Here is a 72,089-nt window from a genome sequence, read left to right as displayed (position 1 = left end):
ACCTTCGGGAACTATTCTGTCTGGAAGAAGTCGGTTTCCTAAGTTTAAAACTGCTATTTGCAATTGTAGCCTACAGTCTGGGACAGTGGTCACCAACCTTTTCTGAGTCAAGATCACTTTCTGAGTCCAAAAGCAAACTGAGATCTACAGTACCGCTCAGATCTACAGCACAGGAACGCCCCCCCCCCCCCCCTTCCCTGCAGGAACGACCCCCCTCGAGCACCCCATTGGTCCCTGCATGAACGCCCCCCTCCCCGAGTACAACATTTTCAAGCTTGTGTGACACTTTTGAATGTGGGTCAAAATAAATCTTCATGCTTGTGTGACACTTTTGAATATGTGTCAAAAGGAAAATAACAGTATTATCTGACTATTTCTGCCCCTGCCTACCAGAGTCCTCCTTGCTAGCTAGCGGGAGCGACACCGATAGACAGTGTTCTTCGCTCCCACATCCTGAATACCGGCCCTCCCCTCTGTTAACAGAACTGTGGAAACATTGGGCGACAGGCGGGGGCGAAGGAAACTGTCTACTGGTCACTCCCACCTCCCACTAGCACAGCAGGCAGAAGCAACACTGTGTGCTAGTGAACTAGCCAGCTTGGTAGTTAGCGACATTGTGTGCTAGCTTGCTAGTTTGCTAGCTAGCACACTGTGTCGTCGCCGCCTCCAGTGTACACGAGAAAACTGTGCCCAACAGGCGGCGGCAAAGGACACTGTGTACCGGTTGTCCCGCCTCCTGTTAGCACAGCAGATGGGAGGCTAGGGCGACACCGTGTGCTAGCTATTGACCAGTTCATGACCACTGGTCTAGGCTAATGTTAACACAGTGTATTACTAGCAGAGGCAAGTGCAGAGTCGAGCTAGCTAAGAGATAGAGTTAGCATAGTCATGGGCGGCAGAATAAGATTTGAGACGGACTTCAGAGTGAGAAAACAACGTGATTAAAAAGGGAGGAATGTATCGTGACTAAAGGAAAGAACATTTACTCAAATGTGAAGACGAACTTTGGAAACTGCTAGATAAGCAAACTTGAGGATGAAACATCAGTGAGTGAAGTGAATGATCACGTGACTGAGGAAGATATTTCTGTGTCAGAACAGAACGTTGCCGTGGTGGAGGCCAATATTGAAGTGGGTGACTATCAGGAGCCTATTGAGAAACAAAAAATGTCTGATATTGTTGGAAATATTGGACAGTTTGATGAAGGTGTTGAGCAGTGGAGCTCATATACATAACAGTTTTAATATTTTGTGCAAATGACATTGATGAGGACGAAATTGTGACTACATGTTTTTGTGTTATGGGTCCAAAGACATTTAATTTACTACGCAGCCTGCTACAGCCAGACAGGCCAGGTAATAAGGCGTATGGGGATATTGTGGAAATACTGAAAGGACACTTTTCACCAAAACCACTAGTTATTGCTGAAAGGTTTAGGTTCCAAAGAAGAAATCAGAGGGAGAATCAGTGACAATGTTTGCTGCATTAAAGAAACTATCAAAGCACTGTGAGTTTAAGATGTTCTACATGACACCATGAGAGACAGACTAGTATGTGTGCTCGGGAGTGAAGCTATTGAAGGCCATTCAAGTCAGTGTGTCCATCAAACTAGCTGCTAAAGAGGCTCAGCAGTTGAGTTTATCAGGAAAAGTGCACAGAGTTGCAACTGAAAATCAGAGACAGGGAAATCAAGGCACATGCTTCCGCTATGGCAAAGCGGGACATCAGGCGTCTACATGATGGTGTAGGGACATGGATTGCAGAGCCTGCGGTAAAAAGGGCCACATCAAACAAGCCTGCAGAAACAAAAAGAGATTAGAGAAAACTATAAAGACTGAAAACAAGAAAGAGACATTCCATCAAAAGAAAAAGCGACATGTTCATGCTGTTGAGCAAGAGCACACAGAGGTGAGTGACTCATCAGACGAGGAAGTCACACTGAATATACTGACTTGCTAGGGGGCCGCACGGCTACTATGTCTCTCCCTTGCTAGAGGGGCAACCAGTGTCTATAAAGACTGACACGGGGGCAGAAAATACATTTAAACCACTTCCGATTCAACCGGCACACATCGAGATAAAGACTTACACGGGTGAATCTGTCGTTGTGAGAGGCATCACTGAGGTCACAGTTCAGTTAAACGGACAAACTGAAAAGCTGCCACTCTACATCGTGAAAGGAGACTATCCATCACTACTGGGACGTTCGCGGCTGGAGAAAATCACACTAGACTGGTTATCAGTGTGTACAATGACAAATGGCGACACAGGCCTACCCGCCATCTTAAAGAAACAAGTCTTTAACGGAGAGCTGGGTAGCATGAAATACATTACAGTGAAGCTTAGCATTAACCCAGACAGCAAACCAAAGTTTCTGAAAGCACGACCCATTACCTCATGCTATCAGACCAAAAGTTGAGGCTGACTTGGACGCTTTAGTCAAGAACAAAGTACTGGAGCCGGTCAGTGTGAGTGAATGGGCAACCGACATCGTACCAGTCCTTAAGAAGGATGGTGGAATCAGGATATGTGGAGACTTTAAAGTCACAGTTAACTGTGTGTTGTCCGCTGAGCAGTATCCGCTACCTCCCATCAAATACCTTTCACGGGTTTAGCTGGGGTCAAAAGTTCTGCAAAATCGACCTCTGCCAAGCCTACTTGCAGATGAAAAGTAAAAAGAGCTGCTGACCATTGTGACACACAAGGGGCTCTTTGGGTACTGTTGTCTACCGTTTGGAATCACAAGTGTGCCAGCGCTCTTGACTGGATTGCCAGGAGTACAATGATACCTGGATGACATCCTTGTTACTGGGAAGGACGAAGAGGGCTATCTTCGGACTTGGATGCTACCATACAGAGACTGAAGGACTACGGACTGCGAGTTCGTAAGGACAAACTTGCATTCTTCCAATCATCGGTTGAATACCTAGGACACGTCATCGATGATACAGGCCTTTACAAGGCTCCATCCAAGGTCAAGGCAATCTTGGACATTCCAGCTCCTCAGAACGTCAGCCAACTACGTTCTTTCCTGGGGTTACTCAATTACAATGAAAGCTTCATTCCGAGCTCAGCAACAAAGCTGAAGCCGCTGCATCAGGTGCTTTGTCAGGACAAAACATGAAAATGGACATAACAATGCAAAGAAGCATTCGTGAAAACCAAGGAAACACTAGTGAAATTGAGGTAGATGCACTTCGACCTGTCATTGCCCATCCAACTAGCTTGTGATGCTAGTCCCTACGGTGTGGGAGGAGTCATGTCCCATATTATGCCTTCTGATGAAGAGAAGCCAATCGCTTTTGCATCGAGGACATTGAAAAAAAGCAGAAAGGCACTACGCACAGATAGAACAAAAAGCTTTAGGCACAGTTTTTGGAGTGCATACGTTTCACCAGTATCTGTACGGGAGGAAGTTCACCCTTCTTACTGATCATCGTCTGCTGACGAGCATCTTTGGACCTCATACTGGAATTCCGTCACTTGCTGCAAGCAGAATGCAAAGGTTGGCTTTGTTGTTGTCAGCACACACCTACGACATCAACTACCGCAAGTCAGAACTGCACTGCAACACAGATGGACTTTTCAGGTTACCACTACCTGTGGTCAAGCCGGAGTCACCCCAAGCTGATATCTTCTACTTCAGACAAGTGGAAAATGCAACAGGCACTTCATCACAAGTGCAGAGAAACACCAGAAACGACCTGGTGTTATCTGAAGTGATGGAAATGAAAATAAAATCAAAATGAAATCAAAGTTTATTGGTACTGTACATAGTTTATCAGACGTTATAGCGGGTGCAACGAAATGCTTATGTTACAGTAATCCTAATGCATCTATACGTTTATACACCGGATGAATATACACAACATATACTAAGAATGATATGTAAAGCAGTAGATATATTAGAGTAAGCTATTTCAAGAATCCAATATATAAATAAATATGAGGTGTGTATTAACATTGTAACTAAAATGCAATGTACAGTAGTAGAAATATTAGAATGAGCTATGTCGAGAATGCAGTATTTAAATACACAGTACAAATCCCATGGCAAAATGGATAGAATTACAGGAAATTAGCTTCTGGACCGGAATATAAATATATACAGTGAGGGAAAAAAGTATTTGATCCCCTGCTGATTTTGTACGTTTGCCCACTGACAAAGAAATGATCAGTCTAAAATTTTAATGGTAGATTTATTTGAACAGTGAGAGACAGAATAACAACAAAAAAATCCAGAAAAACACATGTCAAAAATGTTATAAATTGATTTGAATTTTAATGAGGGAAAAAAGTATTTGACCCAGTCTCAAAATGAAAGATTTCTGGCTCCCAGGTGTATTTTATATAGGTAACGAGCTGAGATTAGGAGCACACTCTTAAAGGGAGTGCTCCTCATCTCAGCTTGTTACCTGTTTAAAAGACACCTGTCCACAGAAGCAATCAATCAATCAGATTCCAAACTCTCCACCATGGCCAAGAGCAAAGAGCACTCCAAGGATGTCAGGGACAAGATTGTAGACCTACACAAGGCTGGAATGGGCTACAAGACCATCGCCAAGCAGCTTGGTGAGAAGGTGACAACAGTTGGTGCGATTATTCAACAGACACGCATCCCATTTAACACCCTGATAATAGCTCATTTACAATTCGATTAATTTCTCTAAACTCTAAATAGAATAGGAATGGAGTTATGGACTTACTCAGGCTGGTTATAGGCAGACTATCACATTCAACCTATACCATAGCCCATCTAGCCTATTTAAAAAGGACTGAAGACAGAAACAGATCATTTGGTTCCATTTCAACATATTTATTATGTTGAAACCAAAATGCTGTAACATACATAAATGAAATAGCATAGTACACGCACCAAAACTTTTCAAATGTTCAAATCAAAAGGCTATTGCACAGAAAAACGTGGACAGTCAGGTGCACCGCAAATTCAGGACGGCTGGAGAGCAACAAAATAAACTGAAGCACTGATCATTGCTAAACCTAGTCTACAAAACCAAAACAATCCATATGTTCAAATCAAAAGGCCTGATTAACATCACATCAATAACACAGCTACATCCAGAGTCTCTGGTGCTGACACATTCAGAAATCAAAAGATGGTTTAGTATTTAGTTTAAAAGCTCTGACCAGGGCCGAGAGAACAAGAAACACTTTTCAATGAGAAAACAGAAATTCCCTTTGGGTAAAAAAAAAAAAAGACTGCTGTTTTCAAACATGTAGCCTATGATGCAATAGCCTACTCATGATCACTTTAAGGAGAACAAATGCTACTTAGCCTACATTTGAACACCACCGCAGAAGCTTCGCTATTCGGCATCCTCCCAATTAAGTAGCGTAGTTTTGTTGTTTGGCTACTTGAAGAGAACAGCCCACCTCTTCCAATGCATTGTGGTAAAGTGTGCATCGAATTCTACTAGATTAAGAGCTGAATTGAGTATAGCATTCTGGCATTTAAACCACACTTGATTTTCGCTAATTCATATACTATAAAACTCTGTATTTTTGCATACTTAGATTGCGTCATGGGCGATTTAGTTTTTTCCCGTTATTTGTTGATTTCGGAAGGCATCCCCATATTTAACTGATCAGCTGTTGTCAAAGCCAAAATGAGTATGACATCCGGGCATTGAAAGTATCAAACATTTTCGAAAGGTCTCATACTATAAACCATATTTTTTTAGCATTATCAAACGGTCTACTATTTAGGATTCAAGTATGGGTATTCGGACATGGCGAGTGTCTAAGGTTCAGGGCAGGGTACTGGGCAGAGGCCTGCTAGTGGTGACTGTTTACCAGTCTGATGGCCTGGAGATAGAAGTTGTTTATCAGTCTCTCAGTCCCGGCTTTGATGCACCTGTACTCTCTGCCTTCTATATGGTAGCGAGGTGAACAGGTCGTGGCTAGGGTGGTTAAGGTCCTTGATGATTTTCATTGTCATCAAAGGTAAAGCTACTGGAGATGCTCCAGAACTGAAAATGTACCTTTTTAGGACAACTAAGCCATCAGTACAGTCCGGTTCCCTGCTGTGTAGGAGGAGAGTTATCATTGCGCCTTTGCTGAGGAAATTCAGTGTTCCACAGGTCATGTGCAATGGTTCGCATGAAGGAAATCACACAAATCTACTTCTGGTGGCCTGGACTGGATGGAAGCATTGAGGAGAAAGCAAAAACATGTTCCTCATGTCAGAAGGTTCACAATGTACCTCAATTTGCACTTCTTCATCCATGGGATTGGCCGGAGGAGACATAGCAACGCATACACGTCAACTTAGCAGGTCCATTCAAAGACAGAATGTTTCTTGTGGTCGTGGATGCTCATATTAAGTGGCCATAGGTTGCCATCCTGAGGTCTACTAGTGCTTAGAAAACCATCAAGAGAAGTGTTTAGATGGTTCGCATCGCCACTCTAACTCATTAACGACAATGCACCGCAGCTAGTGTCCCAAGAAATGGCCATGTTCATAAAGGTGAATGGTTTACAGCATATCAGGTCTGCACCGTATCTGCCAACGGGCGAGGGGGAGGTTCAGGCCATTAAAAGCATCTCAGGGTGAAGGGACACTGCACCAACGCTTGAATAGCTTCCTGTTATCCTACAGGAACATACCTCACGCAACCACCAAGGCGTCACCTGCAATGCTACTCATGACGAGAGAGCTACACACAAGCTTCGACCAACTCAGACCTCCGATCGTAAAGGAGACAGTGCAACATCAACAGTAGAGTCAAGTCAAACGTTGTGAACTAAGAGCAAAGGACAGAGCTTTCAATCTTGGAGAAACCGTCTTAGCTAGGAACTACTAGTATAGAACAAAAAGGCCTGCACACTGTTAAAGCTCCCAATTCACTGCTTTATTGACAACGTTTCGATCCGAAATGGATCTTCGTCAGGTCGGATCGAAACGTTGTTAATAAGCTGTGAATTGGGAGCTTTAAAAGTGTGCGGGCCTTCTTGTTCTATACTAGTATTCTTCATTAGCCCAGCACCTATGTTTTTAAGGATGTGCGTATGACCACAAACTTTAGCTAGGAACTACCTCAACAGACCAAAGTGGGTTCCTGCTACAGTCATTGCTCAAACTGATCCTGTGTCCTACACTGTCCATACTGCAAAGGACTGTTTTTTTTATGGAGTCAATTTAAGTAGTAGGGGAGGAGATGTGGTATATTGGGGGGCCATAGAGCATCATGTGGGTTTGTATGTGTCGTCGATGGGCACGTTCCAGATAAATGGTTGGACTGAATTCTTGTCTCCCGTCTCATTATTATTGAATTGATATAAAGACATGGTTATGAAACCCACGAGAAATAACACTATGCACCATGAGGAGAAAGCTACACAGTGTACTTATGCAAAGTTCTCTGAGGATCTATGAGGAAAATACTGGACTGTTAATTTGAAGCATCCAGATTCTACTGGCTGTTTGAAGAAAAGTTAATATCCCAGCTGGCACATTTCTTTTGGTTCTTTGGAAGTTCGTTTTTTGGTTTCACGTTGGTTGCGGTAACGAAGCCATACGTTTCCTGACAGGTAAAACGTAATGTTTTTTAAACAATGAGAACAGAAATGCAAATTTGACCTGTTCTGGGAATATTTATTTTTAGGTTGCAGGGAGGTTCTGAGAGCATTTTACTCTGGTTGTCTGAACGTTTTCCTGGGAGGTTTTATTAATGCTCCGAGAATGGAAATTATAGGTTATTTGGAGGTTTGTGAATAACTCCTTAAAACTTTCACTGAATGTTTCATTAGGACTTTTGACATTGCTTGCTTATTTTGGGTTAACTTTCTTGAACTCCAAGCACAGATAGAGCATATGGAAATTCATTTTCTTAGCCTTTCCTTTCAGCACCATGGAGTGAATCCTTACCACTGCTACACCTGGCTATCAGCGGAGCTTGGTCTGGCAAAGAAACAGTTCGTTCAGCCTCATTTACTGACTTTTTAAAACCATAGCTGATATGGCTGACTTGCTTAAACAAATGTGGCTTGTACTGATTCCTTGTGGATTTGTGTAAGTCGATAAGAACTGCATTGTCCTTCTGAACCATACACAAACATTATTACATTTATGTTCAGTAAATTCCTAATGTTTGTTCTTATATCATTAAGTATAAGCAGGTGCAAGCAAATGAGCTGCAACAAGGTATTCCTTCAGCACTTTCAAAATGGACATCAACAGAAATTCAGATAGGTGTTAGTTCAGATAAATTTAGCAAGATGTTGAGGCCAGGGGTGGAAAGAGTAGTGTAAAATCCTACTCAAGTAGAAGTATTGTTACTTTAATGAAATTGTAATCAAGTAGAAGTAAAAGTACTGGTGTAAAATACTACTAAAGTAAAAGTAGCACATTTAAAAAGTACTCAGAGTAAAAGTTACTAAGTTACTTCTAAAATAATTTGCTATTTCAATTTTGATGGTTATTTGTATTCTCCTTTTACAAGAATGGAAGTTCATGTGAAAAGGGTGTGGCAATTGAATGCAAGCTTCACAAACAAATGAATATCATTTATCTATATACTACTGTATATGTAATACACTGTGTGCACAATTATTAGGCAAGTCAGTATTTTGACCATATCATCATTATTATGCATATTTCCCAACTCCAAGCTGTATAAACTGGAATGCTTATTGGATTTAAGCATATCAGGTGATGTGTATTTGTGTAATGAGGGAGGGTGTGGCCTAAGGAGATTAACACCCTATATCAAGGTGTGTATAATTATTAGGCAGCTTCTTTTCCTCAGGCAAAATGGGCCAAAAAAGAGATTTAACTGACTCTGAAAAGTCAAAAATTGTCAAAAGTATTTCAGAGGAATGCAGCACTCTTGAAATTGCTAGGATATTGGGGCGTGATCACAGAACCATCAAACGTTTTGTTGCAAATAGTCAACAGGGTCGCAAGAACCGTGTTGAGAAAAAAAGACACAAATTAACTGCCAAAGATTTGAGAAGAATCAAACGTGAAGCTATCAGGAACCCATTATCCTCCAGTGCTGTCATATTCCAGAACTGCAACGTACCTGGAGTGCCCAGAAGTACAAGATGTTCAGTGCTCAGAGACATGGCCAAGGTAAGGAAGGCTGAAACCCGACCACCACTGAACAAGACACATAAGTTGAAACGTCAAGACTGGGCCAAGAAATATCTGAAGACAGATTTTTCAAAGGTTTTATGGACTGATGAGATGAGAGTGACTCTTGACGGACCAGATGGATGGGCCCGTGGCTGGATCAGTAACGGGCACGGAGCTCCACTTCGACTCAGACGCCAGCAAGGTGGAGGTGGGGTACTGGTATGGGGTGGTATTATTAATGAAGAGCTAGTTGGACCATTTCAGGTTGAAGATGGACTCAAACTCAACTCCCAAACCTACTGCCAGTTTTTATAAGACACTTGGTACAGGAAAAAGTCTGCATCTTTCAAGAAGACCATGATTTTTATGCAGGACAATGCTCCATCGCATGCACCGAAGTACTCCACTGCATGGTTAGCCAGTAAAGGCCTTAAAGATGAAAGAATAATGACATGGCCCCCTTCCTTACTTGACCTAAACCCTATTGAGAACTTGTGGTCCCTTCTTAAACGGACGATTTACGGTGAAGGAAAACAGTACACCTCTCTGACCAGTGTCTGGGAGGCTGTGGTTGCTGCTGCACAAAAAGTTGATCGTCAACAGATCAAGGAACTGACAGACTCCATGGATGGAAGGCTTATGACAGTTATTGAAAAGAAGGGTGGCTATATTGGTCACAGATTTTTGGGGGAAATGTCAGAAATGTTTATTTATACATTTTGAGTTATTTGTTTATTATTCTCACTTCAACAGATGAAAATAAACAAGTGAGATGGGGAACTTTTCGTTTTTCATTCAGTTGCATAATAATTCTGCACACTAATAGTTGCCCAATAATTGTGCACACATAGATATTCTCCAAAGAAAGCCAAAACCTCACTTTTACTTTCTTAAATATTCAGGTTTGAGGTTTATTAACATTTTGGATTGACCGAGAGCACTGTAGTTGTTCAATAATAAAATGAATCCTCAAACATACAACTTGCCTAATAATTGTGCACACAGTGTATTGTTTCATGTAATGCTTGACAGGCTAAATGTTCCATAAAACACCAGAAAATAACCAACAAGATAAGATAGCCTTCCCTGTAGCTCAGTTGGTAGAGCATGGTGTTTGCAACGCCAGGGTTGTGGGTTCGATTCCCACGGGGGGCCAGCACAGAAAAAGAAATGTATGAAATGTATGCATTCACTACTGTAAGTCGCTCTGGATAAGAGCGTCTGCTAAAATGAAAAAAAAAAAAAAAAAAAAAAAAAAAAAAAAGATCCAGCACAGCTGATTTTAATATTAAATCTTCAACTTCACATATACAAATGTTCAAAAGGCATATTTTTTTGTGGAACTACCTATCGAACCCTTAACTCACCTCAATTCTCTCAGCATTTGCCTTTCATTTTCAGTTGGAGCTGATTTTCTAAGTTAATTGAGTCTATCCTAGCTCGCTTTGTAGTGAAGAGTAGTCCAGCACAGCTAAAACGAGCGGCAGATGCAGGCAGGCCTGTGTTGAGCTTGAGAGACAACTTCTTTATGTACGAAAACAAATGAAGTAAATCCATTTTGTCCGATGGACTAGCAAGATACCCATCCAGCTCCCCTGTACCTTCTGACCGCTTGGTTGTCAGTGATGAGAAGAAATTCTCTTCATCAGATGAATGCTGCCTTACGTGCTAAGTCTCGTCCTGTGTGATTGTGTCAAGTTGATTCTTCAGGTACGCCAAACCTGTACACTGGAAACAACACAACATTCACATATTCAGTGTTTCAGCAAACTCTATTGTATGTGGCTGGCAACACAATCATATTATTGGCATTGCAATAGCTCTAACACAGACATCCGCACTTGTTATTCTAAGATACTGAGATTGATTTGAGCTGTTCAAATACATTCAGACCTAACAAATGCTCTAATGTTGAGGTGAGTCCATGTCTGGCTGTACCCAAACATAGTTATATGCAAAGGTTATTGTCCAGCACCTGTAATGCAACTTAAATAATGAAAAAAAAGAAAAACATAACAAAAAACAATGAAATAAAAGACTCAAAAACCAAAAGATATCATCATATGGACAATGAGGTTAAAAACTTTTGGAGTAAAGAAATCATACCGGCTGTGATGACATCAGCTTTGTCAGTCCAAGACGTCTTGAACTTTGGCAGAAGGATTGCGGCAGCAATAAGCTGTGGCTCCTCCATCATTTCTCCAAAGTGCTTTTGGAGACCGTTCTGAATGGCTCTGATAAGTGGTAGGCATTTTTGGCAAGATGCTTCCAGGCTTTGAAGTTTTGTTTTTAGTAAGAAGATCACTGGCAGTAGCCACCCCATATGCGTGTTGGTCTCAGACTGTAGAATGTTCAAAGCTGAGACCAAAGGCTCCATCACTTTGCAGTACACATTCAAGAAGGACATTTCTGCCAGGCTCAGCCTGAAAGATAAAGTAAATGTAATACCTCTTAGAATTCTAACATTTCATGGACAATAAATATTACCATAATAGGAAAGCATTACATTGATTCAAAGAATTGCTACTCACATTTTCACTTTTAATTCTTCTCACACATTTCTTATGGCATCCTCCCCCTTCTCTTGTATGATACGTGTGATCCTCTCCACAGCCAGGTGAGTTCCAACATGTTTGATTTGGACGGATCAACTGCAGTTTGCAATCATTCTCTACAACTTCAGCAGCTAAAGTTGACCGCCCCATTTTATTCCACATGGCTTGGCATTTGGCAAAAGATGACCTGGACAACCTTTTGTAGCTTTCACTATATGTTTCTGCCAACGGAGAATCTGTTGTTGCAATGAGGTTCAGCAGGTGACATGCACACCGTTGATGCTGAGGGAGTTGATATTCTAGGCCACTGTCATTTTCCAGGATGGAATAGGTGTCTTGGTATTCAACCTGCTCTGCTGGCTCTTCAGCATCTGAGTCTCGGTCTGCTGACTCGACTGCCTGGTTCTGCTCACCAAAAACATTGAATGCTTTGATGAAGTTTGATCCACTGTCTGTTGTGGTTCTTACCACATTCCCCCTGATCCTGTATGCACAATTGATGTCATCGAGGGCACCCGCAAGCACATCAAATGTGTGGAAACCTCTCAATCTCTTGCAAGCAAGTGCAGCAGAACGTCTCACCAGAGTTTATTCATCTATCCAGTGATATGTGACCCCGATGTAACTCGTTTGATGAGCTGTCCAACAATCAGTGGTGGTGGCAACATAATTTACCCTGCCAAGGTGTGCCATAACTGTCTTCTTGTGATTGGCAGCTTCATGTATACTTGAACGAACAGTAGGTCTGGAGATGACTTTGCATTGAGGATGCAGGGTGGTTACCAACTCTTTAAAAGCTGGTTGTTCGACCAGAGAATGGCTGTTGGCCCTCACAGATCAAATGAATGACAAGCTTGTCAACGGTTGCCTGTGAGACGCACCTGGCTCCTCCCACTGCCATCATTTCAGACATCTTTGCTTGCTTGCAAGTTGAAGAGGTGTTTGATAGTTCCTTGGTTTGTTTGTTTGTGGTTGCAGAGGTGAGCATATTGTAGTTTGTCATCTTTAATGGATGTTTCCTCTGTGGACAAAATTATTGCGTCAATCTGGGCAAATAGGAACATAGCCTGACCAGTTTAGTTTTATACAAAGTAACTTAAACCAACACATTTTTTTTATATACCTTTATTTCAACAAGGAACACAGACTGAGACCAAGGTCTCTTTTACAGCTGGTCCCTGCGTATACATGTTTACACACACAGTTTAGGTACAATTATTAAGAAATTACACAAGACAAACAAAACGATCACAGATAACACAAAAAATACAGCAGCAGATTGTTACATTTTCACATAGGTTATTCCCCTAACAGCACAAGAACTTGCATTACCCGAAACAGTTACAAGCAATACAAAAATAAAAATCCTCCAATAAATGTTTAAAATGAGCAAGGGGGACAAGAGTCTGAAGTTTAAGTTTAGTCTGCAGGCTATTCCATAGGCAAGGAGCGTAACAGGAAAAGGCAGCCATACGCAACTCTGTGGAAATCGTATGGGCCTCAAGTGTAATCCATGCTTGAGACCTGGTTTTAGGAATTATAATTGTAATGTTGATGAGTGATGATAAATAAGGAAAGAAGTTTATTCAGAAGTGCTTTATAGACAAACACCATTTAGAAATGACAGCATGTTTTGAATAATGTCACTGTTCAAATACATATGGATGTTGGGGAATATTGTTCTTTCTTTTCCCCAGTTATAAGAACTATAGTTTTACCAAACATGATTTCTGTCTATTATTCGAAAGTCAGTGATCCAACCAGATGTAGCCAGGTAATAATCAAGCAAAAAAAAAGATCATGTACATACCGAAAAATCCCAGGTCTCAAAATGATTTATTTATTTTATCTTCACAAGTTCCTTCATTTCACTTTTAGTTATCCCCAACAACTTACATTATGGGGATGGCTAACTACTAGCCACCATAATGTCAAAGCGGTAGTAGCCCGCACTACAGCGTATAGTTCTTTCAGCTGTGTAAAGACGTTGGTCAGGGTTAGCTTCTAACTGGCTAGCAACAGGATGAGCTAGCTAAACGTACCAGTATGCTACAGATTGAATGCAACTGGCTACTAGCAACACTTTGTTAGCTACATTACATAGCCTACACAACAAACGCCATTCATGGAAATAAAATGTATGTATAACTTTACTTTTCGTACTATTACATGTTTCCTCAAGTATGACACAGAGCTTTTGTAGGCAGCCACCTCCACCATCTTTGCTAAGCAGAGCTTACATTCCATAATTACCCTGTCACCTCTTTGTTTGAAGCTGAAGTGTTCTTTGAGATGCGGCCAGGGATTTCCTTCCTCATGGTCTTCAGAAGACCCGGCCACTGGCTCTGTCTCTGTGCGTGTCTGTATTGTGTTATTTTTCAAGTTGATTAGGAAATCTTTTTTTTCATAGCATTTAGCTGCCTTTTTTTTACTGTTAGAAAATCCTGCTACCGATCATCATTTGGTTTGCATACACAGCTGTGATTGGGCCGTTTTGGCGCGATGCGTGAAATTGAATTGTATTGGTCCATCTGGTCATGTTACTTGTCACTGACAAACAAGTGAACAGTTCTAGCTGCTACAAAAGGCGCAAACTTTATGTGCTTGCCATGATGATGTGTATCCTTTTTTTAGATTGTACTCTGTAACGGATGGTTTTGAAAATGTACTTAAGTACTTTACTTCATTCAAAATGTACTTAAGTAAAAGTACAGCCTTTGAAAAATACTCAAAAAAGTACAAGTACACAGAAAAGCTACTCAATTACAGGAACTTGAGCAGTTGTAATTCGCTACTTCCACCCCTGACTGAAGCCTTAACTTTACTCTTCTTTAAGTCACCACACACAGAGATAGAGAGCGAGAGAGATGCGGTTAGCCTACCATTTGAAGTATTTTATTAGGCCTACGTAGTCTAAAAAGGAAGGAAAATACAATCACAAGGATCCACTTTTATAGACAATATACAGGTGCAGAGACAACTCATTGCACAAACAAAACAACCCTCGCAATATCAATTGGAATTACATGGGTCTATTACTGAGCTTTTTGTTGAAAACAAATATTTGAATGGCTGTCACTGGCAAACATGGTTACAGACTCAACAAAATTATATAGTATCCCCTCCTCGTGAATGAGAAGCGCATGAGCTAATTTATGCAGCAGCATACAAGACATTTTTGGATTAACTGTTGTGCTGTTGTGCTGTGCTCACTTGAACAGGAAGGTGGTCCTTCTTGTCTGCAAATTCTGTCACCAAAGGTGCTTTCAAGATAGCTGAGAAGTCTGGGGGGAAAAAAAGGTTGAATCATGACGTCAGTGAACTTCAGGTCGGAGCTCTAGAAAGAGACCGAAGTTCCCGGCTTGGAAGTCTGAGTTGGATGACTGTTAAAAACCCAGTACCGAGTTTCCAGTTGTTTTGAACACTGCAGAAGTCATGCTGGATTGGCAGCATGGCCAATCTATTCAACCTTTTCTGGCCCATGATGTTGCAAGTGAATGTTTTATCCTTTTAAGCTTGGTAAATATACCATTTCAGTCAGATGTTTTAAATCCTTAAACCCAGACTTGGACCACATATCCTATCCACCGAATAGCAGGCAGGGGAAGCAAAATAGTGATTGCTTTGCAACGCTTGCAGCTAGCCATTGATTCCTTCCAAAGCACTCATTGTTGAATTTGCCATTTCTAACTTTTTGTGTAATGTTTGTCATATGACAAGGATTGAAAAGGATTTGCCAGTAAATTGTCAACGTGATTCATGATGATGACTGCTTGTCTAGCTTGCTAGCTAAGATTTTGAAAGTAAGATGATCAGTCCAATCAAAGCTACGGTAGATATAACGTGATTTGACGTCATTTTATCTGTGGCCAATGACCTTGAGTCTTCTTGATTGGGCACTTCTAATGTAAATCTATGGCAGCACCCAAGGGGGCTTGAACTGCCTAGCTCTCCCTGTAGATTCTGCGGTGACGTAGTGTCCCCATGAGTGACAGAACACTGAGCAAATCACAGCGCAAGTAGAAATGATTACCAATGCCTACGCTCTGTATATTCCGCTGGCTGCCCCGACACCACAGAAAGCACTGAGCTAGGCTGGAACACCTGCATTTCGGAGCTGCCTTACTCAAGAAAGAGACCATGTTTGTATGCGGCTTGATTAACTCAATCTTTTTTTCTTACACTACTTGCAAACTGATATGTGACATGAATTAATGCCAGAATAACAAAAAAAAACAGGCTCTGCCCCACCTGCCCTGAATGACAGGTCGACACTGATGCTGAGAACGGGATGTATATGTTTTTTAATAACATTCTTAGAACGTTAATAAAGTTTTCTTGTGGTTTTTAGTGAAAGTTGTCTGAACGTCCTCTGAACAATTTGAGAACATGACTTCAATATAACCATGAGGAAACCTGTAGAAAACATACTGATATACTACAATTCCCACAGAATAACATTCTCACTGGGCACACACTAGTTGAATCAACGTTGTTTCCAGGTCATTTCAATGAAAATATGTTGAACCAACGTGGAATAGACATTGAATTGACGTTTGTGCCCGGGGGGTTCTTTCTTACCATTCCTAATGTCAAACAGGTTGGAGAATGTTCCTAGAACATTAACAAATTTGAAATTAAATGTAACCATGTTTGAACGTCAAGGAAATGTTCTGTTAATAAAGTAATGAAATACCAAGAAAATAACGTCTTTGGTCAAGTTCCTTAAATGTGCTGAGAATGTTCCAAAGCCAAGCAACAACTATCCAGAAAGTTGTGGGAAGGTTGTATGCAAAATAACCATAGGACAACCACAGTCTCACCAAGCTCTAAGAAACATATGGTTCTCTGAACATTATGTGCTAGCTGGGATGTTACTATCATTAAGATATCAGAGATCCCAGGGGAGATCAGTTCAGTTTTTATTAGATTTGCCCTGTCATAGTCAGGGGAAATGTCAAACAAAAACATTGGATGTTCCAGATTTTTCAGGCAGAGGTTTTTCAGTCCTTCCCAAAAAGGGGCTGTACAGGAAAAGCCCCATAAAGACCTCTCTGAGAGACATCCAGCATCAACTTTACAGTCTAGACAAGCACGCCAAAGAAGAGTTGGAAGAATATATGATTGGGTAGAAATGAACACACTTTGGCCAACTCAAACACAGACTGCAAAAGGTTAACGGAAAGTATAATTTAATCGCTGTCAGGACTACACTAAAAGGAAGCATAGTAAATACATGAAAATGCTATAAAAATTACCTTTAACCTACAAACTGTATGAAGTCACATGCTGTGTTGTCTGTACATCATATCTTCTTATGACACAATCAAAGAGTTACTGTGTAAAAAGAAATTGCACTCCAAGATTTCAATGACTTCCAGGTGTAAGAAAGATGAGAAAACAACCAAATGTCATGAATGCAAAGACCTCCCTCTTCTGGCCAGAGTAGTATAATGCACCCCCTCACTAAACCCAAAATCCATGTTTGAGTGTAATACACACTAACAAACACAAGAGGGCAGTCAAAGATTAAATGATGTCAAAGTTCCTTTGTTATGGGAATCAAATTCAGTTTTTTTTGTGTGTGTGGGGGGGGGGGGTCACCTTTATTTAACCGGGTAGCCCAGTTGAGAACATTTTACAACTGCGACCTGGCCAAGATAAAGCAAAGCAGTGCGACAAAAACAACAACACAGAGTTACACATAAACAAACGTACAGTCAATAACACAATCGAAAAATCTATGTACAGTGTGTGCAAATGTAGAAGAGTAGGGAGGTAAGGCAATAAATAGGCCATAGAGGCTAAATAATTACAATTTAGCATTAACACTGGAGTGATAGATGTGCAGATGATGATGTGCAAGTAAAGATACTGTGGTGCAAAAAAGAAAGAGGATAAGTAACAATATAGGGATAGGTAGTTGGGTGTGCTACTTACAGATTGGCTGTGTAAAGGTACAGTGATCGGTAAGCTGCTCTGACAGCTGATGCTTAAAGTTAGAGTGGGAGATATAAGACTCCAGCTTCAGTGATTTTTGCAATTCGTTCCAGTCATTGGCAGCAGAGAACTGGAAGGAAAGGCGGCCAAAGGAAGAATTGGCTTTGGGGATGACCAGTGAAATATACCTGCTGGAGCACGTGCTACGGGTGGGTGTTGCTATGGTGACCAGTGAGCTGAGATAAGGCGGGGCTTTACCTAGCAAGGACTTATAGATGACCTGGAGCCAGTGGGTTTGGCGACGAATATGTAGCGAGGGCCAGCCAATGAGAGCATACAGGTCGCAGTGGTGGGTAGTATATGGGGCGTTGGTGACAAAACGGATGGCGCTGTGATAGACTACATCCAGTTTGCTGAGTAGAGTGTTGGAGGCTATTTTGTAAATGACATCGCCGATGTCAAGGATCCGTAGGATAGTCAGTTTTACGAGGGTATGTTTGGCAGCATGAGTGAAGGAGGCTTTGTTGCGAAATAGGAAGCCAATTCTAGATTTAATTTTGGATTGGAGATGCTTAATGTGAGTCTGGAAAGAGAGTTTAGAGTCTAACCAGACACCTAGGTATTTGTAGTTGTCCACATATTCTAAGTCAGAACCGTCCAGAGTAGTGATGCTAGTTGGGCGGGCGGGTGCAGGCAGCGATCGGTTGCTGCAGGGGGTGTTGGGATGTTGGCCGAGGTATGGGTAGCCAGGTGGAAAGCATGGCCAGCCGTAGAAAAATGCTTATTGAAATGATCGATTAATGTAGATTTATCGATGGTGACAGTGTTTACTATCCTCAGTGCAGTGGGCAGCTGGGAGGAGGTGCTCTGTTCTTATATCTGTTCTTAGTCCTACATTTTTTGAATGGGGCATGCTTATTTAAGATGGTGAGGAAAGCACTTATAAAGAGCAACCAGGCATCCTCTACTGGGGATGAGGTCAATATCCTTCCCGGATACCCGGGCCAGGTTGATTAGAAAGGCCTGCTCGCTGATGTGTTTTAGGGAGCGTTTGACAGTGATGAGGGGTGGTCGTTTGACCGCGGACCCATAACGGATGCAGGCAATGAGGCAGTGATCGCTGAGATCTTGGTTGAAAACAGCAGAGGTGTATTTGTAGGGCAAGTTGGTTAGGATGATATCTATGAGGGTACCCGTGTTTACGGATTTGGGGTTGTACCTGGTGGTTTCATTGATAATTTGTGTGAGATTCAGGGCATCTAGCTTAGATTGTAGGATGGCCGGGGTGTTAAGCATGTCACAGTTTATGTCACCTAGCAGCACGAGCTCTGAAGATAGATGGGGGGCAATCAGTTCACATATGGTGTCCAGGGCACAGCTGGAGGCAGAGTGTGGTCTATAACAAGCGGCAACAGTGAGAGACTTGTTTCTGGAAAGGTGGATTTTTAAAAGTAGAAGCTCGAATTGTTTGGGTACAGACCTGGATAGTAAGACAGAACTCTGCAGGCTATCTCTGCAGTAGATTGCAACACCGCCCCCTTTGGTAGTTCTTGTCGGAAAATGTCATAGTTAAGGGTGGAAGTTCCAGGGTTTTTGGTGGCCTTCCTAAGCCAGGATTCAGACACGGCTAGGACATCCGGGTTGGCAGAGTGTGCTAAAGCAGTGAATAAAACAAACTTAGGGAGGAGGCTTCTAATGTTAACATGCATGAAACCAAGGCTTTTACAGTTACAGAAGTCAATAAATGAGAGCACCCGGGGAATAGGAGTGGAGCTAGGCACTGCAGGGCCTGGATTAACCTCTACATCACCAGAGGAACAGAGGAGGAGTAGGATAAGGGTACAGCTAAAGGCTATCAGGACTGGTCGTCTAGTGCGTTCGGAGCAGAGAGTAAAAGGAGCAGGTTTCTGGGCGTGATAGAATAGATTACGCACAGTCTGGGCACTGATGGAGGGATTGTGCGTTTCTGGTGTAACTCAGGCAGTTGTTTTTGCCATCCTGTACCTGTCCCAAAGGTGTGATGTTCGGATGTACCAATCCAGTGCAGGTGTTGTTCCCCGTAGTCTGCCACTGCGAGGATGATCAGCTGTCCGTCCTGTCTCCCTGTAGTGCTGTATTAGGCGTCTCACAGTACGGACATTGCAATTTATTGCCCTGGCCACATCTGCAGTCCTCATGCCTCTTTGCAGCATGCCTAAGGCATGTTCAGGCAGATGAGCAGATGGAAAGCATTCCATCTTTAAATTAATGCACTTCAAAATGAATTTTGTAACTTTTGCCGCAGAAGTATTTAACTGCAGGGCACTCCATCATCGTATGAACGAATGAATCTACCTGATTTCGGGGACACAGTGAACAGTTGGGAGTTGGGTCACATTTCATCGTCATTATTTTTGTTGGTGTGTTAAATACAGTCTGTGAGCAAACTTAAAATGTATAAATTGATGGTTCAGATTACAGGATGGCAAGGTCATATTTTTCCATGTTATGTTTCAGTTAAAATGTGGTTCAGATTCAATTAGATTGTGGGCCATACTTTTTTAATGGCTAGCTCAGAATATGAACATGCCAAAAGTTGTTTATACATTATAAAGATCAGTCCTTTCAGGAGCAATAGGAGAAAACCTTATTTCTCTCTATACTCAGCCGGAGAGGAGGAGAATCATATCTAAACCAGTTTAGGATGGGGCGAAATGCTACTTCTTTCCCTCATTGTAAATGTATACATTTTATCCAGGATTGTTTACATTGCCATATAAATTGTGATAAAATGTTCTCTCTGCCCCATGGCAAAATGAGTAGAACTGCAGAAAACTTGCTTGAACCTTTTCACATGAATTCCAAATATCTGTAACGGTCACACCCTAGCATGAGTTGTTTTATGCACGTGATGTCAGAATGCACGCGCTGTTCCAAAATGTGATTGTTACGCAACAGGATGGTTAACACGTTCTGCCTGCTAATTATCTATAGGCTATGCTTCGACTTGTCAATTTAAAATTATTTTCTAACAAGTTTATTTTCTAACAGTTGGGGCTGCATCCTCATTAATTCACATATAATTAGGCCATTGTGTTGCGGAAAAAGTATGTTTGAGGCTTTACTGAGGCGGACAATCTTCTCTCTTCGAGGAGAGCCCAAGCACTTCATCAATGTTTCCGCAGATGAAGTATGCAGACATTTGCGCAGTCTTGCACGAATTGGCACATTTTCTGGCTGGCGCTCGCATTGCCTTCCTTGTAAATTTTCCTCACAAATGACTTTGGACATGTGTGCATTCCTATCAAAGTAAGTGCCTTATTTTCTGTGTATCATGTTGTCGTTTCTACTGTAGCATACAGTATGCATGTATGGAGCATAATGTATTTACAGTTTTATTCACATGTTTTCAAGTACTGGTGACAAATAATGCATTCCGATTATTGAATAGATTATAATGGACACCTATGATGTGTGTACAATACTTTTTTGAAGGTTGTACTGATTATAATGAGCTAACGCTAAGCTACTTGCCAGCTATGTTTGTTGACATTATACAATGCATTCTGGGTGTCACGTCAGCGTATGTCAGACCAAAGATGTTATAATGAGATGAAGGGTTAACTTCCGGAAGTGAATGAAGGAAAGTGAATGATCGTAGACGTCACACCACCTTCAACATGCATACTGCAAACAGACCAAACTCATCTTGTCTCCTCTTATTATCTTTGGTTGATACAATAAAACAAACATGGCGGCGAGCACAAACTACCCATCATTGGATTACTTTCGATTTCTAGAAAGTGTTTTACTCAATGATTTCGATCAATGGTGAGCTCACCTGTGATGGGATAAATTATAAATAATAATTGCTATTAGCTAATTCATATTGTGGTTTCTGACAGCCGAGAGTTATCTAAATATGACCGCTTTCCTCAGTTAGCGCTACAACTAATGTTGCCTTCATTTTCCGGCTTGGATGATTGCGTATGCTGTCACTACTTCTGTGAATGTCTGAACATTGCATCGAAAAATAAACTGGTCACATTTACAGTGGGGGGAAAAAGTATTTGATCCCCTGCTGATTTTGTACGTTTGCCCACTGACAAAGAAAGGATCAGTCTATAATTTTAATGGTAGGTTTATTTGAACAGTGAGAGATAGAATAACAACAAAAAAATCCAGAAAAACGCATGTCAAAAATGTTATAAATTGATTTGCATTTCAATGAGGGAAATAAGTATTTGACCCCCTCTTAATCAGAAAGATTTCTGGCTCCCAGGTGTCTTTTATACAGGTAACGAGCTGAGATTAGGAGCACACTCTTAAAGCGAGTGCTCCTAACCGCAGCTTGTTACCTGTAAAAAAGACACCTGTCGACAGAAGCAATCAATCAATCAGATTCCAAACTCTCCACCATGGCCAAGACCAACGAGCTCTCCAAGGATGTCAGGGACAAGATTGTAGACCAACACAAGGCTGGAATGGGCTACAAGACCATCGCCAAGCAGCTTGGTGAGAAGGTGACAACAGTTGGTGCGATTATTCGCAAATGGAAGAAACACAAAAGAACTGTCAATATCCCTCGGCCTGGGGCTCCATGCTAGATCTCACCTCGTGGAGTTACAATGATCATGAGAACGGTGAGGAATCAGCCCAGAACTACACGGGAGGATCTTGTCAATGATCTCAAGGCAGCTGGGACCATTGTCACCAAGAAAACAATTGGTAACACACTACGCCGTGAAGGACTGAAATCCTGCAGCGCCCGCAAGGTCCCCCTGCTCAAGAATACATATACAGGCCCGTCTGAAGTCTGCCAATGAACATCTGAATGACTCAGAGGACAACTGGTGAAAGTGTTGTGGTCAGATGAGACCAAAATGGAGCTCTTTGACATCAACTCAACTCGCCGTGTTTGGAGGAGGAGGAATGCTGCCTATGACCCCAAGAACACCATCTCCACCGTCAAACATGGACGTGGAAACATTATGCTTTGGGGGTGTTTTTCTGCTAAGAGGACAGGACAACTTCACCGCATCAAAGGGACGATGGATGGGGCCATGTACCGTTAAATCTTGGGTGAAAACCTCCTTCCCTCAGCCAGGGCATTGAAAATGGGTCGTGGATGGATATTCCAGCATGATAATGACCCAAAACACACGGCCAAGGCAACAAAAGAGTGGCTCAAGAAGAAGCACATTAAGATCCTGGAGTGGCCTAGCCAGTCTCCAGACCTTAATCCCATAGAAAATCTGTGGAGGGAGCTGAAGGTTTGAGTTGTCAAACATCAGCCTCGAAACCTTAATGACTTGGAAAAGATCTGCACAGAGGAGTGGGACAAAATCCCTCCTGAGATGTGTGCAAACCTGGTGGCCAACTACAGGAAACGTCTGACCTCTGTGATTGTCAACAAGGGTTTTGCCACCAAGTACTAAGTCATGTTTTGCAGAGGGGTCAAATACTTATTTCCCTCATTAAAATGCAAATCATTTTATAACATTTTTTATATGCGTTTTTCTGGATTTTTTTGTTGTTATTCTGTCTCTCACTGTTCAAATAAACCTACTATTACAATTATAGACTGATCATTTCTTTGTAAGTGGGCAAACGTACAAAATCAGCAGGGGATCAAATACTTCTTCCCCCCCACTGTAGGACATAACTTTGTAAGGACTGTGTTTGTGCAAAATGTTTCTGTGAAAAAACAGTGTGGCCAGCTCAAATGCTGACTATTGCGTCAATCGAAACAGGACGTTCTAAATAAGCTTTCTAATCACACCGGTTTGAGCGTACGATGCAGGGACCACTGTAGAATGATCACAACCGTTTGTTGGTACGTGTGAAAATTAAAACTGCAACATTTTAGCTACACCCCATGACAAAATGTGTAGAATTGCAGGAAATAAACGTTAAAATTTAAATTGTTCTCTCTGCCGTCAAGAGGGGGTCCACTAAAACGTTTTGCCCACTTTGTGGGGGGGGGGGGGGGGCAATAGGCTAGAGCCGGCTCTGCTCTCAGTACATCAATAATAAATACATGGTCTCTCTCATATCTCATATTCACTGTATGCAGCTACTATGCAACATTATTGAAATGTTTATTAGTTGTCATGATAATGACCATCAATGATCTAAGACAGTCCTTTGGCATTAGCGTAATGTTGTGCAGCGTGTGTGTGTGTGTGTGTGTGTGTGTGTGTGTGTGTGTGTGTGTGTGTGTGTGTGTGTGTGTGTGTGCGTGTGTGTGTGTGTGTGTGTGTGTGTGTGTGTGTGTGTGTGTGTGTGTGTGTGTGTGTGTGTATGTGTGTGTGTATACATAGCTGGAGCTTTGAATTGCCCAATTCATTATTCAGTGAGAGCTCCAGCATCAAGTGTCTGCTGTATGTCGATGTAAGACAAAAACTTGCCTGAGTAACAATGCTGCATCCACCATGTACAACGTAATTAAATTTTTTTTTTAAATGATTTCACACTTTATTTAACCAGGTAAGCTAGTTGAGAACAAGTTCTCATTTACAACTGCGATCCTGGCCAAGATAAAGCAAAGCAGTGCGACAGAAACAACAACACAGAGTTACACATGGAATAAACAAGCGTACAGTCAATAACACAATAGAAAAAAAAGAAAGTCTATATACAGTGTGTGCAAATGGCGTGAGGAGGTAGGCAATAAATAGGCTATAGTAGCAAAGTAATTACAATTTAGCAGATTAACACTGGAGTGATAGATGAGCAGATGATGATGAGCAGATGATGGTGTGTAAGTAGTGATACTGGTGTGCAAAAGAGTAATGTACATAGTTACTGGTTTGAAATCCATATCTATTTGTAGGTTGAATATAAATGACAAAGGCCAAAGACGCTTTCCATTATCTTTCAGTGTTCTCCCCACAGCACCTGCTCTTCCAGACCACACAGAGCATCTGGAGCTCAGGGACACCTGTCATCATCATTGACCTCCAACCCCCAGCTGGAGTGCTGCTCTGGAAAAACTGGGGATGGCCCTGATGATAACAAACAAACACATACACACACACACACGCACACAAACACACACACACACACACACCTAATCAAATTTCATTGGCTATAATCGTGTAATGTAGAGGCTAATACAATAGTTTTGGTTGATAGAATCAGAAAAAATGGGTTGTGTGTGACTCTGTCTTTGTGTATCTGTGTTGTCTCTGTTACTTGTTTAAACAGTTTTACAGACACTCCCATGTGTGTCTGCTGCTTACAGGCCAGACCAATAGGTAGTCTGTTTTTGCCTACAGTGAATATCTACTCTATGGAAAATCGACGGCTAGTGGCGTGTGTGTGTGTGTGTGTGTGCAAACTTTGCCCTTACTGTCACGTGTGCTCCCTCTCCGGCCTCTAGGTCACCAGGCTGCTCGTTATGGCTCACACTTGTCACTATCGTTACGCGAACCTGCGCGTCATCAGACTCACCTGGACTCCATCACTTCCCTGATTACCTTCAAAATGTATCAACCCCGACAAAAATGTCACATTTCCTGTTGCTGCACAATTATTTTCCTGCTGTAGCAAACTGATTTAAATTAAGATCCTACATCTGTACGTCAGCCAGTTGTGGGTGTAGTAGAGGCAGCCATGCTTGTGTTGGTCTCAAGATTCCCTCAGATTCTGATAGGTCGCATATTGCTGCATTTACACAGGCACCTCAATTCTGATCTTTTACCCAAGTTGGCGAAAGAGCTGATCTGATTGGTCAAAAGACCAATTAGTGTAAAAAAAAGATTGTAATTGGGCTGCCTGTGTAAACGCAGTGTGTGCGTGTGTGCGTGAGCGAGCCCATTGTTAATACATGTCCAATGGAAAGCAGAAGGCTAGAGCGAGGTTGTTATCTGTCCATGTGGATGTTTGCTATTAAAACAGACCACTAGCTTCTGTGCAGCAAGGGGACATTTACTCTGTCATTAAGATAATGCTGTGTCTCACACACAGGAAGCTACTGAGTGCAGAGTAGTGATGGAGAAAATACTGCATGGCACCAACCTAGGAAATCATTGTGGTTAGAGATATTGATGGGAATATCAAGAACAGATTTATTACAAATAGACATTCCTAGACAAACTAATTTCCAGTAAAATGGAGATATTGATCTGGCATAGTGAGGATGATCACAATGATGCAGGAGAGGAAGAAGAGACTGAGCTGCAGATTTGTTCTCTCACAACGAGGTTATTTTACCTCCCTCTGATACCGAAGACCCCAGCCCTAGACCCTTAATAAGTGTAAACCCTGACAGATGTGACCGCCTATCTAGCCCCACTCCTTCAGCCCGGGAGATGCCATAGATCCAATCAGTGCCACCATCCCACTGCAATGGGCCGTCAAATGCTAATGTGTTCCACTCTGATACCGACCTGCTGCTCTGCCAAGCTCTCTGAATAATTCCAATTACACAGAGATGCATCATATATAATGTCTAGAAGACCATGGAGGTCTGGTGTGAAGGAGTGTGGTGTGTCTGTTTCAGACAGGATGCCTGCCCTCGCTTTGGAGAAGACACACATCAGGGTGTATGGTTTGACGCGTGTGTGTGTGTGTGTGTGTGTGTGTGTGTGTGTGTGTGTGTGTGTGTGTGTGTGTGTGTGTGTGTGTGTGTGTGTGTGTGTGTGTGTGTGTGTGTGTGTGTGTGTGTGTGTGTGTGTGTGTGTGTGTGTGTGTGTGTGTGTGTGTGTGTGTGTGTGATGACTGTTTGCAGATGCTTTATCAGTCAGTGGCAGAGAGATGCTATGTAGTGGTGGGAGAGACACAACAAAGAGCCAATTTACGGAAACAAAGGCTGCCACGACCTGCAGGCCATGCTGGTTACAAATCAGAACAAAACCCTCCGATAACCAAGCACAAACCCTAAGGAGATGTTTAACAAACCTTCAGAAAGGCTCCCAGAAACGACCAGATGACCTTACAACAGTCAGGTAACATAACATACTGCCCCTGAGCAACACACAGGAACACATAACCACATCAATTTTGGGGCCATAATGATGAAATTGAGAAAGTCATATTTGGTACGGTGTGTACTGAGTGGGTTTTGGTGTACACCGACAAAGGGAAATTACCTGTTGCCATGACTACAGCAGCTGAGCCGTGCCACAGCGTGAACACACACTCACTCAGATGAGACCTAATTTGAGCTGGCTTTACACACACACACCATGAAATCGGAGATAGGTCTGGATCAACGTAACAGGTGCACTGTGATGGCCAAAGGTAGCATTATAACCAACCATGTAACCATGTTAAAAGCCTACCTGTTTGGTTTCGTAACTCGCGTGTTCGCACATGTGTGTGTTTGTGTGGATAGAAAGGGTTGATGGTGTATATGAGTATACCACGTGCTTTTTACTTTTTGTTCTGTTTTGCTTTTATATATATATATTTATATTTGTTTTTTTACAACCTCCCTAGTGCGAAACTGAATGTGTGTCAATGTGAGTTTGTGTGTCAGCCAGCCTAGGTGAGTTATTTGTGCCTATCTGTGTTGGAATGTGTAGGTCAGGAGTTGAGATTTAGGTGTCATATTCTGCATCTGCCAGCCCAGGGACAGGGCAGCTGGAGGCCTGAGCCTCAGAGAGAGAACACCCCTAACCACAAAGAGAAGAGAACACCCCCAACCAGCCACCCTAGCAGCAGCACCCTTCGCCCTCCAGGCCCCAGTCATGGTCCCCTCGCCCGGCGATGTATAAGCAGCGTGTGGAGGGGGGCTAGCACTAGCAGCTGGTAGCCTGCCTGCTCTATCACAGCTCCCCCATCCCTTACCCCAAACTGGCTAATCACAGCCAATGATTGCTCAGCACCAGCCGTGGCCACTACACCTGCCCCCTTCCTCTGGTGGGACTGTCCCATCTGGGACACATAAAGAGGGAGGGGGGGAGTAAAGAGGGTGTCTGCTTACTAGCCAAACAGCTGAAAACGCAACGAGGATAGAGAAGAGCAACCTCCATGGCCTAATCAGATAAATAAGAACAATCACTGGAGAGAAATGATTTCATTGCTTTGGAAACATCATACAGATGTAGGATCTTAATTTGATCACCCTATTGCACCCTAATGTAAAACTAGAATTGCACTTGAGGTTTAAAAAGGTTTGTAATTTCCACTTTCAAATTTAAGACTTGATTCTCCCATCAAAATATGTCCATTAATTATAATCCACATAATAATTCACATTTCCTGTTGCTGCAGGATTATTTTCCTGCTGTAGCAAATGACTCAAATTAAGATCCTACATCAATACGTCAGCCAGTTGTGGTCAGAGACCAATGTGTTGTAGAGGCAGCCATGCTTGTGTTGGTCTCAAGATTCCCCCAGATTCTGATAGGTCGCCTGTGGCTGCATTTACAAAGTCTAATTCAGATATTTTGCCCAATATATTGGCAAATGAACTGATCTGATTGATCAAAAGAGGGGTCTCAAAGGGGCATAGGGGGTTCAAAGTGTGTGTGTGTGTGTGTGTGTGTGTGTGTGTGTGGTGTGTGTGTGTGTGTGTGTGTGTGTGTGTGTGTGTGTGGGGGAAATCATTTCTGGGTAACAATGAAGTACCTTAATGTGATTGTTTTCAATTAAAATGGCAACAAACCAAGAATTTTGCTAGAACTGTCTGGGAGTGGTCTGAGTGCAAAGGGGAAAACTGAAAATGAGTTATTATTGGCAGAGAGGATTGGAACTCTCTTTCTTATTGGTATATTAACTAATTTCTCACCTGATGATGTCATCAGGCAGGCCAAAACTCCATCCCACCAAAACAGGTTGAAATTTCAGGCGGTCTTTTCATACAGCTTTCACAGTATTATTCCAACATCATAGTGTGGAAATATATATAAAACACAGGGAAATCACGTTTTTGACTGCACTAGGCCTTTAAGCACTGAATCAATTGAATCGACGTGATTTGGAAAGGCACACACCTGTCTATATAAGGTCCCACAGTTGTCAGAGCAAAAACCAAGCCATGGGGTTGAAGGAATTGCCCGTAGAGCTCTGAGACAGGATTGTGTCGAGGCACAGATCTGGGGAGGGGTACCATAAAATGTCTGCAGCATTGAAGGTCCCCAAGAACACAGTGGCCTCCATCATTCTTAAATGGAAGAAGTTTGGAACAACCAATACTCTTCTTAGACCTGGCCGCCCGGCCAAACGGAGCAATCGGGGGAGAAGGGCCTTGATCAGGGAGGTGACAGAGCTCTAGTTCCTCTGTGGAGATGGGAGAACTTTCCAAAAGTACAACCATCTCTGCAGCACTCCACCAATCAGGCCTTAATGATAGAGTGGCCAGACGGAAGCCACTCCACAGTAAAAGGCACATGACAGCCCACTTAGAGTTTGCCAAAAGGCACCTAAAGGACTCTCAGACTATGAGAAACAAGATTCTCTCATCTTATGAAACCAAGATTGAACTCTTGCTAAGCCTCAAGTCTGGAGGAAACCTGGCACCATCCCTACGGTGAAGCATGGATGTGGCATCATCATATTGTAGGGATGTTTTTCAGCGGCAGGGACTAGGAGACTAGTCAGGATCGAGGGAAAGATGAACGGAGCAAAGTACAGAGAGATCCTTGATGAAAACCTGCTCCAGAGCACTCAGGACCTCAGACTGGGGCGAAGGTTCATCTTCCAACAGGACAACAACCCTAAGCACACAGGAGTGGCTTTGGGACAAGTCTCTGAATGTGCTTGAGTGGCCCAGCCAGAGCCCAGACTTGAACTCGATCTTAAATCTCTGGAGAGACATTTTCATAAATGTGGCGTACCGAATTATTGGATCCCTTGACAAAGATGAGCAAAAAAAGACTGTATCAAATGAACAATACAAATCGTGAGCTATTATTGTATGCTAATAAAAATGGAAAATTATATAATTTTATGCTAATATAATTTCTCAGAGAAAATGTTTTATTTAACAAGTACAGTTGAAGTTGGAAGTTTACATACACTTAGGTTGGAGTCATTAAAACTCGTTTTTTAACCACTCCACAAATTTCTTGTTAACAAACAGTAGAAATCACTCTGCCCTTTCCTGGTTGTTAAAATACTAATGGTTTGCCAAATTTCAGTTTATGTGACAAAACCATCTAAAACGCTGTGAAATATATGTTCAATAACCAAAGATATTATATTTTCAGCTGTTTGAAGCTGGTGTACCAAACCGAAAGTAAAAGCAAAAACAAAATTTAAGATCAGGAAGCATAGAAATAGCCCACATAGAACATATCTACTGCTTCTTAGACGTGCTTTTAATGAGAATGACAAATCTATAACTCACATTCCTATGTGAATTTGTTTGGGTCGCCCATAAAGTTACATATATTGAAGGGAAACGCTTAAGATGTTTTATGCAACTTGGCCCTGTTCTATGACAGCTGCTCTGGACACAAAACCGTTAATTACCTGCTTAAGGCCTATATATTCCATTTCTTTAGGCAATAATGCATGCTTTTAGTCCATGTGTGACCCAACATCAGTAGGAATAAAGCATATGATGGTGGGGATGGGCTATCTGATGGATATCTGACACATAGGACTGGATGTTCCCATTCCGCCCAAACCTGCAGTGGACAAACTCATAAATATAATTTCAAGCTTAATGATCAGGACATCATGACGAAGTAGGCTACTGGACCTTATGAAAAATGAAAGATTTACGTAAACAATGCGGTGTTTGCAGCTCGGCCCCGGTAGAAGCGCTCAGCAGCATTCACTAAAAAGGGCGGAGCAAGGGAACAGAACTTGATGCGGTCATGACGTAGACTTCATCGAGACCTTTAATCCTGTTCCGCAGCAGTACAGCCGGTATCGAGAGGAGGGGGTATACGGTCGGTCAGGACTGGATTGCGTAAGCTACAATATAAGGCTAACTTTAACATGAATAAATAGGGGCCTATATTCATCGTGTTTAAAATAAGAAACAAATATTAATTGTAGAAAACGCCGACCGAACAGAGACAAACCCCTCCTCTCTCGTAGACTATTTATCTGTCGACGCACCTATTCTGCAAATTCTCCTATGTTGTTCTAGGCGGAGGAATGGAAAACTGCGTTCAAATCCATATTTGTAGATAAATAAATGGGTGATTACGTTTTGGTTTATTACAGACAGCGACCATTGGACACGGCTCTACTCTCCTCGACGGACGCGCTCTAAGATCTGCTCCTCCTCTTCTCCGGTTTCCATCCGCCAGTTGCGCCCCGGCTCGCCCTTGGTCTCGCACAGTAGCGTCGCCGCCTTGTCCCCACTGTTCCTGTCAGCTGCTGCGCATCAGCAAAACATGCAGGATGAGCCTGTGGGGGTGACAACCGAACAACGACCCCCGCCAACAGAGGAAAAGTAGTACAGCAAAAACAACACAATCAATAAAACCGGGATACAGCAACCAAATGAAACCAACAACCAACTGGGAGCCCTCACTTCCAACTACAACCACCTGAACCAGTATCCAGATTTTCCGATTTTGGTCAAGATCATTTTTGCCCGACACAGTCTATCTTTGACCTTCAGCACGACTGGAAAATACATCAGCTAGCTGAGTTTGGATGCGCTGAGTCGCCCCTACCCCAAGGAAAATTCAGTCACCTGCCGCTGAGGCAGCCTTTCACCACTCAAGTCTCCACCAAACCCGAGCGTAGCACAGACTCCAGCCCCGGACGAATCGGCGGTTCGCCAGTGGGGGAGGTTGAAGCCGATGTGGAGACTGCCGCGTCGCCATCGCCCATTTCCGTAAATCCAAACAAGGTTAAGATCCAAATGGACTCCCTCATCACCCACCATATAAATAACGGCAATGGCAGTGGCACCGGCAATATGTTGGCCGGAAGTCTCGGGGGTGGTTTTCCAAACCTCCAGAACCAAGAGATGCAGAACCCGAGTGGCGGCTCAGCTTCACCTCCACTCCATGGATTCGGAACCCCGTGGTCGGTTCAGACCAGCTCCCCACCACCCGTCTCCAACTCGGCCAACCCTATCCACCACGCAAACGCGATTAATCAGATGGCTCCTACCGACCCAGACAACAGCTTTTATCCCGGTATCCCCTCCTCCATCAATCCAGCCTTCTTCCAGAGTTTTTCTCCGGTGTCGGCTAATCCGTGCCCCGGGATTAACGTGCAGAGTTTCACCAGTCCGTTCTCGCACCAGATCAACGCCCCTCAGCAGACGCAGCAGAGCCGCCGGTCCCCAGTCAGCCCCCAGATGCACCCCCAGCACCAGCAAGGCGTCTTCCTGCAGCAGAGGAACAACTACAACCATCACCACCAGGTGAGCTATCTCCAGTCCTCTCTACGCATCTGTTGACATGGAAACCATCATCAGGATCCCCAGAGAATAGACGATTGATCCATTAAAATGACAGATATATAGAAACTGTTCAAGTGGGTGGGAGATAGTAATATAATACTTTTTTGTCAAGCTAATGTAAGTTAGTGCACATCAATGTCACTCCTAGATTGTATTAGGCTCAGGCTATGGTTATGAATATGTTATTACATGTTAGTTAGCCTACTATACAGAAGTGCAACAAAGCAGCTATGATGATGAAAACAAATAAAGAACATGTAAGAGTAGGGCAGGGATTACATTATTCAATAAACCCCACACTGTGTGTGTGTGTGTGTGTGTGTGTGTGCGTGTGACTAACTAATAGATCTGAGGTTCAAATGTAAATGTATTCATCACATGCTTGGTAAACAACAGGTGTAGGACTAACAGTGAAATGCTTACTTACGGGCCCTTCCCAACAACGCAGAGAGAAAGAAAATAGAGAAGTAATAGAAAAGTAAAACACAAAATAATAAATACACAATGAGCAGCGATAACTTGGCTCTATACGCGGGGTACCAATACCGAGTCGGTGTGCAGGGGTACGAGGTAATTGAGGTAGATATGTACATAGAACTAAGAATAAAGTCACAGATAATAAACAGTAGCGAATGTGATAAGACAAAAAAAGTTAGTGCAAAAAGGGCCAATGCAGATAGTCCAGGTAGCTATTTGGTTAAGTATTTAACAAACTATTTAGCAGTCTTATGGTTTGGGGGTAGAAGCTGTTCAGGGTCCTGTTGGTTACAGATTTGGTGCGTCGGTACTGCTTGCCGTGCAGTAGCAGAGAGAACAGTCTTTGATTTGGGTGGCTGGAGTCTTTGACCATTTTTAGGGCCTTCCTCTGACAGTGCCTGGTATAGAGGTCCTGGATGGCAGGGAGCTCGGCCACAGTGATGTACTGGGCCGTACGCACTACCCCCTGCACCTTGCGGTCGGATGCCAAGCAGTTGCCATACCAAGTGGTGATGCAGCCAGTCAAGATGCTCTCAATGGTGCAGCTGTAGAACTGTATAACTTTTTGAGGATCGTTAAATCTTTTCAACCTCCTGAGGGGAAGAGGTGTTGTCATTCCCTCTTCACGACTGTGTTGGTGTGTGTGGACCAAGATAGATCCTTAGTAATGCGAACACCGAAGAACTTGAAGGTCTCGACCCCTCCACTACAGCCCCGTCGATGTGAATGGGGGCGGGCTTGGCCCTCCGTTTCCTGTAGTCAGTGATCAGCTCCATTGTCTTTCTGACGTTGAGGGAGAGGTTCATGTACTTACTATGACTGGGATATGTGGTTATCCCACCTAGCTATCTTAATAAGATGAATGCACTAACTTTATGTAGCTCTGGATCAGAGTGTCCACTAAATTACTCAAATGTAAATGTCATTTTGTGAGTGTGTGGAGAGAGAGAGAGAGAGAGTGAGAGCGAGTGAGAGCGAGTGAGAGAGAGAGAGAGAGAGAGAGAGAGAGAGAGAGAGAGAGAGAGAGAGAGAGAGAGAGAGAGAGAGAGAGAGAGAGAGAATGGATGTTGGTGGTGTCAGTGTGCACGGGATACTTTGTATTAGTCTTAAAGCCCTAAATCTTCTTACCCTTCCAACCCCTCCACAGAACCAGGTCATTGTAGGCTGTTGCAGAGGGAAACACAGGATCAAAAGAAACACACAAAATACCAACAATGAATACAATATCACATTCAGTCTCTATCACTCCTCCCCGTTCTCTCTCTCTCTCTCTCTCGCTCTCTCTCTCTCTTTCTCTCTCTCGCTCTCTCTCTCTCTCTCTCTCTCTCTCTCTCTCTCTCTTGCTCTCTCTCTCTCTCTCTCTCTCTCTCGCTCTCTCTCTCTCTTTCTCTCTCTCGCTCTCTCTCTCTCTCTCTCTCTCTCTCTCTCTCTCTCACTCTCTCGCTCTCGCTCTCTCTCTCTCTCTCTCTTTCTCTCTCTCGCTCTCTCTCTCTCTCTCTCTCTCTCTCTCGCTCTCTCTCTCTCTCTCTCTTTCTCTCTCTCTCTCGCTCTCTCTCTCTCTCTCTCTCGCTCTCTCTCTCTCTCTCTCTCTCTCTCGCTCTCTCTCACTCTCTCTCTCTCTCTTTCTCTCTCTCGCTCTCTCGCTCTCTCTCTCTGTAGCCCATGGTGAAGCAATCTCCCTGGGGGGGCAGTCACCAGGGGAGTGGTTGGAGCTCTGGTGGTATGTCCTGGGGTCGGGACCACCGTCGTGGTGGAGGCATGGGCATCCCGGGCTCTGTCAGCCAGGTCTCCCCCATGAAAAAGCCCTTCTCCAGTAACGTCATCGCACCGCCCAAGTTCCCCCGTTCCGCCGGCCCCATGGGCCCCAAGGCCTGGATTGAGGAGAACATGTTCCGAACAGACAGTAACAGTAACACGCTTATGCCTCTCCAGGTACGTGCTTTGACTGTGGTGTATGTGTTTTTCTCAGTAAGCTACAAAACATTAGGAACACCTGCTCTTTCCATGACAGACTGACCAGGTGAATTCAGGTGAAAGCTATGATCCCGTATTGATGTCACCTGTTAAATCCACTTCAATCAGTGTAGATGAAGGGGAGGAGACAGGTTAAATAAGGATTTTTAAGCCTTGAGACAATTGAGACATGGATTGTGTGTGTGTGCCATTCAGAGGGTGAATGGGCAAGACAAAAGATTTAAGTGCCTTTGAACGGGGTATGGTAGTAGGTGCCAGGCACACCAGTTTGAGTGTGTCAAGAACTGCAACGCTGCTGGGTCTTTCACGCTCAGCAGTTTCCCGTGTGTATGAAAAATGGTCCACCAACCAAAGGACATCCATCCAACTTGACACATCTGTGGGAAGCATTGGAGTCAATATGGATCAGCATCCCTGTGGAATGCTTTCGACAGCTTGTAGTCTATGCCCTGACGAATTGAGGCTGTTCTGAGGGCAAAAGGGGGTGCAACTTAATATTAGGAAGGTGTTCCTAATGTTTTGTACACTCAGTGTGAATTTACAGGGGGGTGTGTGTGTGTGTGTGTGTGTGTGTGTGTATGTGTGTGTGTGTGTGTGTGTGTGTGTGTGTGTGTACTGTATACTGGTGGGTTTTAATGCAGTGAGTGAAATAGGGCCGGACTCATAGGATTACGGAATTATTTCCTGAATTAGATATTGAAGCCAGAGAGTGAGTGAGAGAGTGGGTGTTTGAGAGAGAGTGGTCGATGAAAGGTGGTAGAGAGAGAGAGAGAGAGAGAGAGAGCAGGGGTGACAGGAGAACAGTTTAATTGATGGGAATGGGACAGTTTAATATTCACAGCCCTGTTTTCAAAGTACAGAGTGTTTCAGAGTGTAGGATTGTGGGAAAGAAGGAGCAGGAAGGCGACAAACATCAAACGCAGAGAGCCAGACAGAGAAAGCAAAGCAGGAGGCAGAGGGGAAGACAGAGAGCCAGGAGGGAGCAGAGGGGGGGGGGGGGGGGGGGGGGAGTGTAAAGGGGCTCTTTAGAAAACACACAGCTGAGAATCAATGTCACTCCCAGATGACGAGCAGAATTACCATTTCAATCAGACGGGAGCGGTGTTATTTATTTCTGCCATAGTGGGAGGTGTTAGGGAGTAGGGCTGCTTTAAAGCTACTTTAACACCACGTTTAGCAGGTTTCACCTGAGTCTATTTCAGGATGGGAGTTGTTATAGCTTTATGAACACATACTTCAAGACACATAACTGATGTCATCTAATTATGCACAGCACAGTTCTGACCTTTTAAGTACAAAGGGGGAAACTGGAGGCAGAAGGTCTTAAGAAAGGATCTTTGGGTGGACCACTGTCACCATACTGTACTTTCCCAGGTGGAGACCGGAAAAACACGCTAGTTATTCCCCTGATGTATTTTTCAAAGTAATCCCCTCATCACTTTCTCCCTTCTGTCATGGCTCTGCTCTTCCTCTTCCAGGAAGCAGGCGAGGCTCCATGAATTGTTCATTTCCATAAACAGTGTCCGACTAGCAATTCCTCAGATTCCATACACGTCTCCTCTCTTTTCCTTCCTTCCTCTGTGTTATGTTTGGATAGGGCTTTTTGCATTTGTGCTTCATCATGATGTGAACGTCATTGACAGAGATATGTAGAGGGAGAGAGAGAGGGGTGTATGCTGGCACTGGGAGAGAAAGAGAGGTGACCTACTGCCTATTCCGTGGAGTGTACATTCCTACACGCTTCGATCATTCCATAATAATGCCTTTATAAATCCTTCATAAGATATGTCATACCATATAAAGGATGTTATAATACACAGACCTGTACTACATTCTTATTCGGTGACAGTGTGGCAACACTCCTTCAGTTGCTACAGCATCACATAAACTAGACTGTCCACCCGATGACAGGCTATAGGATATTTAACGGCCATGTTGTTTTTTCCTCTGTGTAAAGCCCAGCTATAAACAGGCCTGGAGGGAACCTGGCTGGGCTGCCTGTAATAATCTGGTATTATCCAACCAATGGCCTTTTCTCTCTGCCCTTCCTCTTACTGTCAGGGGCCCTGACTGATGCCTCAGAGTAAGGCAGTAAACGTTAGCCTAACATTAGGCTAAAAATCACACACAGATTGACCACTGGACCACTTTTAGATGAGTGTTTTGAATCCTGTGTGTGGAGACGTAGTGTGTGGAGTACTGTTGAGTGGTGGTCTGGCTATGTGATGAACATACGTCTAGCATCTCATGTTCGGCACGTAGAAAATGTTTTTATTGTCTAATTAGATAAGAGAGTAAATATTAAGTTGTGAGAGGTGCTGATATGACCTTTTACTATCTCGCCTCATGTTCTCAACCGTGAGAGGGCACAGATCTGTATAAACCATTTTCTACGTCTTTCTTCTAAATGATCTACCATCTGTGGTATGTTATAAAGGTTGAGTGGCCTCTGGTTTAGATCTACTGTACAGGGGTCTGTCTTATTGCCCCTCTGATGAGTTCATAATAACCTCCATCCCATCCCAGCAAGCACTCTGGTTAAATCCCTGGATTTGGTTTCCGCTCTCTCTCTCTCTCTCTCTCTCTCTCTCTGACGTGCTCCAGAGTTCCTGGTGAATCCATCATTGGGTCCATTCTGCTTACAACCATACCTTAGTACCCCTGAAGTGAATAAATACAGATTTGTTTTTTTATCCGTGGATGTGCTGTTCACCCGTGGAATATTAAGCCAAACCCACAGGCTTACCCATGCCTACAGTATGTACCAGACCACTGCAGGGTTCCAGTTGTTGCATGTGTGTGTTTCAGTTTGACAGTTTTTTTTTTTCTTCAGTTGTTTAAGCCTTCATATCTCTGTCCTTCCCTCTCTCCCTCCCTCCCCTCAGGATCGATCTAGAATGTACGACAGTCTAAACATGCACTCACTGGAAAGCTCTCTGATTGACATCATGCGGGCGGAGCAGGATCCAATGAAGGGTGAGACACTACTTACTTACTCCCTCCCCACTGTCTTTAATTCTCATACTTACTGTACTTACTCACTGTATAATGGGGAAGGGCATTGTGATTGTGGAGAATGGTGATTAAGGGGAATGCGTTTGAGGCGCAGCATACTCTTTCCCAGGGAACTGACAGGCTTCCTGCTCCCTCCTCGAGGCATGTTGTTTTCCCCAGAGCGAGCAGCTTATGTTCTCCCTGGTAAGAGTGAGTATTACTGCCACCACCGGCTGTGCCTTTAAATGAACTTACAGCCCTGATCCTGATCCTACTGCTACTGCTTAACCTGGGCCACACGGACAGACAGGAGTCAGGCAGCCTGGCAGCACTCTCTGTCCTGATAGGGTAGGACACTCCTCACAGGGACAAGGAGTAGGGTGACTGGGCTGGCCCAGGAGTAGGGTGACTGGGCTGGCCCAGGAGTAGGGTGACAGGGCTGGCCCAGGAGTAGGGTGACTGGGCTGGCCCAGGAGTAGGGTGACAGGGCTGGCCCAGGAGTAGGGTGACAGCGATGGCCCAGGAGTAGGGTGACAGGGCTGGCCCAGGAGTAGGGGGACAGCGATGGCCCAGGAGTAGAGTGACAGGGCAGGCCCAGGAGTAGGGGGACAGCGATGGCCCAGGAGTAGGGTGACAGCGATGGCCCAGGAGTAGGGGGACAGGGCTGACCCAGGAGTAGGGGGACAGCGATGGCCCAGGAGTAGAGTGACAGGGCTGGCCCAGGTGCTGGATCTTGAGAAGAGACTCCATCCAGGTACACTGCAGTCAGTGTAAAATGACTCCTAGCTAGCTACACACATGGTTAAGCCTACTGGCTTCAACATACTCCCCCAAACCACGGACAGGAGGCTCCTAAGACTATATGGCAGAGACTGGGAGACAATTTTACATTTACAGTACACAGTACAATCCCTTACATTGAATTTGGCACAGTATACTACCCCTGAAAGACTATTATTATTGTTCATTATTTACTAGTCTAAATAGCGATGTCATTCTCACAGCCAGTGTTCGGTACTCCACCTGTCCAGGACTCTGAGTTGAATTTCTTGTTTAGCCTGCAGGAGCAGATAGAGCAGACATTTTAGTCATTTAGCAGACAGTCTTATCCAGAGCCACTTACAGGAACAATTAGTGTTAAGTGCCTTGCTCATGGGCACACCGGCAGACTTTTCACCTAGTTGGCTCAGGGATTCGACCAGCGACCTTCTGGTTACTGACCCATCGCTCTGCCGACATAGGCCAGTATTCACAGCACAGAGAACCAGAGGGAAACAGACTAAATTTAGACATGATCACACATTCACACACAGCATGTGACAGCCAGAGGAGTGCGGAGAGGAGGGTGGAGGGGAGGGTGGAGGGGAGGGGACGGTAGGGGAGGGTGGTCTTTGCCATTTATAGCCCTGACTGCTAGGCACAGGGCTAAGCTAACAGAGCAGAAGCAGAAGGCGAGCACAAACCTAACAGGGCTTTAGAAATTAGCTTAGCTAATTGGGCATGGGAGATTTACCATGCTAACATGGCAGTGGAAAAAGGGTTGCTTCTTTTTCAACTGGAGATCGGATCATTTGCCGTTATACATTCTTTCTAACCAGGAAGTTGGCGATGTCTACATAACAGCAAGTGATTCAGGTTTTGCATTAAGGCTCCCTCATTGCGTTCTAGGTAACATTCTCTGTAGTTAAACATGCTAAGCAAGTTCTATATATTTATTTTTTCCCCAGCTTGGATCAACAGGGTATTGTTCTGTGTTCTGTTTCTGACACTACAGCTCAGTAGGCCATGTGACAAGGGTGCTGCTGCTCCATATACATGGCCGTGCCCATGATGGCCTCGCCCTGGCCTCTCCATCTGCTAGGAGTCTCATCCCTGTGTGTATGTGTGTGTGTGTGTGTGTTGTGTGTGTGTGTGTCTCTCTCTAATGTCAGGCCGTGTGGGATGCCCTCACCCCGGAGCCGACGGCCTGCTCATGCTCAATGGTAATTATCTCTTGTGGCCAACGCCAGCTTGTGTCTCTTTTTCCATCTCTTTTAGAAATGTTTCAGTGTAAATGTTTCCATATCATGATTATCACATTGGGGACACTTAACCAGGCTAGTTCGAGAAGCAGGCTAGACAGTATGTGTAGGATGGACATTTCTGAAATTCATTTGTGTTGGGATATACCCTTCTCTATAGTGGACCGGGCTGGATTGCCTTGTTTAATGAGTAGTGTTGGTTCTCCTATGCTGTGTGTGTGTCAGTTAGACTGACAGTAGACTGTAGTAACAGTGTAGTAAACATGTCTCCTGTTATATATGCATATAGAATCTATAGGACAAACTCAGCCATCATGTCAACTCTAAAAACCTCATGAGGGATATGCATTGTTGTTGTAATCCTACTGTGGCTTAAGATAATGAAGTACTGCATGTCCAAGAGGAATGTTTAATAGTGTCCTTCACATGATGAAGTGAAATGCCTAGTTGTCTAAGTCACATGACCAGCAGCAGACGAGCCGGATGTAGGCTTGGTCACATGACTAGAGGCCTAGTGTTGTTTCCATTAGGCTGGTCCTCAGCCTAGCGAGGTTTACAATATAGACTACAGTCCTGCTTGAAACAAAGCTGTTATGTTTCCATCCAATTTGCGACAGGTTTTCATGCGAATATGATCAAATCTGCAAACAAAATACCCACCAGAGGTGTGTTTCTATCAGACTGACTTTGTTGCGGATAAAAGGATAAAAGACATTGTGCACATAAAAAAAAAAACAGTTTTGCGTTTAAGATTTCATGTATCCAATAAAAAACATGTTTGTGTTCCCATTGCATTTTCCACTCTACCAATTTTTTGGTCACAAAGAAACTGTTGCGATAAATGACAAATTTGCCCATTCTCGTTTTTTGCACATTCTGCTCTCAGAGAACAGTTCGCTTTGAAATTGCAGTAAAAGTGCAGTAACTGCAGTCGACTGTGGTATTTTGGACGCGGTAATTGCAGAATAACTGCAGTGTACTGCAATTATACTGCACTGTAACCGCAGTTACACTGCAAAATTACTGCAGTAAAAAAACAGTGTTATTTTGGACACAGTATTTGCAGCACAGTTATACTGCACTCTGACTGCAGAATTTTTTTGTAAGGGCAGGTTAGGTTATATGATGAGCTAGATAAGAGCAAGATCATTTGTATTTGTTAATTGGCAGCTAAGCACTGATCATCATGCCACTGGCATACAAATTAAGACCCTAAATATTTATTGGAAAGGAGCATCAAGCTCATCACCGTGCACTTTCACCACCCTGTAGCCTAAACTGTGCATGCATTTCCAAGTTGCAGTGGGAGCACCACCAGCATAGCATCGCGTGACAGCAAATGTACCTCTACATGCTAGTTATTCTAGCTACAATTGCGCAAGTAATAATTTCCACCACAATTTGTTTCATAATTCATTTTAACGACACAAAAAGATGCCACTATGTCGAACGAACAAATGATCTGTCAACGTTTATAAAACGGACACTTCCTGTTTCCATTACACTTTTTTATACACAATGACTTTACTCGCATAAAAACTGTGGAGGGAAAAGTAATGACAAGCTTGTGACCATAATAAGGTTTTATGACACGCCAACCATGCAGTCAGATGAAGAGGAGATGAAAGGGGGTAGGGGTAAATAATGGTACTAGGTACTAGAGAGCCATAGTTTGATTGCTCTGTAGTGTCAGTAGTACCAGCCAGGTCTGTGGGTGCTTTACTTTGCGAGGAATGTCTGCAAGGCATAAAACCACTCTTTACTTTGTTTACGTACAGCAAGGAGCTATGGGAGACGTCGAGGTAAAGCCGCCTTCATGTGACGTGCAGTCTGTGTCATGTCGTGTGTGTTGCGTGTACATACACTACACAGCATGGTTTAACGCTACTGAACTGCAGCTACCAAAACAGTGTCTGGATACAAACAATTCAGTGTTTCTAGTGTCAGCATGACTTATCACCAACCGTGAAAAGGCTCAGTTCAGTCCAAATGATATTTTTTCCTGTGTTTTGTATCATATTGTAAAACAGCTGATGAAACTAGCACTGTAAAAGTGTGTCTTTTTTTTCTCAGTGTTATTTCCTGATAGTTACTGGTTGAAAATACAATCCACAAAGGACCTTCTAATCAGCGTGTTTGCATGGGCGGGAGTTTCTGCTTGCCTGGTGTTATCACCAGGCGGTAAATTGGTTAATCGACCAATAACAAAGTTCCAAACCTCTCTGCCAATAACAGCTTGTTTTAAGTTTTCCCTCCCCACTCAGACCACTCCCAGACAGTCCTAGCAAAATTCTTCCTTGAAGAATAGTTTTTGTATATATTTGTATAATGTATATCTTTTTCAATTTGAATGGAAAACTATTACAGTAAAGTACTAAATTGTTACCGAGTAATGATTTGATATTGATACAAAACGACTGCATTGGGCCTTTAACTGATGTGGGAGACAAAAAAAAGACTTTAGTACGAATAATACGTGGTGTCCCAAGCAGTTGCTTCTTGTACCAGCATTTGCTTTTTGTTTTTGATTGTACTATGTTACAGGTCACTCTGCTGCACAATATGTGTTTACATCCAGACATAGCACATTGCTATAGGTTTCAGACTCAGTAAACCATAGGTTTTCCTCAGTCCATTACTCTAACCCCTGCTACTGCTTTCTCACCAGACCTCTATCCTGTCCTCTCTGTCTGCTGTCTGTCAGTCTGTCACAGAGCTCTGGCTGGAGAATTCATGGTCTTACAGCACATCTATACTAGATTGCACATAATCCTCTTTCACTTCATGTTTATACTTTATATTGTAGCTACAAAGCACAACGCCTGATGACAGTTGTCAACAGCCAATAGCACATGTTATAGACCCTGTGCATTTATCATGTGATTCATTATAAAACGAGAAGTGTATCAGAGCAGGCTGGGGGGAGGAGCTATAGGAGGAAGGGCTCATTGTAATGGCTGGAATGGAATTAATGGAACAGAGTAAAAAATGTGGTGTCCATAGGTTTGATACTTTTCCAAGTATTCCATTCCAGCCATAAAAATGAGCCTGTCCTATAGCTCTTCCCACCCGCCTCCTCTGAGATATATAACATTAAGCCATTGGGCTCCATGAGTGTTCAATCTAGTAACTGTCAGTGGGTGTTATAGCAGAGATAGGACAGAACCATTGGTTGCTTCTGTTGTTTACAAACCCCCAAGTATTGAATATGCACAGCAGAAGTATGGGTGCCTTGTGATGTGACTGTATGTATGTTTGTGTGTATCTATGTGGATGTCATTGTCTTTGCGGTCTGACCTCTGACCTCCTCTTCTCCAGGCCGCTCGTCCCTGTTCCCCATTGAAGACAGCCTCCTTGACGACGGGCACGGTAACCAGGGCGTCCCAGGGCTTGACACTAACTGTTACCCCCACCCAAACGGGGAGCGCATTGAGCGTTTCTCCCGCAAAGTGTTTGTGGGCGGCCTTCCCCCTGACATAGATGAAGGTGAGAGGAGGAAGAGCATAACACAATCTTGTTAGTTCAGTGACAGTTTGTCTGTGCCAGTTAATATGGTGGTGTGAACGGTTGATCTTACTCACGTTGGTTCCTTCTTCTTTGCCCCTGCTCCCTACTCCCTCCTATCTTTCTCTCGTCAGATGAGATCACCAACAGTTTCCGTCGCTTTGGCCACCTGGTGGTGGACTGGCCACACAAGGCTGAGAGCAAATCCTACTTCCCCCCGAAAGGTAAAGCTCCGCTCAGAATTTCTTTAACTGAAACTGACATAAAGGTATGTCATAAAGGTATGTCTTAGCACCGTATACTGTATATATATGGCCTGTAGCTATCAATGAAGTCCCTGTGACTGCTGGAAGAGACAGCACAGCTACGTTAACCCACATTCTCTTTCCATTATGACTACCTACATAGTCTGTATATATAGTACTTGGTCAAATGGGAATAATTCAGTGTATTTGTAGCAGTATTTTTCCCCACAATCGGATATGCTTTCCAGGTGCTATCCCCTGAGAGTGTGTTGTGTGTGTTGCCTAGGTTACGCCTTCCTGCTGTTCCAGGAGGAGAGCTCAGTGCAGGCTCTGATCGAGGCCTGCATGGAGGAGGACGGCAAGCTCTACCTCTGTGTCTCCAGCCCCACCATCAAAGACAAGCCTGTGAGTCCAACACAAACCCAGCTCTCTGTAGGGCCATTCCCACCAGCAAGGACATCTGTGAGACTAGCGACACCTACACTGTGTAATTCTATCTGGCGATGATTAAATGTATGGGATATGTGTGTATGGGTGTGTGTCTCCAGGTCCAGATTCGTCCGTGGAACCTGAGTGACAGTGACTTTGTGATGGACGGCTCTCAGGCTCTGGATCCTCGAAAGACCATCTTCGTAGGAGGCGTTCCCCGCCCTCTCAGAGCAGGTAAACACACAATCTCCCTCTATCACAGAGCTCTCCAACGCTCCTGTCGTTTTTCACTCCGACCCCAGTCTAACCTGGTTCAGTTTATCAACCAGCTAATTATTAAGGTGTGCTAGATTAGGGTTGGAGTGAAAAACCTACAGGACAGTAGCTCTCCAAGTAGAGGGTTGGGCAGCTCTGCTCTAGTTGATCTACTCAGCATGTAATTGGATCGGTATGTTCATGTTGGTGATGGTGAATAGATAAACAGATGTTGTGTTTGAAGTAATATGGACCGTCTGAAAGCTGGCAATGTTTCCCCCTGTGTAATCACATCTCGTATAATTCATCTGACAACCCCCTCCTCCACTCTTTCTCTCTTGCCCCTCCCCCATCTCACCTACTCATGTGTCACCTCCCCATCCCCTCCCCCACTCTCTCTCGTTTCTTCTGTTCTGTCTCTTTCTCTCATCTCTCTCCAGTGGAGTTGGCCATGATTATGGACCGTCTCTATGGGGGGGTCTGCTACGCTGGCATCGACACCGATCCAGAGCTCAAGTACCCCAAAGGGGCGGGGCGCGTGGCCTTCTCCAATCAGCAGAGTTACATCGCTGCTATCAGCGCCAGATTCGTCCAGCTGCAACATGGAGACATTGACAAGCGGGTATAGCCCTCCTCCCTTTCTCCCTCTTTTCCTCCCTCTTTCCCTGCCATCCTTCCCTCCCTCCCTCCCTCCCTCCCACCTACCGCTCCCTCTCATTAACCACACAATCCTGTCAGAGACATTCTCCTTATGATTTTCTAGGGATGACGAGAGAGAGTGAGTAAGAGAGGGAGCGTGTGAGAGGATCAGTCCTCCTGAGGATTTGTGGTTCAAAGGAAAAGAGTTTGTGTGTTCCCTCAGCATCACACGCAGATAGTTAGGCGGTGGTTGCTATGGAGAGGAGAACGCTTGTTAGTGCTGATTGAATTACTTCCATTTCTCAGCGCTGACTCCTTTGTCTTTAAATCTCACAGAGCCTCAACCCTGTCCTTGTTTGTATAGTAGCATGTTCATCTCTCACTATGCATTTTAACTGTGCTTTCTCAGTGTATTTACATGCTGTATGCTACATGTATTTACATCAATACCTATTATTTTATAGGTATATTATTTGGATATTCGACAGGCAGAACAAAAACTTAATTTAGGCATACTGGTCGAAATGAATTAAGGTTAGGTTTAGGAACAAATGTCAGGTTTAGGTTAAATGTAGGTTGTTTCACTGAGGTTAAGGTCAGGGTTATGGAAAGGCATAAAAGTTGGGTTAGCATAACGCCGTGCGTCGCCATACTGTAGATTTTCTGCCGGTCAAATATACACTTATCCTATTGGCTTTCTCAGTATACACTGAGCTTGCAAAACATTAGGAACACCTGCTCTTTCCATGACATAGACCAGGTGAATCCAGGTGAAAGCTATGATCTCACCTCTTCAATCAGTGTAGACAGGTTAAAGAAGGATTTTTAAGCCTTGAGACAATTGAGATGGATTGTGTGTGTGTGTGCTATTCAGAGGGTGAATGGGCAAGACAAAATATTTAAGTGCATATGAACAGGGTATGGATGGTGGTAGGTGCCAGGTGCACCGGATTGAGTTTGTCAAGAACTGCAACGCTGCTGGGTTTTTCACGCTCAACAGTTTACCGTGTGTGTCAAGAATGGTCCACCACCCAAAGGACATCCAGCCAACTTGACACAACTGTGGGAAGCATTGGAGTCAACATGGGCCAGCATCCCTGTGGAACGCTTTTGACACCTTGTAGAGCCCATGCCCCGACGAATTGAGGCTGTTCTGAGGGCAAAACGGGGTGCAACTCAATATTAGGAAGGTGTTCCTAATGTTTTCTACACTCAGTGTATGTATCTGTGCTGTGTCTGAGTATTCCACTTCTCATCCCCGCCATGCCCCTGTACCGCTATACCCTTGTACCCCTGTACCCCTGCAGGTGGAGGTGAAGCCCTATGTTCTGGATGACCAGCTTTGTGATGAGTGCCAGGGGGCACGTTGTGGGGGGAAGTTTGCCCCTTTCTTCTGCGCCAACGTGACCTGCCTGCAGTACTACTGTGAGTTCTGCTGGGCTAACATCCACTCCCGCGCCGGCCGAGAATTCCACAAGCCGCTGGTCAAAGAAGGGGCTGACCGCCCACGGCAGATTCACTTCCGCTGGAACTGAGGAGAAACGCGATCACATGTCACCATGGCGACATGGTCAGAAGCAACAGTCAAGGATGAGAGACATCGCCAGGCAGGAAAAAGTGTCATCGCCCTGCTTCTTACCGTAAGCTATCAGTATAGAGTACATAACAGTATACAATATATCTATCTTTTGTAGCAGCCAAACATTACAAGCCTCAGTTTTTCACCAACCCCCCCCCCCCCCCCCCTTCACATCTCAGGCTCTGACAACTTTTTTTGTGGTACCTTCATGTTTTTTAAGAGGATATTTAAAAAGAGATCGATTTTTGGTAGTTTTTCAAATTATTTTTATATGTGAGATATAATGTAGATATGAGAATGTCTTTGCATGGGGGCAGCCTGTCTGTCTGTCTGTTTGTCTGTTTGTCTGCTGCTAGCCACCCCCTAGTGGGTGTAGCGTGCCCTTGTTTCTGGGAAAACCTTGATTCTATAATCTGGATGCCTGCCCCAGGTCATTTACCAAAGGTAGCAAAACGATAGGAAGCGTAAAAGGGATACACTTCTGCCACAAAACAAACTTTAATTGTTCATTGTTGCTATGTTCTCTTTTTCCTTATTGGGGAAGAGGTACAAAAATGATAGGGTTATTTTTGCTCTCATTTTGACCTGAAAAAATATAACTACAAATATGAATCTGGTTTGTATTAACTCTATTTAACATTTTTAATCACAAGCTATATTAGAAGCTTTGCTGCTATACATAATATATGAATAGATGTATAGGTGTTATATATTAACAGCATCTGTAAACCGTAATCTTGAAAATGAAATGCAGTCTGCACTCAAACACTCATGGCCCCCATTGCCATGGAAGAATAGAATGTGAAAATTAAAATGCATGTTTGTGCATGCAGGATAGACTTAACCAACACGTGCAGGATAGACTTAACCAACACGTGCAGGATAGACTTAACCAACACGTGCAGGATAGACTTAACCAACACGTGCAGGATAGACTTAACCAACACGTGCAGGATAGACTTAACCAACACGTGCAGGATAGACTTAACCAACACGTGCAGGATAGACTTAACCAACACGTGCAGGATAGACTTAACCAACACGTGCAGGATAGACTTAACCAACACGTGCAGGATAGACTTAACCAACACGTGCAGGATAGACTTAACCAACACGTGCAGGATAGACTTAACCAACACGTGCAGGATAGACTTAACCAACACGTGCAGGATAGACTTAACCAACACGTGCAGGATAGACTTAACCAACACGTGCAGGATAGACTTAACCAACACGTGCAGGATAGACTTAACCAACACGTGCAGGATAGACTTAACCAACACGTGCAGGATAGACTTAACCAACACGTGCAGGATAGACTTAACCAACACGTGCAGGATAGACTTAACCAACACGTGCAGGATAGACTTAACCAACACGTGCAGGATAGACTTAACCAACACGTGCAGGATAGACTTAACCAACACGTGCAGGATAGACTTAACCAACACGTGCAGGATAGACTTAACCAACACGTGCAGGATAGACTTAACCAACACGTGCAGGATAGACTTAACCAACACGTGCAGGATAGACTTAACCAGCACGTGCAGGATAGACTTAACCAACACGTGCAGGATAGACTTAACCAACACGTGCAGGATAGACTTAACCAGCACGTGCAGGATAGACTTAACCAACACGTGCAGGATAGACTTAACCAACACATGCAGGATAGACTTAACCAACACGTGCAGGATAGACTTAACCAACACATGCAGGATAGACTTAACCAACACGTGCAGGATAGACTTAACCAACACGTGCAGGATAGACTTAACCAACACATGCAGGATAGACTTAACCAACACATGCAGGATAGACTTAACCAACACATGCAGGATATACTTAACCAACACATGCAGGATAGACTTAACCAACACGTGCAGGATAGACTTAACCAACACATGCAGGATAGACTTAACCAACACATGCAGGATAGACTTAACCAGCACATGCAGGATAGACTTAACCAACGCATGCAGCAAACAGATATCATATAACAGATATCGTACATAAACAGATATCATATAACAGATATCATACATAAACAGATATCGTATAACAGATATCATACATAAACAGATATCGTATAACAGATATCATACATAAACAGATATCGTATAACAGATATCATACATAAACAGATATCGTATAACAGATATCATACATAAACAGATATCGTATAACAGATATCATACATAAACAGATATCATATAACAGATATCATACATAAACAGATATCATACATAAACAGATATCGTATAACAGAAACCACTAAAATCCTACTGTGAGTAGCATGAACAAAAACAATAGAAGCCTAGGTGTAGGAGAAAAAAAATACCACGGAGATCAAGAAAAATACATTAAAACGACTTACTTAAAACATCTTGCATGCATTGATGTTGATACGTTGTTTGATCCGACATACTTATACAAAAAAAATGCTATATTGGTTCTAGACTAGTGGATGCCACCATTTTGTGACGTGGTGGTTTGTGAGGAGTGAAGAAGCTGTTGAGAAGCTGAGTGGTGTTTAGTCAGTGGTTAGTGTCGTCTCTGTGCTGTCTGTGTGGGTCTTGTTTGTGTGTGGACAGAGGTTTTAGTCTAGTAACAATGTAGATATACGAGAATGAGGACATCACAATATTTTGCCTTCACCCCTCCTTTCCTCCCCACCTTTTTATAGTTACTGTGGTTACTCTGATGTAGCAAAGCGCTTAACAGACCAAAAACACACACAGTAGCCTGGCTGGATCAGCTAACTACAGGCATACGACTGGGAGATGTGTGTTTGTGCGGTGTAGTGTGCCATGTGTTACGCTAGTTGGCTAATCCACACCGCTGTTCAAATGTTGTCATGGAGAAGGATTCGTAAGGAAGCATCTGTCCAATATTTGTTCCTGGGTTGTGTGATCAGGCTATGAATTTTGCAGTTTGATGAAACTGTTCTATAAACAATCTGTCTCTCATATGTACAGTAATTACTCGTTTTGAGACTCCAGACCTACAGAAAGTGGCCAGTTTTATGTCCTGTTAGTGAAAGATGACAAAGACACACCCCTTCACTTATAATAATAAAACATTTTGGTCTGCAGAATATATATTAACTGTGTTCTTTGTTTTTTTCTAACTGTGACCCTGTGAGGATATCGCTCTTAAATACTTTTCAGGGACAATCCCTCTCTCTGTGAGCAATGACCTGCTGGTGCATTAGCATATCAGCTGTATGGTACTGTACATGTCTGTATCTCTACAGTGTAATATCCCTGTTATTCCTGTGTCATAGTGTTTCTATGTTTCATGCCCTGGTGTGGAGTCCTTGGTATCCGTAGGTCAGGTGTCAAGTGTTGCTGTTACTACTCTATGGGGATACGATTTTATGTTCATTTATTCACATACTGTATTATTAGATCATTTATTTGTTCCGTCTTGAACTTGTGACCCCCTCCCTGTCCCAAGCATCTCTAATCACTTCTGATAATATATTATGCACTTCCCTTTCTATATTTCCCTCTCTTTACCCTTGGATGATTTGATTCTTGACTCATTTTCACCCTAGCAGTTAGATAGCTAATACAATGCGGACGTGGTTTGGGAAACAACCCATTTTGCATCTTTTTCATTACTCATGAAAAATTCTATTTTATCACACTTCTACCTATTTATAATTCTACCAGATGATTTATTGAATATCATTTTTTCATAATGACTTCTTTAAGAAATTGTGTGAGGAGGCGGTGGTCTTAGGTTTTTCTATGTGAAGGAAGCAGTTATCTCATACGTTCTAATATATTCAAACTGAGTCCCGTTGTTACAGGAAATGTGTTTCTGCCCGTCTCTCTGTAAACTAACAGGGTGCTGAGCTATGATGACTGGCTCTACAAAATGGTAGCCAAAAAAATGATAAGCAACAGCTTCAAAGCAAATTAATAAGGATCCTTTAGCCACCAGCCACCCAACTTGTACTCGAGAGTTCTTGTACGGCGTTCGTGGTGTGGTTGGTGTTGTGCTCAGAACAGAACAGAGCTCGCTTTTACATTGTCACCATTGTCCTGTAACACTTGACTCCTTGTGCTGTTTGTTGAGTAATCTGAGTAATATGTTGAACACTGTTACTTTGTACAGTGCCTTCAGAAAGTATTCAGACCCCTTGACTTTTTTCACATTTTGTTATGTTACAGCATTATCCTAAAATTGATTAAATTAATACAAATCCTCAGGAATCTACAAAAAAAGACCCCAAAATGACAAAGCGAAAACAAGTTTTTAGACATTTTATTTACATAAGTATTCAGACCCTTTGCTATGACATTCGAAATTGAGCTCAGGTGCATTCTGTTTCCATTGATCATCCTTGAGATGTTTCTACAACATGATTGTTGGAGTCCACCTGCGCTAAATTCAACTGATTTTACATGATTTGGAAAGGCACACACAGTGCATGTCAGAGCAAAAACCAAGCCAATAGGTCAAAGGAATTGTCCGTAGAGCTACGAGACAGGATTGTGTCGAGGCACAGATCTGGGGAAGGGTACTAAAACATTTTTGCAGCATTGAAGGTCCCCAATAACACAGTGGCCTCCATCATTCTTAAACTTCCAAAGAAGTTGGAACCACCAAGACTCTTCCTAGAGCTGGCCACCCAGCCAAACTGAGCAAACGGGGGAGGGAGGTTACCAAGAATCTGATGGTCACTCTGACAGATCTCTAGAGTTCCTCTGTGGAGATGGGAGAACCTTTCAGAAGGACAACCATCTCTGCAGCACTCCACCAATCAGGCCTTTATGGTAGAGTGGCCAGACGGAAGCCACTCCTCAGTAAAAGGCACATGACAGCCCACTTGAAGATTACCAAAAGGCACCTAAAGGACTATCAGATCATGAGAAACAAGATTCTCTGGTCTGATGAAACCAAGATTGAACTCTTTGGCCTGAATGCCAAACATCACGTCTGGAGTAAACCTGACACCATCCCTATGGTGAAGCATGGTTGTGGCAGCATCATGCTGTGGGGATGTTTTTCAAGCAGCAGGGACTGGGAGTCTAGTCAGGATCAAAGCAAAGATGAACGGAGCAAAGTTCAGAGAAATCCTTGATGAAAACCTGCTTCAGAGCGCTCAAGACCTCAGACTGGGGCAAAGGTTCACCTTCCAACAGGACAACAACCCTAAGCGCACAGCCAAGACAACGCAGGAGTGGCTTTGGGACAAGTCTTTGAATGTCCTTGAGTGGTCCAGCCAGTGCCCGGACTTGAACCCGACCGAACATCTCTGGAGAGACGTGTAAATAGCTATGCAGCAACACTCCCCATCCAACCTGACCGAGCTTGAGAAGATCTGCAGAGAAAAATGGGAGCAACTCCCCAAATACAGGTTTGCCAAGTTTGTAGTGTCATACCCAAGAAGATCTGATGCTGTAATCGCTGCCAGAAGTGCTTCAACAAAGTACTGAGTAAAGGTTCTTAATACATTTGCAAACATTTCTAAAAACCTGTTTTTGCTTTGTCATTATGGGGCATTGTGTGTAGATTGATGAGGGAAAAAACCGATTTAATAAATGTTAGAATAAGGTTGTAAAATAACAAAATGTGGAAAAGGTCAAGGGGTCTGAAAACTTTCCGAAGGCATTGAATGTGTGCGTCTTTGTTTTTTTAAGAATCATATTTATTTCACTTTTTAGTAGACAAATAACTATTTGATTTTGATTGTATTTTGTATTTCAATAGGTTTGTTATTATTATTATACATATTTTAGTTGTCCTAATATTCTAATTATGTTATTAAGTCAGGCTCTGTTGAAAGACAAAAAGAAACAAACTATTTCAAAAATCATGTCATTATGTATATATTGATGTATTACTATATAACTGTTTTAATATGTCTAAATGGTTGATATATAAGTTCAGCTTTACACCTTTTAATTGAAGGAAAGAAACATTGAGGGTTCTATTATATTCATGGAAGACACTTGAGATTCTCTCCCTGTTGCATCGAGGCCCTTGGTGCCTCTCCTCATAGATGCTCTGAAACTTGAATATAACACATTTTGAAAGGCTGACTAACCTCGATTCTGTGTTGTGACGTGCAATACTGTTTCTAATGTTTGTATAAAAAGTAAGAATTACAGTGTAAACCTTTTTAATGCAGATTTATTTTTTTCATTGCATATTTTGCATATTTCTGATCCACAGCGTCATTTTTTACTGTCAGAAAAGAAACCCCTTTTCATTGCAACTATTTTTAAATCCAGATATCTTTGTACTGATGTAAATGATTGTAATTATTTTGGATAGTGTTTTGCTAACAAAAAGAGATACTTTTTCATGCATATTTCTATTTCATTTCATTTTCATTTTTTAAATTTAATTTAATAGTAGAATACTTTGAGTCATTTTTCATATTGTATGTCATTGATATTATTTTGTATTTTTATGTGGCAATATATACAATTTTAAGAGGCTAATTGCATAGATATTATTTTAATTGGAATAATTTTTTAAGCTAAATCTTTGTAATATTGTTAAAGTAACTCATTTCTAAATTTGAGTTTGTGTATGGATTCACAAAAGTGGTTTGAGGTGTACCGATTGTAATTATAACTCAATGGTTCTTTGATATGCAAAATAGATATAATGTTTGTTTGTTTTGTATTTAAATGGTGTGTTGATTACAATCTGTTTTCTTTAATTTCCTGAATAAATAAAGACCCATTCTGTTCGGACACAACATGCTTGCAGTTTTTCTCTGTGTTTGTCTCTATGGCTCTGCCTAATGTTTAGGACAGTTGTTCACAACCTTTTTTGATTACTGTGCCACCAACTGAATTTTGCTCTGCCCGGAGTACCCCTGCTGTACCCCCTCGTGCATTTTACCTGTAAGCCTATGGTCTCATGAGTCTTCTCAAGTACCCCCTGTGGATAGTCCAAGTACCCCCATGGGTCCTTGTTCCCCTGGTTGGGAACCACTGGTTTAGGATGCCATCACTATTGCTTAGCTATTCTTGACTAAGCTGCAGTATATAGGGAGAAATGACCCTCTGCTTACTAGCCTAACTGTATAAGGAGTCCTTTAGTTGTATGTCTGAATAGGAGTGTAGTGAATGATATGAAACATACAGGTAACTGTCAAAGTAAGTGAACACAAACTACATTGAAAGCAGGTGCTTCCACACAGGTGTGGTTCCTGGGTTAATTAAGCAATTAACATTCCATCATTCTTAGGGTCATGTATAAAAATGCCCAGTTGCCCATTGTTTTTGGCTACCATGGCTAGAAGAAGAGAACTCAATGACTTTGAAAGAGGGGTCTCAAAGGAGCATAAGGGGTTTAAAGTGTGTGTGTGTGTGTGTGTGTGTGTGTGTGTGTGTGTGTGTGTGTGTGTGTGTGTGTGTGTGTGTGTGTGTGTGTGTGTGTGTGTGTGTGTGTGTGTCTCACCAAATCTCAACCCATTGAACACTTACGGGAGATTCTGCTGCTGTATGTAATCTAGTCTTCTTGAAAAGTGATTAAATGTTGCGTTATAGATTGACCCAGCCAGAGGCTGGGCTCCACTGGGACTAGTAAATATAAGGCCAGGGTCATTGTGCAGTCCATATGATATACCGCTTAGCACAGCAAGCATCCTGAGAGAGTGTGGGAGCGAGGGAAGGAAGTTTCAGAGTAAATGGGTTTTGAGATCAGTTTTGACAGATGGCCAGGTTTGACCATGACCAGGGTAAACGTGCCGGTCATTTGCCAGTACTCAGAACACCTACCTGTGTTTCCACTGAGAAATGGTGTGTCAGTAGCCAAACACCAGCCAGGATCCCATCCTACAGCACTCCTTTACCAAAGCCACTATTTCCCCTCCTCTCTGTCCTTCTTATACTGTATATATATCGCCATCTAGAGGCTAAATGTGGCTATTGCTACAACTTCTCAGAGCAGCTAATACTGTACTTTACCTGAATTATCATGGTGTTACAAGAATCACACTCCAGAATAATGTATGGTGTCAAGAGTTGACTCTCTATGGTTGACTTTATGGAGGAAACGACTGGTGAAAAGGTGTGTGTTTAGGCCTGCACTCTGAACTTGAGTCGGTCATAGTTGTTTTGATTTGTGGAAAGTTTGTAAGGAGACAGAGGGAGTGGATGAGGGAGAAAGAGGGAGGGGTGGGAGTGAAACAGAGAGGGGAAGGTTTACTAGACTCTGAAAGGGAGCAGAGAGACAGAGGGAGTCCCACACAGATGTTTGAGCACACAGGCGGAGGATAGGAGAGAGACAGAGAGATTGAGAAAGACACTATGTTATCCAAGGACATTCTCTTCATTTCTCATCACCAAGGAGACAGGACTGTGACCAGGAAAGAGACCCGAGGATTGACACACATATCATAATTTGAAGTCGTTCAAGTGGTCAACATGAGGAGCAGCTCTCAAGCCTGTGGTAAGAGCATTCAACTGGCAAATCAAACATCTGCATGTTCCTTCATTCCATACGTTATGTCAGTGCTATGATCACTAAGATTATAAGCCTAGTACCTCTGCACATTCATCTGGTATTGGTAGCCTATTTCCTGTATATAGCTCCATTATTGTTTATTTCATTTTATTCCTCTTGTGTTACTACTATTATTTGTATTATTATTTTTAAACTCTGCGTTGTTGGGAAGGGTTCGTAAGAAAGCATTTCATGGTAAAATCTACACCAGTTGTATTCGGTGCATGTAACAAATACAATTTTGATTTGTACGGGCCATACATTTTTGTTAATGGATCAGAGACGCTGACATGCTTTTACAGTAACCTCATCTGATCAACACCTTTGTCTTTATTGCTCATTTTAGCAGGCGTACCAATAAAAAAAATGGCACTATGCTTTAGTCATTCTTTTAAGAATGTGTAAGTGTCCTTTCTTTCTCTGTGTGTGAGCGTGTGTATGCCCAGGTGAACACTTTGTCTCTGTGTGTGAGAATGTCTGCATCTGAGGCAAGTTAGAGTCGAGTGCTTTAATGATGGGTATGTTCCAGTGATGACATCATCCCTGCTGGGCAGAAATGGCAGGCAGAGATTCTCACTCAGAGAATAAATTGCCCTAATTAACTATGGGGGTCCTAAGGGTATCTATTTCACAGTGCTGGCTGAGCTTGCTCACACCAGTATGTGAATGATCAGGGGGAAGGGGTGTGTGTGTGTGTGTGTGTGTGTGTGTGTGTGTGTGTGTGTGTGTGTGTGTGTGTGTGTGTGTGTGTGTGTGTGTGTGTGTGTGTGTGTGTGTGTGTGATGTGCAGGTCAGCTGTTTGTTTTCCACCAACAATTGCTAATAACCCATCACCAATCGCCAGACTATATGTGATAAAGTGATAATCTGAGGCCCGTGCCTGACCCTAACCCGCTAATATAGAAAATGCGCTGTACAGTCAAAGATGGCAGAGCGATTTTTTTTGACAGGCCGTTTTAGAAAGGCCTATGTTTCTGCATATAATTTCCGACATTTTGGTTGGCAATTTGTTAGTCAACTTGTCTGTAGTTAGATACATGCAGCTTCTCTTCTGTCTACTTGTTGCCCTAGAATACAAAATAATCCCTTGCTCACCAGAATCATTTCATAAACCGATAGAATGAATGCTTCAATCTAGTTGACTGTAATGTTTTCTCTTTCATCTCTGCTACTGCTACTCTCCCGCAGCAAAGATGTTTACGGACTGAAAAGAAAAGGCAACTCTAAATAGTTTCCATGCAACATTTCAGTTTGACCAGTTTTAAGGAAATTTAAAGCTGTGAAAAACTACCCAACATGTTTCTGATAAGATTTCCGTTCAGCTTGGATGCATATTTTATCTGGTTGTGGTACTATCAGCTTTTAGAACTAGCTGGCTACCACATGGTTACTCAACACTGCAACTTAGAGGCTGCTGCCATATGTACATAGACATGGAATCTCAAGTAATTTTAATAATGAAACACTAGTCACTTCAATAATGTTTACCGTAATTTCCGGACTATTAAGCACACCTGAATATAAGCCGCACCCACTGAATTTTATTTTTATTTTTATTTTGAACATAAATAAGCCGCACATGTCTATAAGCCGCAGGTGCCTACCGGTACATTGAAACAAATTAACTTTACATTTACACAGGCTTTAACGAAACACAGCTTGTAACAAAAATAAATAGGCTTTAACGAAACATGGCTTGTAACAAAAATAAATAGGCTTTAACGAAACACGGCTTGTAACAAAAATAAATAGGCTTTAACGAAACACGGCTTGTAACAAAAAATAAAAAATTAGCAGTAAGCTTTAATTGTCTTTTTGCACTGAGTCAATTCCTCACACTGCTGTTTCCAACGTCTTATCATCGACTCATTAAGACCAAGCTCCCGTGCAGCAGCTCTATTTCCTTTTCCAACAGCCAAACCTTAACCCTTTTAGCTAACCCTTCCCCTTACCCAAACCTTAACCCTTTTAGCTAACCCTTTCCCTAACCCAAACCTTAACCCTTTTAGCTAACCCTTTCCCTAACCCTTCCCTAGCCAAGGCTGTGTACAAGCACTGAGGTTGAGAACAATTGTTATTTATCATTGGTGATCTCCTATCGTGTGCGTATGACGCTCGAAGGATTGTTTGATAAATCACACTTTTTCTATGCATATGAACATTCTGTATTCCATTTGTACAAAGTATTTTCGAATAGTTTCTCTGCAATATTGATAAATGAGGCCCTAGGACCCCCAGGACGCGCATCACTAGTGTGTGTGTGTGTGTGTGTGTGTGTGTGTGTGTGTGTGTGTGTGTGTGTGTGTGTGTGTGTGTGAGTGTGTGTGTGTGTGTGCGTGTGCATGCGCGTGTGTGTGTGTTCAACTATAAAGCATTGGCATGTGTGAGAATAAAGTATGACTGTTTTACACAGATTATTTATATTATGTTCTGTGGGTTATGATTCCCCTGATCATGAAGTTCTAAGTCTTCCATCTTCAGGACGGAGTGTTCATTATAGAGATCCTATTAAATTACTACAGCAGCTATGTCATTAACCCTCAAAGTTCCAGAATGGTATGAAAATGGCAGCCATTGTGGTCAGGGAGAAATCCATACCAGTCTAATTGGAATGAGTGGCAGTAGAGGCATAGGTGATGCATTTCCTGCGTTTACTTATGCAGGAAAGTAAGGCATGTGATATATCAGAAATGGTGTAATATAGCCTAACTATTGTCAACCTAAAATATTATCATACAATTATAAATAGAGTTTACACAGGTTTTATACCAATTGTCTGTATAACAGCCTGTAAAATAATCAGGGCTCAGGCTAAGACCCAGATGCAGACACAGGAGGCAGATAGTACGAGTCTCAGAGGTTATTGTAGTTCAGAGTTTTTTATAGTTAAAAGGGCAGGCAAAGTAAGTCAAGGCAGGCAAAGGGTCGTAATCCAAATCAGAGTCAGGCAGGTACAGGACGGCAGGCAAAGTAAGTCAAGGCAGGCAAAGGGTCGTAATTCAAATCAGTCAGGCAGGTACAGGTCGGCAGGATCAGGGTCAGGACAGGCAGAAAGGTCAGAACTGGGAAGACTAAGAAAAACAAAAGCTAGCGCACAGGAAACACGGGAACACGCTGGTAGAACTTGACGGGACAAGACGAACTGGCAACAGACAAACAGAAAACGCAGGCATAAATACACAGGGGATAATGAGAGGAGATTGGAGACACCAGGTGGGGGGTGGAGACAAGCACAAATACAGGTGAAACAGATCAAGGTGTGACAAAAATATATGCAAACAGACAATAAATGTCTCCATGTTTGTTTTCTTGGAAAACTGTGTGTTAAAATATGATAAAATATCAGTACTTTTTGAATTTACAACTTTTCTGTCCTAACATCAACTGAATTCAGCCAGTGTCTGGCTGTGTTGACTGCATTGTTTTTATGGAATGCTGGCATATTGGCAGTAAATTTGAAAAAATATTGGATCATCCCACTTAAACTGGGTTGGAGAGTAGCCTAACTAATTAAGCTTACATGTACAGTGCATTCGCAAAAATATTCAGGCCCCTTGACTTTTTCCACATTTCATTATGTTACAGCCTTATTCTAAAAAGGATTAAATAGTTTTTTCCCCCCTCATCAATCTACACACAATACCCCATAATGACAAAAGCAAAAAAAGGTTTTTATATTTTTTGGAGAATGTATTAAAAGGAAAAAACTGAAATAATGACATTTACATAAGTATTCAGACCCTTTATTCAGTACTTTGTTGAAGCACCTTTGGCAGCGATTACAGCCTCGAGTCTTCTTGGGTATGATGCTACAAGCTTGGCACACCTGTATTTGGGGAGTTTCTCACATTCTTCTCTGCAGATCCTCTCAAGTTTTGTCAGGTTGGATGGGGAGCATCACTGCAGAGCTATTTTCAAGTCTCTCCAGAGATGTTTGATCAGGTTCAAGTCTGGGCTCTGGCTGGGCCACTCAAGGATATTCAGAGACTTGTCCGAAGCCACTCCTGCGTTGTCTTGGCTGTGTGCTTAGGGTCGTTGTCCTGTGGAAGGTGAACCTTCACCCCAGTCTGAGGTCCTGAGCGCTCTGGAGCAGGTTTTCATCGAGGATCTCTCTGTACTTTGCTCTATTCATATTTCCCTCGATCCTGACTAGTCTCCCAGTCCCTGCCACTGAAAACATCCCCACAACATGATGCTATCGCTACCATGCTTTACTGTAGGGATGATGCCAGATGTTTCCTCCAGATGTGACACTTGGCATTCAGGCCAAAAAGTTCCATCTTGGTTTCATCAGACCAGAGAACATGTTTATCATGTTCTGAGAGTCTTTAGATGCCTTTTGGCAAACTCCAAGCGGGCTGTCATGATCCTTTTACTGAGGAGTGGCTTCCTTCTGGCAACTATACCATAAAGGCCTGATGATGGAGGCCACTGTGTTCTTGGGGACCTTCAATGCTGCAGAAATGTTTTGGTACCCTTCCCCAGGTCTGTGCCTCGACACAATCCTGTCTCAGAGCTCTTCGGACAATTCCTTCAACCTCATGGCTTGGTTTTTGCTCTGACATGCACTGTCAACTGTGAGACCTTATATAGACAGGTGTCTGCCTTTCCAAATCATGTCCAATCAATTGAATTTGCCACAGGTGGACTCCAATCAACCTCTCAAGGATGATCAATGGAAATAGGATGCACCTGATCTCAATTTAGCAAAAGGTCTGAATACTTATGTAAATAAGATATTTCTGTTTTTGCTTTGTCATTATGGGGTATTGTGTGTAGATTAATGAGGAAAAACATTTATTTAATCAATTTTAGAATAAGGCTGTAACGTAACAAAATGTGGAAAAGGGGAAGGGGTCTGAATACTTTCTGAATGCACAGTTACATTACTAGCAAAAATATTGTAATCAGATTAGGCTACAGATACTTTTGAAAAAGTAAATGATTACTTATTGGATTATTTTTAAATTCAGAAAGGATGTTTGCGAGAAAAAAAATACATTATGACACCTTTCTGTTTACTCAATGACATTCAATTCAGCATTGAAAAAAGGTGCAAGTTTAAGTTTCTTCCACCTGAGCGAATCTAACCACAAGTCAGAGACCACTATGATGTAACACCAAATGCATTTGATGCATCCTTTTTGTCTTCTTCTAATGCCTCTTAAGGGGAAAGTAATCCAAAAGTAATTGAAAGTAATTCGATTACGTTATCCAAAACTTACATTAGGCTACTGATGACAATTTTGGACAAGTAACTAGTAACTGTAAGGGATTACATTTAGAAAGGAACCTACCCAACCCTGACTGGCTGGCTAGCTAGCTAACAAACATTCGGTGCAGATTATGTTTTACACAATAACTTATCACAGCCCCAGCTGACCACTGGTTTACCAACTCCGTTACCAACATGGTTGACCTTTTGTACCATCATAAGAATGTTCATGTCCATTATAGTATTCTAAGTCCTAATTATGTGGTGCTCATCCTGTATCTCTAATATCTGACAACAAACTTAGCTGACATCTTCTTTACTAGAAGCCATGGAAACCCAATGTGTAATGGGAAGTAAACCATATTTACGACCAAAACACACATTAGAATCCACATATCCCCCCCCCCCAAAAAAAACGCACTATTGTCAGAGACACACTGACGTGGAGCAGATGTACAAACACGGACAGAGACACAGACCTAACATGCTCATGCCCAGATGCCCACACATACACAAACACAAAACAAGAAGAGCAGAATTACAGGCGTGAACATTCTCCAGATCTCAAAAACATCTGTACCTGTCTGAATCTATTGTTCAGGTGTCTGTTACATTACTGGTATATTAACTATATTATAAATGCTGAAGCTGGAGTAAACTCAAAATACGTTTTCCCACAGCTGCTTACAATTACAGCTATACATGTTTTTTGCATATTCTTTACAGTATTATTATCATGGAATAAAATTAATGTTATTAAGCATTTCTAACAACCCTAGTCAATTATGCTTGCCTTTGGTGTGTAAGTAAGTCTAACTTAATTTGTATGATTTAGGCCTTATGACTTATTACATTTTACCAAATAGTATCCAGATACAATATGGGTGCCAGAGGGAAAGAGGCGTCCATGATGTGGCCTCTTACGTACCTTCTATACAGCCCAATGCACCCCAGTCCTTACAGAACTAAGTTCCATCTCTTTCTCTCTCTGTCTAAATCATCACTGATCTCATTGCTGCTTAGCGCAATCATCCACTCTTTTAATAACATTATTGCTATTGCATACTGTCAGTGTTTAGTGGATCCAAGAGCAGATAACACGGCTGTGTTTCTGTGTGTGTCTAGAAGGTTATTTCCCGATTGGGTTGCTCTGACAAAGTTGTTTTGGCTGTTGTCATAACTAAAGTATTGGCTTGGAACCAAGCAAGGCTTCTCTCACTGCATCCGCTAAAACATGACCTGTGACTGGGGGGCTGACAACAGAGAAGAGAAAGAGAGAGAGAGAGAGAGAGATTGTGTGAAAGAGAGAGAAAGAGTCCAAAACTCAGCGCTGTTCATTAGGACCCACATCTGGCCCTGTGGCTGTAGTTCAGCAGACGTGTTGAGGTGTGTAATCTTGATTAATCTCTCAGTGTTTGCCACTCTGTTTAAGGCATGTGTTGTTTTACGGGGGAATCTGCTGTGTTTTATAGTGCTGTGACTAATGCCTATATATAGTCTAATGTCTAGTCCCTACAATTGTATCCGAGTCTGTCTGCTCTGGCTAGCTGACACTAGAACGAACTCCTCTCCCGCCAGGAAACTGTTTTGTCTTCATTTCTGTTCGTATCTAATAACTGCAATCTAAACTGGCTGTTTCTCAATTTAGAATTTAGAAGAAAGTTCTCAGATTTGTTAGATTAATATGCACACTACCATTATCAGAGCATGTCATCTGTTTGTGAATGTGGATATTTGAGGTTGTGTATTACATACCTTCTCTCTTTCTCCCTCTACAGAGGTGAGGATGTGGCTGTTTGTGGCCATGGCTTTTCTTTGCCAGTGTGTGATTGGTCAGACGCTGGAGGCCAAGGCGAAAGGAGCTCCGCCTCGTCTGATCTGCAGTGTTCTGGGGTTGCCAGGGAGACCAGGTAAACCTGGCCCAAATGGGCCGCCAGGGGAAAATGGGAATATGGGAATCCCAGGAAGAGACGGAAGAGATGGCAGGAAGGGAGAGAAAGGAGAGAAGGGTGAAGCAGGTACAGTACTGACCTTGTATAACTCCATAAAACATATCCACACAGTTCACATATTGACTCATACTGTATATTTACTTATTGTCTACATTAGCTCTATCAACATGTAATACAATACATGGCCAGATTTGGCAGTATCACCACAACATTGATTGGAGTCCACCTGTGATGAATTCAATTGATTGGACATGATTTGGAAAGGCACACACCTGTCTATATGAGGTCCCACAGTTGACAGTGCATGTCAGAGCAAAAACCAAGCCATGGGGTTGAAGGAATTGTCCATAGAGCTCCGAGACAGGATTGTGTCGAGGCACAGATCTGGGGAAGGGTACCAAAACATTTCTGCAGCATTGAAGGTCCCCAAGAACACAGTGGCCTCCATCATTTCTAAATGGAGTAAGTTTGGAACTACCAAGACTCTTCATAGAACTGGCCACCTGGCCAAACTGAGCATTTGGGGGAGAAGGGCCTTGGTCAGGGAGGTGACCAAGAATTCGATGGTCACTCTGATAGAGCTCCAGAGTTCCTCTGTGGAGATGGGAGAACCTTCCAGAAGGACAACCATCTCTGCAGCACTTCAGCAATCAGGCCTTTATGGTAGAGTTTCCAGACGGAAGCCACTCCTCAGTAAAAGGATCATGACAGCCCGCTTGGAGCTTGCCGAAAGGCATCTAAAGACTCTCAGAACATGATAAACATGTTCTCTGGTCTGGTGAAACCAAGATTGAACTCTTTGGCCTGAATGCCAAGCGTCACGTCTGGAGGAAACCTGGCACCATCCCTACCGTGAAGCATGGTGGTGGCAGCATCATGCAGTTGGGATGTTTTTCAGCGGCAGGGACTGGGAGGCGAGTACAGAGCGGAGCAAAGTACAGAGAGATCCTTGATGAAAACCTGCTCCATTGCGCTCAGGACCTCAGACTGGGGCGAAGATTCACTTTCCAGCAGGACAACGACCCTAAGTACACAGCCAAGACAACGCAGGTGTGGCTTCGGGACAAGTCTCTGAATGTCCTTGAGCGGCCCAACCAGAGCCCGGACTTGAACCCGATCGAACATTTCTGGAGAGACCTGAAAATAGCTGTGCAGCAACACTCCCCATCTAAACTGACAGAGCTTGAGAGGATATGCAGAGAAGAATGTGAGATACTCCAAAAATACAGGTGTGCTGATACTCAAGGCTGTAATCGCTGCCAAAGGTGCTTCTACAAAATACTGAGTAAAGGGTCTGAATACTTATGCAAATGTGATATTTCAGTTTTACATTTTTTATACATTTGCAAAAATACATGTTTTTTTTCATTATGGGGTATTGTGTGTATATTGATGAGGGGAAAAAAGTATTTAATGCATTTTAGAATAAGGCTGTAACTTAACAAAATGTGGAAAAAGGGAAGGGGTCTGAATAATTTCCGAATGCACTGTATGTGTTACACAGCCATATTTCACCAGGCAGACCATGAGCCAGACAGATAAAGTTATGTGTGGTTTAAATCAAAACTTGTGTGTGAGGTGTGGTTTAAATCCAAGATTTCTATGTGTCTGAGCTTTCCAGGGAGTTTCCCTTATTTGGGGTGTGTTTATGTTTTCCCCACTGTTTAGACGCCTGGTTCTCCTGCTTTGGAGTGATTCAGTCTAAGACTTTATATGGGTCAGCGCTGCCATAGAAGCTGAAACAAAGTTAAATCACTGCCTCTGTTAATGTCGTCCATGTACTTCATGGCTTTAAGTCAAGTACTTGAGACATGAGCTCCCCTAAATGCAACAAAAGTCACATTTGATGGGGTCTCTAACCATTCCCCTATTAGTTTCAAATCAAATTTTGGACTGCTACAGTGGTAAATATGAAAATAAAAGCTTTTTCTAAATGAAACGAACACCCCCGCCTCCCGTGTCATCCTTTAAACCAGTTACAGTTGCTTCAGGTTATTTCAATCGCATTCATCTCTCTCTGTCTGTCTTGAGTTTTCTAGCAAACTTGCAACATTGTATTGACTAGGTCCAGCCCGCTAGCAACTTGCAACATTATCAACTCCCAGCTAGAAACTGATGTTCTGAGAACCATATGTTTCTTAGAGCTTGGTGAGAGCGTGGTTGTCCTATGGTTATTTTTCATACAACCTTACCACAACTCTCTGGGAATGGTGCAGTATAGTTGCTGAGCTCTTCCGAGAATGTTAAGAAACAATGTTCTTCTGTGGGAATGTCAGTACTTCAGCGTAATGTTTCCTACAGGTTTCCTCATAGTTCTATTTAAAGTCATATTCTCAAATTGTTCTGAGAACGTTAAGAAAACTATTCACAAAAAGCAAAAGAACACTTTAGTAACGTTCAGAGAACTTTCTAAGAATGTTATTTAAAACCATATACATTCCGTTCTCACCATCAACAAAACTCTCTCTATCCTCTGTCTTCTTAAGTGTGTTCAGGTGTGTTGGCCGCGCCCACTAATTGGCCACACCTGATCTTAATTAGTCCTTGTTTCCTTTGAAATGGGGTCTTTTTGAATAGACTAAAATGAATAGCTATGTATGAGTTAAAAACCATAGCATGCTAGCTCCATCTTGGTGGCACACTGGATTTTGATGGAGAACAGAAGACCATAGGTTTGAATCTCATTGCCCTGTGCCACAATAAAAAATAAATGTGTTTAATTGATTAATGCCTAAGCAAATCACATGTAATGTTTCCTATCTGTGCTTGGAGTTCATAAAAGTTAACCCAAACTAAGATAGCAGTGTTATTGAAACATGTTATACTTGTGTAAAAGTAAATATAACTTAAAACCTGTTTGGGATATGGGGCAGTATTTTCACGTTCGGATGAAAAGCGTGCCCAGAGTAAACTGCCTGCTACTCGGGCCCAGAGTCAAATATTTGCATATTATTAGTAGATTTGGATAGAAAACACTCTGAAGTTTCTAAAACTGTTTGAATGATGTCTGTGAGTATAACAGAACTCATATGGCAGGCAAAAACCTGAGAAAAATCCAACCAGGAAGTGGGAGATTTGAGGCTTGTAGTTTTTCAAGTGATTGCCTATCCAAACTACAGTGTCTGTGGGGTCATTTTGCACTTTTTAAGGCTTCCACTAGATGTCAACAGTCTTTAGAACCTTGTTTCATGCTTCTACTGTTACTGGGGAGAGAATAAGAGCCCATTCAACCAGTGGACTGCCTGAGACCAATGAGTTGTTTACTGCGCGGTCACACTCCTTCTTTTTCCTCTGTAATGAATACGCTATTGTCCAGTTGGAATATTATCGAATATTTATGATAGAAAGACAAACGTTTATCTTTAAAATGGTGTAAAATAGTTGAATGTTTGAGAAATTTGAATTATGAGATTTTTGTTGTTTTGTATTTCGCACCCTGCTATTCCATTGGCTGTTGGCGAGGGGTCCCGCTGGCGGTGCGGGGTCCCACTAGCGGAAATTCTGTCCTCAACAGGTTTTATTAGAAAATGACTCAAGTAAATGTGAAAGTCACCCAGTAAAATACTACTTGAATAAAAGTCTAAAAGTACTTGGTTTTAAATATACAGTTGAAGTCGGAAGTTTACATACACTTAGGTTGGAGTGATTAAACTCATTTTTCAACCACTCCACAAATTTATAGTTTTGGCAAGTCGGTTAGGACATCTACTTTGTGCATGACACAAGTCATTTTTCCAACCATTGTTATCAGACAGATTATTTCACTTATAATTCACTGTATCACAATTCCAGTGGGTCAGAAGTTTACATACACTAAGTTGACTGTGCCTTTAAACAGCGTGGAAAATTCCAGAAAATGATGCCATGGCTTTAGAAGCTTCTGATAGGCTAATTGACATCATTTGAGTCAATCGGAGGTGTACCTGTGGATGTATTTCAAGGCCGACCTTCAAACTCAGTACCAATTGGCTTGACATCATGGGAAAATCTAAAGAAATCAGCCAAGACCTCAGAGAAAAAAATTGTAGACCTCCACAAGTCTAGTTCATCCTTCGGAGCAATTTCCAAACACCTGAAGGTACCACGTTCATCTGTACAAACAATAGTACGCAAGAATAAATACCACGGGACCGTACAGCCGTCATACCGCACAGGAAGGAGACGCGTTCTGTCTCGTAGAGATGAACATACTTTTGTGCGAAAAGTTCAAATCAATCCCAGAACAACAGCAAAGGATCTTGTGAAGATGCTGGAGGAAACAGGTACAAAAGTATTTATATCCACAGTAAAACGAGTCCTATATCGACATAACCTGAAAGGCTGCTCTTCAAGGAAGAAGCCACTGCTCCAAAACCGCCATTAACAAGCCAGACTATGGTTTGCAACTGCAGATGGGGACAAAGATCATACTTTTTGGAGAAATGTCCTCTGGTCTGATGAAAGAAAAATAGAACTGTTTGGCCATAATGACCATCGTTATGTATGGAGGAAAAAGGGGGAAGCTTGCAAGCTGAAGAACACCATCCCAACCGTGAAGCACACGGGTGGCAGCATCATGTTGTGGGGTGCTTTGCTGCAGGAGGGACTGGTGCATTTCACAAAATAGATGGCATCATGAGGGAGGAAAATTATGTGGATATATTGAAGCAACATCTCTAGACATCAGTCAGGAAGTTAAAGCTTGGTCGCAAATGGTCTTCCAAATGGACAATGACCCCAAGCATACTTCCAAAGTTGTGGCAAAATGGCTTAAGGACAACAATGTCTAGGTAATGGAGTGGCCATCACAAAGCCCTTACCTCGATTCTATAGAAAATTTGTGGTCAGAACTGAAAAAGTGTGTGCGAGCAAGGAGGCCTACAAACCTGACTCAGTTACACCAGCTCTGTCAGGAGGAATGGGCCAAAATTCATCCAACTTATTGTGGGAAGCTTGTGGAAGGCTACCTGAAACGTTTGACCCAAGTTAAACAATTTAAAGGCAATGCTACCAAATACTAATTGAGTGTATGTAAACTTCTGACCCACTGGGAATGTGATGAAAGAAATAAAATCTGAAATAAATCACTCTCCACTATTATTCTGACATTTCACATTCTTAAAATAAAGTGGTGATCCTAACTGACCTAAGACAGGGAATTTTTACTAGGATTAAATGTCAGGTATTGTGAAAACGGATTTTAAAGGCATTTGGCTAAGCTGTATGTAAACTTCCCACTTCAACTGTAAGTATGTATCAAAAGTAAATAGAATTGATAAAATGTATCTAAGTTTCAAAAGTAAAAGTAAAAGTATCAATTATTTCAAATTTCTTATATTAAGCAAACCAGATGGCACAATGTTCTTGTTTTATTTTATTGACTGATAGCCAGGGGCACACTCCAACATTCAGACATAATTTCCAAATGAAACATTGGTGTTTAGTGAGTCCACCAGGTCAGAGGCAGTAGGGATGACCAAGGATGTTCTCTTGATAAGTGTGTGAATTGGACCATTTTCCTTTCAAAATGTAACGAGTACTTTTCGGTGTCAGGGAAAATGTATGGAGTAAAAAGTACATTATTTTATTTAGGAATGTAAAAGTAAAAGTTGCCAGAAGTACAGATACCCCAAAAAACTACTTAAGTAGTACTTTAAAGTTTTTTTACACCACTGGATAAGAGCATCAGCTGAATTACAAAACTTTCAAACGTAACAGATGTTTCTTTCCCTTCATCAAATGGCAGGTGCTCAGTGCACTGCTTGGATGCGCAGGTATCCTACTTTTTGAAGTGAATTGACAATCAGATGAAAACATCATGACTGGTTGTGTTTATGTCATATTAAAAGGTAAAACACTTTTACCCTTAAAATACATGTCTTTACTATTAGGCCCATAAAAAATAAAGCATATGCACAAACAGGAAGTACCTTGAAAAAAATAGAGACCCCCGAATGTCACGGTATAATTAGCATACTGGGTTTAAGATAAATCCTGCATTAGTATCAGATGCAAAACATACTATATCAACGAGCCGTAAATGTCAGGCTCAAAGTACCTGCGTTCTGCATGATATTCTTTTACAGATTTACAGATTAAAAGGAACCTAGGCACGCAAATCCACACAGTGTCACGGCTGTCGAAAGGAGAAGAGGACCAAGGTGCAGCGTGTGTGTCGTTCCACATTTTTATTTACACTGTGAAACTATGCAATACATAAATAAACTGAAAGACAAAAACAACAAACCGTGACGCAAAGGTGAAACATACATAACTCAAAATGAATCTCCCACAAACCCAAGTGGAAAAAAACCCTACTTAAGTATGATCTCCAATTAGAGACAACGAGGACCAGCTGCCTCCAATTGGAGATCATCCCAAACAAAACCAACATAAAAATACAAAACTAGAACATGAACATAGAAATACAAAACATAGAAAAACACCCCCTGTCACGCCCTGACCTACTCTACCATAGAAAATAACATCTTACTATGGTCCGGACGTGACGCACAGACACATTCTCAGACACACACATCAGAATAGCACTCATTTTTGCAGACATTCAGTACATGCACACACATGCATCCTGTCCATTCTTTCCTAGCTCCAAGAAAATGTATTGTGTGATGGTTTGGTTTGATACAATCACAGATCTCACCACACAGTACACCAGTCAGTGCAGCACTGTCAAACATACTGTAGATTGTGGCTGGACTCCAAGGGTGACATAATAACCGAGGATGGATGTGAGGCACTGAGCCTATTCACTAATAGTAGGTTTGAAGATGCACAGGGAATCATCTTACCCATATTACAAATAGGTAATCAATGCTGGTCTAAAGTGATACCCATAACTGTTATAGAATGTGTCAATGGCAATACACAGCTAGAATTACAGACAGTCTGATCGCCAACTGTATCTCTCTGTTTCAGGGGAAAAGGGGAAACTTGGCCCAACGGGTAAACGTGGCGAGCGGGGTGTCCGGGGTCCAGGGGGGAAGAGAGGTCCTGATGGAGAATGCGGGGACGGGGGCCGACCAGGGCCTCCAGGGCCCCTTGGGAAGAAAGGGGACAAGGGCCAGCGAGGACCACTGGGTACGGCAGGCATCTGCCGGTGTGGCAGCCTGGTGCCTAAAGCAGCCTTCTCTGTGGGAATCACCAGCAGTTACCCTGCTGAGAAGGAACCTATCAAGTTCAACAAGGTCCTCTTCAACGAGGGCGGCCACTACAACCCAGAGACGGGCAAGTTCATCTGCGCCTACCCAGGCATCTACTACTTCTCCTATGACATCACCCTGGCTAACAAACATCTGGCCATCGGGCTGGTGCAGAACGGGCAGTACCGCATCAAGACATTTGATGCCAACACAGGGAACCATGATGTGGCCTCTGGGTCGCTTGTGATGTTCCTGAACCCAGAAGACGAGGTGTGGCTGGAGATCTTCTTCAAGGACCAGAATGGCCTGTTTGCAGACGAAGGGTGGTCTGACAGCCTGTTCTCTGGATTCCTGCTCTATGCAGATACCAACTACCTGGACTCACTAGCAGAGGACTACGCATAGTGACTTATAACGCTCAATAAAGGACTGAGAGGACTGAGTTTGTAGCCTCCCCTTGACATATTTACAGTATCTATATTTCATCATGTATTATTTATATTCTATATAACTATGTGGGTGTACATGTATGCAAGCGTGTGTGTATGTATTGTGGGACAAGAAACAATATATTTTTTAAATGTTTGTTTACAATGTTTGTTTGGAGAAAAATGTCTAAGTATCTCAAAGTGATATGTTTCATTAATAAAATTGATGATATGCACTCAGTCAGTAAGGAATATACACTGTACTCTCTTTTCAAAAGTATTGAATAGTATTAGAGTTGAATACTATTAGAGTTGAAGCCACAAGTACAGTACAGCCAGTGCGGAGATATAATATACAGTTGAAGTCGGAAGTTTACATACACCTTAGCCAAATACATATAAACTCAGTTTTTCACAATTCCTGACATTTAATCCAAGTAAAAATTCCCTGTCTTAGGTCAGTTAGGATCACCACTTTATTTTAAGAGGTCTTTATTTAACCTGCAAATTAATTATTTAAAAATCATACAACGTGACTTTCTGGATTTTTGTTAGATTCCGTCTCTCACAGTTGAAGTGTACCTATGATGAAAATTACAGACCTCTACATGCATTGTAAGTAGGAAAACCTGCAAAATCGGCAGTGTATCAAATACTTGTTCTCCCCACTGTATACATGCTGGAGCGCGTGCTACGGGTGGGTGCTGCTTTGGTTACCAGTGAGCTGAGATAAGGCGGTGCTTTACCGAGCAAAGACTTATCGATGACCTGGAGCCAGTGGGTTTGGCGACAAATTTGAAACGAGGGCCAGCCAACGAGAGCATACAGGTGGCAGTGGTGGGTAGTATATGGGGCTTTGGTGACAAAACTAATGGCACTGTGATAGACTGCATCCAATTTGCTGAGTAGAGTAGGCTATTTTGTAAATTACATCGCCGAAGTCAAGGATCGGTAGGATAGTCAGTTTTACGAGGGTATGTTTGGCAGCATGAGTGAAGGATGCTTTGTTGCAAAACAAGAAGCCGATTCTATATTTAATTTTGGATTGGAGATGCTTCATGTGAGTCTGGAAGGAGAGTTTACAGTCTAACCAGACATCTAGGTATTTGTAATTGTCCACATATTCTAAGTCAGAACCGTCCAGAGAAGTGATGATGGATGGGCGGGCAGGTGCGGGTAGCGATCGGTTGAGAAGAGCATGCATTTAGTTTTACTTGCATTTAAGAGCAGTTGGAGGCCACAGAAGGAGAGTTGTATGGCATTGAAGCTTGTCTGGAGGCTAGTTAACACAGATAACACAGGTTTGTAGGCTTCCTTGCTTGCACGCGCTTTTTCAGTTCTGCCAACAAATTTTCTATGGGATTGAGGTCAGAGCTTTTTGATGGCCACTCCAATACCTTGACTTTCTTGTCCTTAAGCCATTTTGCCACAACTTTGGATGTATGCTTGGGGTCATTGTCCATTTGGAAGACCCATTTGCGACCATGCTTCAACTTCCTGACTGATGTCTTGAGATGTTGCTTCAATATATCCACATAATTTTCCTCCCTCATGATGCCATCTATTTTGTGAAGTGCACCAGTCCATCCTGCAGCAAAGCACCCCCACAACATGATGCTGCCACCCCCGTGCTTTACAGTTGGGATGGTGTTTCTTCAGCTTGCAAGCCTCCCCCTTTTTCCTCCAAACATAACGATGGTCACTATGGCCAAACAGTTCTATTTTTGTTTCATCAGACCAGAGGACATTTCTCCAAAATTACGATCTTTGTGCAGTTGCAAACCATAGTCTGGCTTTTTAGTGGCGGTTTTGGAGCCGTGGCTTCTTCCTTGCTGAGCGGCCTTTCGGGTTATGTTGATATAGGACTACCTTTTTCCTCCAACATCTTCACAAGATCCTTTGCTGTTGTTCTGGGATTGATATGCACTTTTCGCACCAAAGTATGTTCATCTCTAGGAGACAGAACACGTCTCCTTCCTGAGCAGTATGACGGCTGTGCGGTCCCGTGGTGTTTATTCTTGCGTACTATTGTTTGTACAGATGAACGTAGTACCTTCAGGCGTTTGGAAATTGCTCCCAAGTATGAACCAGACTTGTGGAGGTCTACATTTTTTTTCTCTGAAGTCTTGGCTGATTTCTTTAGATTTTCCCATGATGTCAAGCCAAGAGGTACTGAGTTTGAAGGTCGGCCTTGAAATACATCCACAGGTACACCTCCAATTGACATAAATTATGTCAATTAGCCTGTCAGAAGCTTCTAAAGCCATGACATCATTTTCTGGAATTTTCCAAGCTGTTTTAAGGCACAGTCAACTTAGTGTATGTACACTTCTGACCCACTGGAATTGTGATACACTAAAAAAAATCTGTCTCTAAACAATTATTGGTAAATTACTTGTGTCATGCACAAAGAAGATGTCTTAATCGACTTGCCAAAACTAAAGTTTGTTAACAAGAAATTTATGGAGTGGTTGAAAAACAAGTTTTAATGTCTCCAACCTAAGTGTATGTAAACTTCCGACTTCAAGAGTGTAATGTAACACATGTTAGGATATATGATATAAATGCTCAATACCGAGAGTGTAATGTAACACATGTTAAAGTTATCATTGGAAACTGACTGTAATAAACCAGTTCGTCCCTATCAGCACAATCATTACCCTTCACTATCTCTATAATATCCCAGCAAAACACTAGAGTTATGGCAGATAATAATCAAGTCAACTAATTCTACTACCCATAGATTATCATTGTGGTCTGGTCCAGCTGATTGAGAGCAGTATGTGTTGAAATCTTCCCCATGTGTTTTTTGGCATGATTTCAGGAATTTTTGAAGCAATGTGTGTTCCTGTTATCTTGT

The 72,089-nt window shown here is 42.6% G+C and overlaps 2 protein-coding genes across 4 annotated transcripts; both read left to right on the top strand.

Moving 5' to 3' along the window:
• Positions 1–30,187: 30,187 nt before the first annotated feature.
• On the top strand, positions 30,188–52,741 carry LOC106584219 (cytoplasmic polyadenylation element-binding protein 2). Of its 2 annotated transcripts, XM_014169258.3 has the most exons (11): positions 30,188–31,858; positions 34,034–34,306; positions 37,234–37,324; positions 39,274–39,324; positions 41,142–41,165; positions 42,682–42,849; positions 43,002–43,091; positions 43,399–43,517; positions 43,661–43,775; positions 44,237–44,418; positions 45,743–52,741. In XM_014169258.3, the coding sequence occupies exons 1-11, from the start codon at positions 31,349–31,351 to the stop codon at positions 45,968–45,970; spliced, it is 1,851 nt and encodes a 616-aa protein (XP_014024733.1). In that variant the 5' UTR covers positions 30,188–31,348; the 3' UTR covers positions 45,971–52,741. The 2 variants fall into 2 exon arrangements, with proteins under 2 accessions (XP_014024733.1, XP_014024734.1); XM_014169259.3 differs by lacking the exon at positions 41,142–41,165 and having other exon boundaries at positions 30,189–31,858.
• A 1,474-nt stretch (positions 52,742–54,215) lies between these two features.
• On the top strand, positions 54,216–71,885 carry LOC106584223 (complement C1q tumor necrosis factor-related protein 7). Of its 2 annotated transcripts, none has more exons than XM_014169266.3 (3): positions 54,216–54,441; positions 61,489–61,728; positions 68,578–71,885. In XM_014169266.3, exons 1-3 carry the CDS (start codon positions 54,417–54,419, stop codon positions 69,204–69,206), a joined length of 894 nt encoding a protein of 297 aa, XP_014024741.1. In that variant the 5' UTR covers positions 54,216–54,416; the 3' UTR covers positions 69,207–71,885. The 2 variants fall into 2 exon arrangements, with proteins under 2 accessions (XP_014024741.1, XP_014024742.1); XM_014169267.3 differs by lacking the exon at positions 54,216–54,441 and adding an exon at positions 60,890–61,096.
• The last annotated feature ends 204 nt before the right edge of the window (positions 71,886–72,089 follow it).

The sequence above is a fragment of the Salmo salar genome, chromosome 23 (assembly GCF_965601325.2).
Source record: "Salmo salar chromosome 23, fSalSal1, whole genome shotgun sequence".
In the NCBI taxonomy this organism is placed as follows: domain Eukaryota; kingdom Metazoa; phylum Chordata; class Actinopteri; order Salmoniformes; family Salmonidae; genus Salmo; species Salmo salar.
Note: the sequence above shows the minus strand (reverse complement) of the source record. Positions and strands in the feature narration are given on the sequence as shown.

Excerpts from the sequence above, each read along its gene's own strand:
- LOC106584219 (XM_014169258.3), top strand. The coding sequence starts at position 31,349 with ATGGACTCCCTCATCACCCACCATATAAATAACGGCAATGGCAGTGGC. Across the intron at positions 31,859-34,033 it reads ACTACAACCATCACCACCAG|CCCATGGTGAAGCAATCTCC; the intron begins GTGAGCTATCTC and ends CTCTCTCTGTAG. Across the intron at positions 42,850-43,001 it reads TCCCCCTGACATAGATGAAG|ATGAGATCACCAACAGTTTC; the intron begins GTGAGAGGAGGA and ends TTCTCTCGTCAG.
- LOC106584223 (XM_014169266.3), top strand. The coding sequence starts at position 54,417 with ATGAGGAGCAGCTCTCAAGCCTGTG. Across the intron at positions 54,442-61,488 it reads GAGCAGCTCTCAAGCCTGTG|AGGTGAGGATGTGGCTGTTT; the intron begins GTAAGAGCATTC and ends CTCCCTCTACAG. Across the intron at positions 61,729-68,577 it reads AGGAGAGAAGGGTGAAGCAG|GGGAAAAGGGGAAACTTGGC; the intron begins GTACAGTACTGA and ends TCTCTGTTTCAG.